This window comes from Momordica charantia, assembly GCF_013281855.1.
Source record: "Momordica charantia cultivar OHB3-1 chromosome 6 unlocalized genomic scaffold, Mcharantia_2.0 BLBB01000006.1, whole genome shotgun sequence".
Taxonomy (NCBI): domain Eukaryota; kingdom Viridiplantae; phylum Streptophyta; class Magnoliopsida; order Cucurbitales; family Cucurbitaceae; genus Momordica; species Momordica charantia.
Genome location: NW_028275164.1, coordinates 20172308 through 20244396, shown reverse-complemented (window position 1 = coordinate 20244396; position 72089 = coordinate 20172308). Strand labels below are relative to the sequence as shown.

Below are 72089 nucleotides of genomic sequence, written 5' to 3'. Positions count from 1 at the left end.
TCATGTTCTAATCATGTCTCTTATTTACATCAACGTTCAATTCTGTTTTTCCTCTGAAGTTATGAGCTAAATTTATTTTCTCAAGCCTAGTTATGGATAATTAGCTAAAGTTTTTAAAATCCAACAAGGCAAAATGTGTTTTTCTTTTCTTTTATCACTTAAGGTGGTTTTCTAAAGTTAAAACTTGAGTTGGCCAGTTAATGTTTTAACCAAGCATCAATACTGAAAGGGTTGATACATTTTCACAACTTTAAATGATTCAACTTTGGAGAGAAATACTTTAGACATAAAAATTTCGCTCGGGTAGCCTACGCATAGGACCTCGACTTGAGGTTACGATTGACTTTTATTAAATTAAGTTCAATTTTCTAATAGATATATTAGGGATGAACTTATACCTTCAAAATCACTTAGACATAAGAAGATGACGAAACAAATCTGATGAAAAATATTGAGAGGCGCATGGAAAAAATTGTCGTATATTTTTAGTTAATTTGAAATAACTGGGTTGGGTTTATTGCATTGAGTTTTAAAATATAAAAACCAACATTATCCTTGATATTTGTTACCCCAAATTCAATTGCAAAGTCATTGATCAACATCATTTTCATTAAAAAGACTTCATTTGTCCCCGAGGAACGATACTCGGAATACTCATTCTGTTTTACTACTTGTGACAGGTGTACAGTTGCGCTCTATCATTTATTTTCATTCCAAAATCCCAAACAGCCTTCAACACTTTTTTTTTAATAAAAATAGAAGATTTTGGGGAAGACTATTATAGGTTTAGTTACCTGATGTATGGACTAAACAAGCCTCTAACCACTTGAATCCAATCGTATAGATGGTTCAACTCGAAAGGGAAAAGTTAGAAGGATTACCTTTGCAGTCAAATACCATGAGTAGATAGAATACTTACTATACTCAAGGTTAAAACACTCCACGAGTTTGTGACCAAGGCTAAAACACTCCACGAGTTTGTGACCAAACAAGCTTTGTCTGTCAGGGTTAAAATGTAGGTTTTGTGCATTCTATGGAGTGATTCATGCTCATCCATAACATGCATATATTTGAAAATATTTTGTTAATAATTAAGTAGAGCACGTTGCTAATACATAAAGTATGAAACTGATAGTTTTGTGGAGCAAAACTAATAAAAACGTCAATTTTCAAAGTATATACAAGTAATTCCCTTCTTCCTCCGGTGAGTGAAAACACGTTTTGAGCTGAGGACAGCAGAGACATTTTCATAGGTACGGAGACTTTGTCAAGTCGAAGCAGTTGAGTCCGTTTGGGTGATTCTTCAATACCCAAACTCCATTATTCTAGCTTCAACTTCCTCTTTTTATGCGGTATAGTTGCAGCATCTCTCGTTCCTATAAATTCCCAGCATCTCTATAACAAAATCATCATCACTTAAGGTTTAAATTTCGTCATTTGTATTTTTTCCACCTTTCTTTAAACTTTAACTTTGTTCTTTTGTTATCTACAAGCATATCTTTATTCTTCTTTACTCGATTTCTATTTACTTCAGTGTGTACATTGTTGTGGCAAGATTTATCTCGTTCCAAGTTCGAAAGAGACGAGAGTCAAGCTAGGATAACTTAAGGTCCTTTATTTTATTGAATTTTCCTTATTAAACTTTATTTCCAATAAATGACAAGTATTTTTTTTATCATTACAAGTATTGTTTGCATTTCAATCATGAGCTAAGTTAGTTTTTCAACCTCGCTGTGGAATGCCATAGAAAAATCTTTAAAAAACAACAAGAGGAAAATTTCACAGGTTACTCTCGACACTACTTGGTTAACTCCTAAACATTCTTTCATAAGTGATTTCTTGAAGTTGGCCACTAAGAACTTTGATAAAGTGAAGTCTAATACTGAAAGAGTTAGGTTAAGTGGATAATAGGGAGTTAATATGGAAGGTAGCTTAGACATAAACACATAAAACATGACCCTATAAATAGGACCTCTTACCCACAAAATAATAGTTGACTAGTAATCTTTAGATTTTGACTAATAATCTTTAGGTTGTAACTACCCATAGACATATGAGCAAGTAGTTAACCGAGTCCTTGTGTTGTTACCTAAAAACTAAGGCATCGGACGTAGAAGGGTTATCTTTTATTCAATAGCCTACCCTTCTAAAATTCAAACCACCACAACATTCAATCTTTTGACCAAGAAAACCAATTGAAATTGAAAGCTTTTCACAACAATTTTTAAGAAGTCCATGTGGATACAAACTTAAAAAACTCATTTTTCCTGCATTACTTGTGGTTAGAGAAGAGATTAAGAAGACAAAGAGAAAATAAAAAAGAGAAAGAAGTTGAAGAAGACAACATTGAAATGAATCCCCATCCATGAGTAGATCCTCCCTTGTATGGAGAGGTCGGAATGTAACGCCCCAGAACTTCCCACACACTTCTAGGTCACGTTAACTACCCACTTGTCTAAACTTAACTCCAAACACGAGATGACAACTCCCTGTGAGATAATTATATAAAATAAAGCTACAACTCTCATCAATTTACCAATGAATCAACTCTATAGAATATCAATCAAACATCATCCGTGGACAACCCCATGAGGCAACTTCATTATTCCAACTAGGAAAACTCAATGAATGGAAGAAAACTAAAATAAACACCTATTACGAAAAAAAATAGACAACGAGTGGGAACCTCCCAATTATTCAAATAAGAACAAGTAGTTTATTGACCAAAACATAAGAACTTAACCATCTAAACCTAAGCTAAGCAAAAGTAACTACGCAGCCTATGGTCCTCGCTCGTCATGTCTCCTCCACTTCATCACCATGGTCGCCAACGAATCCTCCGCCTGAAACAATAATTGTAGGGGGGGTGAGTATATAAAATATACTCTGTAAGTAGCCCTCACCAACAACACACAAACATCATGCTCAAACAAAAATCATGAAACATTCATAGTCATGCTCATCATCACATTATGCAATCAAACATAGACACACTCTATAAGGTCCGGCGATAACCACAATCATGGACAAATTAGTTACCAACCTCGAGTCTCCCTAACATCTCAAGCACCTCTACGCTTATCACATCTATCCTAGCCTTCCACAGCTAACTCTTTCGAGTAGAGTCGGCCCCTGACCATTTTTACCCAGAGCCCCAACACTACTGCATCGGCCCTCGACCATTTTTACCCAAGGCCCCGATGACTTCACCATCTATCGGCCTTTGACCATTTTTACCCAAGGCCCCAATAGTTTTCCTTCCAAAAGACTCCTCGCATCGACCCTCGACCATTTTTACCCGAGGCCTCGATACTCAATTAGTGACGTATCAGCCCCCGACCATTTATACTCGAGGCCCTGACACTCACCCATTCCCTTTCCCGAAGAATCCAACGTTCCTCATCATAACCAACTCCACATCAACCCCTAGCCTGCGAACAGGGTCCGAAAATATGCTTCTATTACACCCACATCTCATAAGAAAATAATATGACTCAGACCAGCACACTCGCAACATTAAGAATCATTTATATAAACTATACAAGCACGCCCATATCATAAGAAAACATAATCACAATAATTCTATTTTAACGTGCATCCTTTGTAAACATACATCATCCCACAACAATTTTTAGCAGTTTAGCAAGGCAAAATTCCACCATTATCACCGACGAATATTCAACACTACACCAAGTATACAGATTAACACAAACGAGAGTTACCTAGCACCATAGCGTATCAAAATCAATATTAAACATCACAAAACAGCACATTAGAGACCAACTAGCACACATTAACACACACACACGCCCCTTGTCTACTTACTCGCAACCGAGCCCCTAAGTTTTTGCGTTGATCTCACACCTAGGCACTAAAACAGAAAAAAACAGCAAGTTACATATACGATTCAGCCTTCGAAATCAATTCTAAGAGGGTTCAAATGACTCATTACCACAAAATCGACTTTGTAAAGGTGTGGGTAACTTAGATCTAGCTCGCCAAGGTGTGGGTAGCCTAAATCAGGCTTCGAACGGATGTGGGTAAGCCCGAATGCGACTGAAACGCTGCTGTCCACGAGTTGCAGCAGAGGAAAAATACTCCAACTCCTCTTTCGACGCTGTTGAACGCTAAAACAACGTCTGGGTCATCCAAACCACGCTTCCACGGGTTGTGGGTTATCACCGAAACTCCGAGACGCCGCCAAAAACACCCAAACACAGCTGCACTCCAGTCCGCCGCTGCACCTGCTACGAACTTTGCAGCCGCTGGAACATCGTGGGTCGCCGGCCGCCGCTGCTATGGGATCGTCGGGGATAGACGAACGCCGCCGAGGAAGAAAGGTCGCGCCGCCATTCGTGGGCCTCCGCCGGAATCGTGCGCGCCACCGCACGACGAAGTCACGTCATTTGCTGCCGAAGTCGGCCCGTCGTCAATCCGAGGAGCCGCCGCTGTGCTGGTCGCCGGTGTGAAGATTAACGAAAAATGGGGGGGGCTTGAGCGGCTGGAGCAACACGAGAAAGAGGAAGAGGGAGAAAGTGAACTTAGGGTTTTTTTTTTTTTTGCCTTTGTTTTAAAACCAAACCAACCCACTAAAAGCCCAACATAAACAAGCCCAAAAGAAGAAAACCCGTCCCAACCTAAGATAAAACCCATCATGCGAAACACGATATACATAAATTTAATTAAAGTTTAAATTTAAAATTGAATGAAAATCTCCTAATTCGAGACTAACTAACCTGAGGGACTCGGGGCGTTACACAGAATATTTATAGCGTCTTTCTTCTATAAGCCCGCTTATTCACGGTGGTTGGGCCCACTTCGAGAATGGCTTGGGGTACCGACCAGACTTTTTGGACTTAGACTAACCAAGGATGTTACTACGTGCATGCTTTCAACATTTTAAATTTAACAAAATGGTAACGAACAAGAACGTCGTAGCAAAAATTTTATAACTTACTAAATAGTTAGAAACCTTTGTTTGGGATCCAAAAAAAAAATAATAATAATACCAATAGTAATTAAATTGTGAATAAAAGGAAAACATTATCGCTAAATTTTAAAATAAAACACTTGAACATAATTCAGTATGGAATGCGGAAATAGAATTCGATCCCCATGGCACACTTAGCAAACGGTCTGTCACTTGCCTCATATGTTCTTGCCATTGCCTAAAAAAATTAGAATAAGAGTGAGTATTAAAAATACCCAGTAAGTAACCACGCTATAAGGGTCAGACATGCATACACAAACGACATGAATATGTGGGACCTAAATCTTTATTCAGTAAAATTCTTTTCCTTTTCTTTTTGGCAAAAGTGAGCAATTCAACCCTAGACAATACCAACTTCATCATGGTACATAGGTGGGTTTCTTGGGAGACTCTTGATGGTAGTTGATACCCAATCAGTAGAGCCAAGTCTCACTCACCTAGGGCCTCAATTTCAGTCTAGTTTGTGCATTACAGTAGGGTAGTTGCCACAAATCCTTTATATAAAAACATTTTTCACATTCATATCATGCATGAGGTTCCATAATTAAACATTCTGTAATGCAGCACAACAATTTTCACATAGCATTCAGTTCATAAAAAAAAAAAAAATCATCCATCATATAGCCATTCAAAACGTCATATAAAAATTTCCAATCTAGCCCTAAGGCCATTCTAAAAGCAGAGTCACTTACCTTAACAGCAAACCAAAATAATTACCGGTTCAATCTACCAAAGTTCTTGACACAACCTAAAAGTTAATGCCCAAAGAGAAATCAAATAGAATAAATAATTTTTTTCTTGAACCTTGAAACTTGTCTTATGGAATACATGATTCTAAGAAAATATAAAATCATAAATTTACCTTTTTGCTTACTGCTTAAAATTGAGCAACAATTGGCATCCGATTACTTGCGAGATAGAGAAGAAACTAAAAAAAAATAATGTTGGCTGAGAGAGTGAGGGACTTGTTATAGCAAGAGAGACGAGGAATAATGCTGATCACAACCTAGAGTTTTTTTTTTTTAAAAAAAAAAGAAAAACAAAGGCTGAAATTTTCCCGTTGTGATTCAATTTTGACTAGGTCAAAATCGAGATCCTTTATTTTTTTTTATATATCTTTTATTATTAATTTTTTTTCCCAACCGTGTACTTCTCTCTTTTTTTCTCCTTTTTCTTTTCTAATTCCATTTTGTTTCGGTCAATCTTTTCTCTTTTTATTTTATTAACCAAATACTAATAATAATTGTCTAACCATACAAATTAAACTTCCAAGATATTTTATGAGAATATGGGGGCATTACAATCTCCCTACCTTAAGAACTTTTGTCCTCGAAAGTCGTTAGTCTTGAAAAAGCTATGGATACTTAGTCCTTATTTCATCATCTCTTTCCCAAGTTGCTTCCTCAAGTTATGATTCCGCCAAAGAACTTTAATGAGAGATATTTCCCGATTACGAAGAGTCTTCAATTCTCTCGCAAGAATTCGGCTTGGCTTCTCTTCATACCTAAGACTCTCACTTAGACACAATGGCTTGTAGTCGATGATGTGAGATGGATCTGCCATGTATTTCTGCAACATGGACACATAAAGGACATTATGGACTCTAGAGAGAGAAGGCGGTAAAGCGAGCCGATAAGCTACAGTGCCAATCCGCTCCAAGACTTCAAATGGTCCAATAAAGCGTGGACTAAGTTTCCTTTCCTTCCAAACCTCAAAACTCCTTTCATAAGAGCTACCTTAAGGAATATGTGATCACTTACTGAAAACTCTATGTCTCTTCATCTTGTATCAGCATAACTTTTTTGTCTACTCTACGCTGTTTGCATTCTTGCTCTAATCTTTTGAATGACTTCGTTTGTAACTTGGACCAACTTTGGTCCTAACAACTTACGCTCACCTACTAAGGGTATTCATGGGTTGGGTTGGGTTGGGTTAGGGGGTTTTTTGGGACCAACCTGAATTTTCGAGTTGACCATATGTACAACCCAACCCAACCCAAATTGATGGCTAACCCAACCCAACCTAACCCAAAAAATTCGGGTTGGGTCGAGTTGGGTTGTCGAGTTGTAGCTATTAATGGGTTTTTCTTGTATGCTTTTTTTTTTCTTGAGACCACGAAAAAGGAGAGAGGAACAGAGAAGAAAAAGTTGTCCATGGGATTGGCTTGGATGTCCATTCTTCCTCCCTAGAAGAAAAGGTTGTCAAGATGATGAGAACAATCAGATCTGACTAAGAGGAGACACATAAAAGAAGTAGACGCGAGAGAGAGGGCAAAAAAAGAAGAAAAAAAAGGCAAAGAGAACCCAAGCAGAGGCGTCGGTCTGAAACTTACCCACTTTAAAAACGGGTGGCGGCGGGGTAGCGAGGTGGCGGGATGATGACGAATGCAGCGGGAGGTGGGGTGAGAGGAGATGGTACGGTGGTGGCGGCGGGAGGAGGGAGCTTCAAGTTCAAGCTTGGATGATGGATAAAAATGGAGGAGAGGGTTTGGTTGGGTAAATGAAGGAGAGGAAGAGATTAGAAACTAGAGAGTAAGACATGAAACCCTAAATGGAAATAGATGGTTGAGATTAAATGAAAATGGATGGTTGAGATTGAACCTAAAAAATAAGGTTTTGATTAATAATTATTATATATGTAATATTATATATATATATATATATTATATATATATATATATATATATATATATATGTATTAAAAAAACAGGATGTCGGGTTGGGTCGGGTCAACCTGAAATTTTCAAAGGTCAATCCGAGACCCGACCCAACCCGGTTAGGTTGGGATTTTTCCAACCCAACCCAACCCAATGTTTAATCAAACCCAACCCGGGTTGGGTTGGGTTCGTCGGGTTGTCGGGTTTTTTGAACACCCCTATCACCTACCTCATCTCAATATACAAGAGACCTGCATTTCTTTCCATAAAGAGCTTCAAATGGTGTCATGCCTATAGTTGCTTGATAACTGTTGTTATAAGAAAACTCCATCATATGCAAATGAGTGTCCCAACTCTCGGCAAAATCCAACACACAAGCTCGCAACATATCTTCTAAGGTCGGGCTCAGCCTCTCATTTTGACCATCCGTTTGTGGATGAAAGGCTGTGTTGAGTTCCAACCGTGTACCTAAAGCTTTCTGTAAACTTTGCCAAAAACTGGATGTGAAATGAGGATCTCTATCTGAGATAATTGAAACTGGCACCCCATGAAGTCTCACTATTTATTCTAGATACAATTTTGCCTACCTCTCTACAGAGTAAGTAAACTTTCCAGGAAGGAAATGTGCTGACTTGGTGAGTCTGTCAACAATGACTCATATTACGGTATGGCTTTTAACTATCTTGGGCAACCCTGTAGTGAAATCCTACCATTTCCACTCAGGCACACTTAACGGTTGCAACAGATCTGCTAGTTTCTGCCTTGGTGCTTTCACCTGCTGACAAACCAGACATTTACTTACAAAGTCTGCTATATCTTTCTTCATGTTAAGCCACCAATAGTACTGCTTTAAGTCTTGATACATCTTTGTGCTGCCAGGATGTATCGAGAATGGGGAACTGTGGGTTTCAGTCAGTAACTCATTCTTGAGGTCGACATCTTTAGGCACATACAATCGCCCTTGATATAGACATGCAAAGTCGGAGGATATTGAAAACTCATTCATTTGTCCTGACCCTACTTGACGAAAATTATTAACAAGGTTTGGATCTCCCTAGTGAGCGTCAATAATTTTTTGTCTCAAAGTTGCCTTAACTCACAACTGCGCCAATTGTGCAGTAACCTTACCCACCACAACCGCTATCTTTGCATGTTCCAAATCACGGAGAATATGGGTCTAGGTGGTGATCAAGGCTGATGTGTGGGTTGTCTTCCTACTTAAGGCATTTGCAACTACATTTGCCTTACCTGGATGGTACAAAATCTTACAGTCATAATCCTTCACTAACTCAAGCCACCTTCGTTGTCTCATATTTAGCTCCTTCTGAGTAAAAAGTATTTTAAGCTCTTATGGTCAGTAAAGATTTGGGTTTTCTCTCCATACAGGTAGTGTCTCCAAATTTTCAAAGCAAAGACAACAGTTGCTAACTCTAAATCGTGGGTAGGATAGTTTCGTTCATGGATCTTCAACTGACGAGAGGCATAAGCCATAACTTTACCATGCTGCATCAAAACACAACCTAGCCCTTTTTTAGAAGCATCGCTGTAAATAACAAAATCTCCTGTTCTGTCTGGAACAGTAAGCACTGGAGCTGAAACCAATTTTTGTTTGAGTTCTTGGAAACTCGACTCGCAAGCTTCACTCCAATCAAACGAGTTACCCTTTCAAGTTAATTGAGTTAGGGGCGTGGCTATGCTGGAGAAATTCTGCACAAATCGACGATAATAACCTGCCAATCCCAAAAAACTACGTACTTCACTAACAGTAGATGGACGTCGTCAATTGGTCACTGCTTCCACCTTTGCTGGATCTACTGAGACTCCATCTTTTGACACCACGTGTCCTAAAAAGGATACCTGCTGAAGCCAAAACTCAAATTTAGAGAATTTGGCATATAACTTATTCACTCTTAGAGTGGTCAACACTCTCCTAAGGTGTTCCTCATGCTCCGTGTCCATTTTAGAATAAACTAAAATATCGTCAATGAAAACAATCACGAAGGTATCGAAGAACTCCTTAAAAACTATGTTCATTAAATCCATGAAAACTGCTGGTGCATTTGTCAGTCCAAAAGACATTACAATGAACTCATAATGCCCATACCTAGACCTAAAAGCTGTTTTGGGAATATCTTCCTCCTTTATTCTCAAGTGATGATATCCTGATCGCAAGTCGATGTTGGAAAATACAGCTGCTCCCTGAAGTTGATCGAAGAGATCATTAATTTGAGGTAGAGGGTACTTATTCTTTATCGTCACCCTATTCAATTCTCTATAGTCGATGCATAGTCGCATTGACCCATCTTTCTTCTTCACAAACAAAATTGGTGCACCCCATGGCGAAACACTGGGACGTATGAAGCCTTTTGTCCAGTAACTCCTGTATTTGTGACTTGAGCTCTTTCAACTCTGCTGGTGCCATTCTATATGGAGCCTTAGAAATGAGAGTTGTCCCCGGCTCGAGTTTGATGCAGAATTCCACCTCTCGAATTGGTGGTAATCCTGGAAGATCCTCGAGGAACACTCAGGGAACACATCTTCGAACTCCCTAACCACGGGTACTGAAGCCACTATAACCGTAATACATCTAGTGTCAACTACACTAGCCAACAAGCCCCATGCTCCTTGATTGATAAATTTCTTCGCTTTCAATGCCGAGACCATTTTAGGAATGACCTTCGCCTGGGATCCTTTAAATTTGAAGCTTCTCCTCGATGGTGTTTAAAAATGACTTCTTTCTCATAATAGTCAATGTTGGCATGATTTGCAGCCAACCACTCCATACCAAGGACAACATCAAGATCACTCATATCCAAGACTATTAGTGTCACATCCAACAATTGATCTGACACCAACACCTGACCGCCTTTTACTGTCTCACTAGCTAACATAATGATCTCTGCCAGGGTGGAAATTGATAACACATATCCTAACGGTTCCAACTCTAACTTAGCTTGATTCACAAATGAGGCAGATATAAAAGAGTGTGTAGAAGCTGAATCAAATAATACCAATGCATAGTGACCAAGAATAGGTAGCGTACCTGTCACTACAGCATTTGAGTTCTCAGCTTCCTGACGTGTAGTGGCGAACACCTTAACCTGCTGTTGAGTTCAATTTCCTATAGTTGCCTGGTTGAAATTCAAGGGTTGGCTTACACTGCCTGCAGTATTTCTCTGCGGGCAATTTAATGCCACGTGCCCTTCATGGCCACATTTAAAACATACGCTGGTTCTCGACAAACATCGCCCCCAATGACACTTCCCACAAGTACTGCATACTGGTTTTTCGTAACTAAGGCCTTTCTGTCGATTAGGTTATTGTCTTTGAACATGAGCTTGGTTTGTCTTGCCAGATGTACCTTGAAAGCGGTATGATTTTGAAGATGAATGATCAAATTTTCTCTTTCATCCTAAGGCGATCCTGGTCCTAGAGGCACTTGGGACCCACTTGCTGAACGATTGTCAATCAATGCAGCCGCACAAAGTGCTGTAGTATAGTCTGGTGGAGAGAGGGCTGCTACAAAGCCTTGAATCTCATCCTTCAAACCCATAATAAATCGTTCACACTTCTTAGTCTCTATGTCTACTAACTTAGGGGCAAAACGAGACAATTTTGTGAATTCTTTCTCATATTCCTCCACTGATCTATTGTCTTGCTTCAGGTTCAGAAATTCAACTTGTTTCCTAAACTGGGTGATCGCTGGGTAATACTGTTGGAAGAAGGCCTCCTTATACTATAACCAGGTAACTGGGCCTCCACTCACATTGATAGACCTTTCTGCAGACTCCTACCACAAAAGGGCATCATCTTTTAGCATAAAGATAGCACATTGCACTTTTTGTTCCTCCGGACACCTCATATAACGAAAGATGGTCTCCATCGACGACAACCAAGCCTCTGCCAATATTGGATCTATAGATAGTCCGTCAAAAGAGCGAGGATCATACTTCTTAAAATCTCGCAGATATTTAGCTTCTATTGACATGCTCCCTCGATCCTGAGTCAATTGTGCCATTTGATTAAAGACAACTGTTTCAACAAGTGTCTGCAAAGTCTCCATAATCAAAGACGCTATAGTAGGCTCTACTTGTCCAGAAGTTTGACCTATTGGTGGATTCTCCGTCTGACTGGGAGGTGGAACCACTGGTGGATTCTCCGTCTGACCTGAAGTTTGGTTATTCTCCGTTGGCTCTACTGTATCAGGGTCAGCATCTCTATTTAGCCCACCCCGTCTCACAGACCTTCTTCTACATGGAGGCATATTCTAATAACCACAACAGTGTTAAGCGTAGTTTAACATCACACCATTAAACATCAAACATACTGCATGTTCATAACAATACAACATACTATTGTACACTATTTATGGCTATACACTTTTTTTTTTATATATAAGACAAAATTTGCTAAAAACAGAGACATACCTGGCAGTGACAAGGTGTTTGCGCGCTTGGCCATGGTGACACACTAATGCTTACGATGTAAGCAAGTCTACAAGACTATAAACTTGGGCTCTGATACCAACTGTAACAACCCAACTTTTTGGACTTAGACTAACTAAGGATGTTACTACGTGCATGCTTTCAACGTTTTAAATTTAACAAAATGGTAATGAACAAGAACGTCGTACCAAAAATTTCATTACTTAATAAATAGTTAGAAACCTTTAGGGATCCAAAAAAAAATAATAATAATACCAATAGTAATTAAATTGTGAATAAAAGGAAAACATTGTCGCTAAATTTTAAAATAAAACACTTGAATATAATTTAGTATGGAATGCGGAAATAGAATTCAGTCCCCATGGCACACTCAACAAACGGTCTGTCACTCGCCTCATATGTTCTTGCCATTACCTAAAAAAAAAATAGAATAAGAGTGAGTATTAAAAATACCTAGTAAGTAACCACACTATCTGTAATGCCCCGCATTACCTATAAGGGTATTTTCATGACTTTATATTATTATTGTTTTTTTTAGGTAAGCTAGTCAAATCTAATTAGGTTTATGCCAATAAACTTTAATCAATCCTAGTTAATAATTGTAGGTTTCTAATACTCTAACTAATTAAGCTCAAGTTAATTTTATTTACTTATTAAAAGAAATTTACAACAAAATTTAGTGATTCATCTTATCAATGTTTAATTAATTATTTATGTTAATAAAAAATAAATATGCATAAGAGATTAATAAGATTAGCGAGATTATAATTGTATTTAAGTAACAAAATTAACAATACTACTTTAGTAATTAGATAAATGTTGTGAAATATGGTAATTGTAATGGTAGCATTATTTGAGTATTTATAAAGTTTCAAACATTTTATCCAAAGTTTTATTTTAAGGTAATTAACCAAGTAAAACCCCATATTAACTTTATTTTACTCTTTATTTTTCTACCTTAATCAAATTAACTTAATTGGGGGAATATAGAAAGATTTACTTAACTCATAACCATGATTAGGCAATATAACTCACCTTCCACTAACCATGATTAGGCAATATAACCCACCTTCCACCCAAGAGACACATGTAGTAATTAAGTTAGTTAGGAAGACCAAAAAACACTAACAATCCTATTAAGTAATTGGCGATGCATGAGGAGAGAGAAGAAGTTTGTTCCATCTTCCAAGATTCATGTTTGTTTCATCTTCCAAGCCATTCTCCTTAAGTTACCTATGTTTGTTTCATTCATTTTCCTCCAAGAACATTTCTAAACAAATCTGAAAATTTCCTCTTAATCATCTATCCTATGTTTTAAATCACACCTTATAGGAGTTGTGGTTGTTTTTCCAAGTCCCTTCAAGGATCGTTCATTGCAGTTTTGTCTTTTCGGTAAGAACGGTTTCTTTTAGTCTAGTTTTGTAAGTAGATTTTCCTAATAATTTTTATAGAACCTAAGCATGTTCATATCCATTTTCTAAGGTTTCCATCATCATTTCAAGCTCTCTTAGTTGCTGTAAATTTTCTCTTTTTATTCTTTACGGTAGAGAGGAAAATGCATTAACGGTAAGCATCATTCTTCCTTGTGTAAATTATTTTAAGGGTTCATTATTAAGATAAAATAGGTACTGTTTGGGCCTTATTTTTGTTGATTTGAGATCTGAAAATCTGAATTTAAAAGGTCCTAAAAATGTTCATAAAATTGGGTTTTTAACGGTTTATGTTATTTTCATAGTTTTAGCTTGTTTAGTATCAAATTTTGGATTGTTAATTCTGAATTTTTGAGACCATGACCAGCACCTTTAAACTAACCTAAAATGTATTTGAATGCATTAAAATTGATTTTTATGATTAGTTTTACCTACGATTTAAAATTGTGAAAACTAGTGCTATGTGTTTTCTCTAGTTTTTTTGTAAATTTGCAAAATCAGTAAATTTTTTTTTTCAATATTATAGTATATAAATCAGAGGCTAATATGAACATTTAAAATTACTTTTCATAAATTTATATATATATCTTATGATTATTATGGACTAGGTTAATTATTAAGGGAATTCTACTAGTAGAATAGTGAACATATCTAGTTATGAGAACTTATTGGAGAAAGCTTAGTTTAGGTAATTGAGTCCTAATTTTAGTTGTGTTAATTGTTATTAGGAAGCTTTAAGGAATTTTCTTTAGTTTACGAAGTTCAGGTAAGTGGATTCTATCATAAGTTACCGCCTTGTATGTTTTGTTGTATTATTGTTTGATTGTAAGTGGATTATGTTATGTGTTGCATTGTTTTTGTTATTGAATTATGTTATTCATGTTGCTTAAATATATTTTGTTATTGAATGGTGATGGTGGTTAAATTTTATGTATTACAAAGCATGTTATGATTCTATGGCTTTCTCATGTCATTTTAAGTATGTTTAATAGCAAATCATGTTTAGGTAAAACATGACATAATGTGTGATGCATTGCGTTCGTAGTGAAGTTAGTAGTTTTATGTGTCATGGATTTAGGTAAGATTAATGTTATGCATGAAATACCCAAATTAAACAGTTATGTTATGCAGCTAGATGTATGATATGACATGTATGGTTTCTGCTAAAGGCTGGGGCCCTAGGAAACAAATTAGTTCATGTTAATGGTATTTATGGGGGGTAATTACCCTATAAATATTACATGGGAAATTGACGGTTATGGTATGGGGTATTTCTGCATAGCATTGCGCCAAGTTAATGATTTGGATATGTAAGTCTATGCTAGCAAGCACAAGTATCTTTAAGTTATGTTGTTCGTTGGTTAATATGTTAGGTTGAGGTATGCATGCATATAAGCATGATGTGTGTGTTTGAGCATGAAAGGTTCCTTATGATGGGAACTACTTACTGGGTATTTTTTTATACTCATTCCATGTTGTTTCAATTTTTTTTTACAGATAGTTATATAGTTGACGAGAATAATGTCGAGGATGACCTGGGCATTGACGAGGAGGAGATATGAGACATAGTCGAATTTTATTTATAATCTATACTTTTAATTATGACTATACCACATTTTTACTTGTTTTATTTAAGGATAATAACTTTGTGATTTTCGCTGCTAAAGATTTATAAATTAAATATTATTAATGACATATAAAAATTGGGGTCATTACACTATCATGGTCAGACATGCATACACAAACGACATGAACATGTGGGACCTAAATCTTTATTCAGTCAAATTATTTTCCTTTTCCTTTTCCTTTTCCTTTTCTTTTTGGCAAAAGCGAGCAATTCAACCCTATACAGATAATACCAACTCCATTATGGTACATAGGTGGGTTTCTTGGGAGACTATACCCCAACTGATGGTAGTTCACACCTAGTCAGTAGAGCCAAGTCTCACCCACCTAGGGCCTCAATTTCAGTCTAGTTTGTGCATTACAGTAGACTAGTTGCCATAAACCCTTTTATATAAAAAACATTTTTCACATTCATATCATGCATGAGGTCCCATAACTAAATTGTAGCACAACAATTTTCACAAAGCATTCAGTTCCAAAAAAAAAAAAAAATCATCCATCATATAGCCATTCAAAATGTCATATAAAAATTTCCAACCTAGCCCTAAGGCCATTCTGAAAGCAGAGTCACTTACCTTAACAGCAAACCAAAATAATTACCGATTCAATCTACCAAAGTTCTTGACACAACCTAAAAGTTAATGCCCAAAGAGAAATCAAATAGAATAAATAATTTTTTTTCCTGAACCTTGAAATTTGTCTTATGGAATACATGATTCTAAGACAATATAAAATCATAAATTTACCTTTTTGCTTACTGCTTAAAATTGAGCAACAATTGGCGTCCGATTGCTTGCGAGATAGAGAAGAAACTAAAAATAATAATGTCGGCTGAGAGAGTGAGGGACGTGTGTTATAGCAAGAGAGACGAGGAATAATGCTGATCGATACCGAGTTTTTTTTAAAAAAAAAACAAAGGCTGAAATCTTCCCCTTGTGATTCAATTTTGACCTAGTTAAAATTGAGACCCTTTTTTTATATATCTTTTATTATTATTTTCTTTTCCAACCATGTACTTCTCTCTCTTTTTTTTTTTGTTTATTTCTTTTTTTTCCTTTTTCTTTTCTAATTCTATTTCTTTTGAGTCAATTTTTTTATTTTTTTTTAATTTCATTTTATTAACCCAATACTAATAATAATTGTCTAACCATACAAATTAAACTTCCAAGATATTTTATGAGAATATGAGGGCGTTATAAATCGAGTAGAGGAGAATTCTCAATTCAATTTTTCTTCGAACAACCAAGATATGGCCCTGCAGAATTATGCCACTCGTGCCTTCCATGACATGAATTCGGAGATAGCCAATCCATTGATTGTAGCCGCACAATTTGAGCTACAACCTGTCATATTCCAAATTTTAAAGACAATGGGACAATTCGGAGAATTATAAATGAAGATTCTTACTCCCACTTGAAATATTTTCTTGAGATAGCAAACTCTTTTAAAATGCCAGGAGTTTCCAATGATGCATTACGTCTAAAATTATTTCCTCTCTCAGGGATCAGACGAGAACATGGTTGAATGCAATCAAACCAGATTCAATCACCACTTTAGCAGAATTGATGGAGAAGTTCTTAAAAAAATATTACCTAGTGACAAGGAACACAAAGTGATAAGAAAACAATAGTCAATTGGATCTAAGAACCCTTATGGTTATGCAAACCCCTAGATCACAAATGCTAAAACTCCCAAATCGAGATGATGTCAACCCAAGGAAGAAGTTAGAACGGATTTACCTTGATGATCAATATCAAGAGTAGAGAAAGCTTGTTTCTAAACTCAAGATTCGAACCACTCCACAAAATAGCTTGATCAAGGCTATTTGAATGATTCTAGCATGCAAATCTAACAATCAAGAATTGCAAAGAAAAACAAGCTCTAGGCTTTTTGAAGCAAAATAGCAACTTTCATTCAATCATCAAAATCTCCAACATCTTCCTTTAAATCAGCACTAAGACACTTATGTTCATATCACAGAGGTAAGATAATATATTGTATATTGCATGCAGAAGGACAACGAGGAATTAAACAAGACTCAGGAGAGATTCAAGGAGTCATTGAGGAGATGTCCAAGTCACTAATTGCTCCCATGTGTATAAATTGAGCAATTATACTTAGGGTTAGACTGTAACGACCCAAGATTTCATATAAACATCCTAGGCAACGCTAAATAATTCTTCTGGCTAACCTTAACTCTAAACACGAGATAAGCAACCTCCTGGAAAATAATTTAGATGAAATAAAGCTTCGACTTCCATACGTTCTGACAGAAATATAAATGTCATAAACTGTCAGAACTCCGCCCTCCGTGGGCAATTTAAAAGAAAACAACAACATCTCAAATTCGCCTCAGTGGCAAAAATTATTAAATAAGTAAAAACAACCGTGCACCTAAACTCCAATGACAACAACGACGCGTTTACCAACAACATCCATAACAATTAAAGTAGTTCTAAAGAATACAAAATTTCCTCCGCGGTTCACACCTAGCAATAACATATGTCTCAAGGCTACTCGTACCCAACTACCCTTCCCCCTATCCTCACTAACGAAACTAGTGATCCTTCCTCGGTCAAGCCCTCTCCACATCATCACCGCGGTCGACCCCGTTCACACCTGAAACATATAAAGGTACAAAGGGGGGTGAGTACATAAGGTACTCCGTAAGTAGCACTTCTTAACTAGCACAAAATAAATTATGCTCACAGTCACAACATAAAGAACAAAACATTAGCGAGACAATCAAATAAGCAGTGAGAGATAGCGAACAATTAACTTGACATTTAGAACAAAACAAGAGTAAGGCAACCAAATAAGCAGAGAGAGATAGCGAACAAATAACTTGACATTTACATACAACAACTAAGCGTCGAAACTACCAATACCACAACCCATGAATCGCTAGCCCTTGTTTCATAGTACTAAACCTTCCACAACACCCCCCTTTATCACTCCCCGCGTAACTTCTCGAGGCATGACGGCTCTTGACATTTATTCCCAAGTCACCGTACCTCCTCCTTCTCCAGTACTTGATGTCCGACCTTGCCATTTATTCCAAGGCCAAACACCACTACTTCGCAAGTTCCACTCTTCTTTAATCCCTCAAGCCTAACTCCTCGAGTCGTATTGACCCTTGACATTTATCCCCAAGGCCTCAATACTCCTCTCCAGAAACTTGACGTTCGGCCTTGCCATTTATTCCCAAGGCCTGAACTGTGCACCGGTCCTTGCCGTTTATTCCCAAGGTACCGATGACTTCCCAGCGTATTGGTCCTTGACATTTATCCCCAAGACCTCAATACACGTTTACAGAAATTTGACGTCTGGCCTTGTCATTTATCCCCAAGGCCACTACTCAAGGCTTTGAACCTCCAAGCGATTTATATGCATTTTTCAGGTCAGAACACCCATGGTTAACGGACTACCAACCCGTCCCTTTACCCTTCACCCTTCACCACTTCACTAACCCTTCCATGACCACTTACAAATAAACCTCCCACATTCTAAATCACTGCACCGTTTACAAACATGCTTTTCCACGTAATAAACAAAGTTCATCCAACAGCTCACAACCAGACAATATGAATTAAATTATCAGTATAACCAAGCTAGCATTTCATCTACATCCCATTTGCAAAACGTCATGAGCCAATTACTTCTAACTACAACAGTTCAGAATCTACTAGTGACCTACAACAACAAGAATATGAAGCATGTTTCCTCAAAAGTGTTCAATAATAGAAATACGGCAACAAGATCGCTAGAATTCACAAATCAAACCAACAATCCTTACATGCTCATTTAAATTATTTTAACAAGAAAAAAAAAAAAACAGCATCAAGAACATTCCGTTAACGCTAAATAATGCACGCACTCGCCCCCTGGTGCTACTTACTCAACCACGTGTTTAAGTTTGCGTCGGCCTCACACTTAAGCATAAAAACAGAAAAATACAGCAATTTAAATGTACCATTCAGCCTTCAAAAAAACATCTTTAAGAGGGTTCAAAGGGGCTCGTTACCGCAAAACGACTTCGTATAGGTGTGGGTAAATTAGATCTAGCTTGCCAAGACGTGGGTAGCGTAAATCGGGTTTCAAACGGATGTAGATAATCGCCGAACACCACCAATACGCTGCTGTCCACGTTTTTGCAGCAGCGAAAAGCGTCCAATACGATCTCCAATGGCTTCGTTTCAATGTCCCTTGCTACAAAACAACCCCGCTTAGGTGTGGGTATTCTAAATCGATTTCGTTTGGGTGTGGGTACTCCAAATCTAACTCCGAGGTCGTTAGGCTTGTTGAATCGGAGAAAGGACGCCGCGAACACAGCCCCGCGTGTATCGATGCCGCCTGCAGCTGCCCGAACGTTACGCGCTGCCGCTGATCGTCGCACACCGCCGCTGCCCCCCGCACGCCGCCGCCGCCCGTCACGCGCTGCTGCTGTTCGACGCTGCACCTGCTGCCGCGACCGTTGCTGCCCGCTGTGTCCGCCGGAGATGGCTGCCGTCGGTGCTGCTGTGTCGGAGAGGGAGAGTCCGAGTGGAGGGGGGTGGCCGACGGCTTCAACAAGAGAGGAAGAGGGGAAAAGGAGAAGACGAATGAGAACAAGTGGCTAGGGTTCCCTTTTCTTGTTTCAAACTTTTAACTCCTTTGGGCTTGGGTTCTTTTCCTTATGTTTAAGGCCCACTTACCCAACTCTTCCTTGTTAAAACAAACCAATAATAGAGTTTCGTAATTGGCCCAATGATCCAAAACGAATGTCGCATAATGGAAATCCGTACTAAATGTAACTTGATAAATAACTACACGCTACTAACTCACCACTAAAACTGTAACAATACACACTAGTCGAGATGTCACACTTAAATTAAATAAGATCACTGATGAATCAATTAAAAATAACAATGAAATAAATCAATAAATCAATAAATAAAAATCCATTTTGTTATAAAATTTTCCGGAACTCGAGGCAAGCTAATCTGAGTAACGCGGGGCGTTACAGACTTCCCCTCTTCAAAAACTTTCGTCCTCGAAAGTTCGTTGCTCGATCAATTCAGGATACTGGGCCCTGAATTCGTCTTCTCGCTCCCAGGTGGCCTCTTCTATTTGGTGGTTCCTCCACAAGACCTTCACCAAATCAATCACCCGGTTCTGCAGCACTTTGGTCTCTCTTACTACGATCCCAACGGGTACTTCTTTATAGCACAATGTTTCATCCACCTGCAGTGGTTCGTAATCCAAGACGTGGGAAGGGTCATGAACTTATTTCCTCAACATGGACACGTGGAACACGTTATGCACTGCGCTCAACGACGATGGCAAGGCCAACCGATAAGCGACCGGTCCGATGCACTCCAAGATTTCAAAAGGACCAATAAATCTTGGACTGAGTTTTCCCTTCTTACCAAAACGTAAGACATCCTTCACCGGTGCCACACGAAGGAAAACGTGGTCACCAACATTAAACTCCAATGCCCTTCGCCTAGCATCAGCGTAACTCTTCTGTCTACTTTGGGTCGTCTGCATTCTTGCTCTAATCCTTTGGATGGCACCATTAGTTTCTTGTACCAATTCTGGTCCCAACAGGACTCTCTCACCGACTTCATCCCAATGCACCGGCGACCTACTCTTTTTCCCGTACAACGCTTCATATGGGGCCATGCCAATGGTCGCCTGATAACTGTTGTTGTATGCAAACTCTGCTAAGTACAGGTGTTTGTCCCAAGAACCACTGAAATCCAATGTGCAAGCCCTCAACATATCTTCCAGAACATGGTTCAAACGCTCGGTCTGACCATCGGTCTGGAGGTGGAACGCCGTACTAAAATCGAGTCGTGTCCCCAGAGTTTTATGTAAACTCCGCCAAAACGTTGACGTGAAACGGGAGTCCCGATCTGACACTATGGTCACTGGTATGCCATGGAGTCTGACTATTTCGTGCAGATAAAGTTCCGCCCACCTTTCTACTGCATACGTGGCTTTGCCTGGTATGAAATGCGCAGACTTTGTTAAGCGATCCACAATCACCCAAATCACTGTGAAACCTTTAGCCGTTCTCGGCAACCCTGTAATGAAGTCCATGGCTACGCCATCCCATTTCCACACCGGTATACTTAAAGGTTGCAACAACCCGGCGGGCCTCTGTCTGGAGGCTTTCACCTGTTGGCACGTCAAACAGCTACTAACAAACTGAGCAATCTCACGCTTCATATTGTGCCACCAATAGTGTCTCTTAAGGTCTCTATACATCTTGGTACTCCCAGGATGCACCGAGAATGGGGTATTATGAGCCTCGGTTAGTAAATCCCTCCTTAAAGGAAAATCCCTTGGTACGCACAGTCTCCCCTGATAGAGCAGGGCCTGATCTTCCGAAAGGGAAAAATCTCCTTGGCCCAGCCTCACGAAACCCTTGCTCAGACTGGAGTCTCCCTTTTGTGCAGCGATGATTCGTTGTCTTAGGGTGGGTTTGACCGAGAGTTGAGCTAGCACTGCTGACACATCTTCTACCGCTAGCTCCACCTCAGAACGGTCCAACTCATCTAACACTTGTCCAGGAGGTACTACCAAAGGAGCTACACTTGCTGCTCTTCTACTGAGTGCATTAGCCACCACGTTTGCCTTACCCGGATGGTAATTGATCTCGCAGTCGTAGTCTTTTACCAGTTCTAACCACCTCCGCTGCCTAAGGTTAAGTTCTTTCTGAGTGAAGAAATATTTCAGACTTTGGTGATCAGTGAAGATCTGAATCTTTTCCCCATACCGATAGTGTCTCCATATCTTCAAGGCGAAAACTACCGCGGCGAGCTCCAAGTCATGGGTGGGATAGTTAAGCTCGTGTACCTTTAACTGTCGGGATGCATAGGCAATGACCCTTCCCTGCTGCATCAGAACGCAACCTAAGCCCCTTCGTAAAGCGTCACTGTACACCACCAAACTTCCCGACCCATCCGGTACTGTTAACACTGGGGCCGTGACCAAACACTGCTTCAGTTCTTGGAAGCTTTTCTCACATTCGTCGCTCCAAATGAACGTAGCATTCTTGCGGGTTAACTGAGTCAACGGTGCCGCTACCCGAGAGAAATCCTGGACGAACCTTCTATAATAGCCGGCTAGACCGAGAAAACTGCGGATTTTTGTCACTGTGCGAGGCCTTGGCCAACCACTGACCGCCTCCACCTTGGCCGGGTCCACAGCAATACCTTCCCTGGTGACTATGTGGCCAAGGAAAGCCACCTTAACCAGCCAAAACTCACATTTCGAGAACTTCGCGTACAGGCTATTCTTCCTCAAAGCGGTAAGAACCTGCCGCAGATGTCCTTCGTGCTGCTCTTCCGTAACGGAGTAAATTAGAATATCGTCGATAAACACGATCACGAACAGATCCAAAATTTCCTTGAAAACTCGATTCATAAGATCCATAAATGCCGCAGGGGCATTGGTGAGTCCGAAAGACATAACGGTAAACTCATAATGCCCATACCTGGTTCTGAAGGCTGTCTTAGGTATGTCGGCGTCTTTAATTCTCAACTGGTGGTACCCCGATCGTAGGTCTATCTTTGAGAACACCCTTGCTCCTTTTAGTTGGTCAAAGAGGTCATCGATGCGAGGAAAGGGGTACCTATTTTTTATTGTCACCTTGTTCAGATCCCAATAGTCAACACAAAGTCGCATAGATCCATCCTTTTTTTTCACAAACAGCACGGGAGCAACCCAAGGAGACACGCTCGGGCGAATGAAGCCTTTATCTAAGAGCTCTTCCAACTGAGCCTTAAGCTCCTTAAGTTCCGCTGGAGCCATGCGGTACGGTGCCTTTGAAATGGGAGCTGTCCCGGGTGGTAAGTCGATACAAAAATCCAGTTCACGAACAGGGGGTAGCCCCGGGAGGTCATCGGGGAACACATCTGGGAACTCTCTGACCACGGGAACGGAGTCGATACTAGGTGGAGTCTTACTAATGTCGACAACGTTGGCCAAATATCCCCAAGCTCCATTCTGCAACAGGCGTCTTGCCTTCAACGCTGATACTGTCCTTGGGACTCTACTCGTAACCCCTTTAAACGTAAAGCTCCGACCCAAAGGTAGTTGAAAGGAGACTTCTCTTCTCGAGCAATTAATGTTGGCTTGGTTGGTAGCTAGCCAATCCATGCCCACAATAACGTCAAAATCTTGCATGTCCAGCTGGATCAGCCTTGCCCTTAGAGTCTGATTATCAAAAGACAACTCACCTGCCTTCACCTTTTGACTAGCGATCAAAATCGACCCTGATGGTGTAGAAACCGACAACAAAATCCCTAACGGCTCTAATTCGAGGGTTGCCTGACGAACGAACGTAGATGAGATGAAGGTGTGGCTCGACCCCGAATCAAACAATACATACGCAGGCACATCATGGACTAAAACAGTACCTGGATGACAATGTAAAGATAAGGACGTACGCTCACACACAAAGCCCAAAAAAAAAAGAGATACCTATGACTACTGTTTCGGCATCCGCCGCTTCCTTGCGAGTAAGTGCGAAGACACGAGCCTTTTGGTTATTTCCCTGCGTCGAAACTGGTGGTGGAATCCTCTGACCCAACCTCTGCGTATTTGCGGCCGACATGGGACATTCCCTTGCAAAATGCCCTTCTCTTCCGCACCTGAAACAACCCTTACTTCCCATCCAGCACTGCCCTGTATGTCTTCTCTGGCAGGTGGGGCATACTGGCGACATGCCCTGGTGTTAAGTCTGGCGCTGGGGTGCTCTCAATACCGGGTCGGCATAAGTCGAAGGAAACTTCCTTTTCACACCTGAAGATGATCCGACCTCTGGCAGGGGTGAGGCCTTGTTGGAAACATCCTTATCCATAATCAAGGCGCCCCTAACCGCTTCAGCATAGGTGGTGGGTCGCTGGAGGTCCACCGGGCCTCTGATTCCCTTGCGCAAGCCTTTAACAAACCTCTTGATCTTTAAAGCCTCAGTGGGAATTAACTCTAGAGCGAAACGGGAGAGTTCCGTGAACTTCCTTTCATAATGTGCCACCGATAAAGTTCCTTGGACTAGATGCAGGAATTCTGCCTCCTTCATGTCTTTCACAGTCTCCGGATAGTAGTAGTCGTACAACAAGTTCTTGAACCTTGCCCACGGAATTGGTACATTCGCATGATCCTCTACCGCTGCTACTGAGTCCCACCAGTTCAGGGCCTCGCCCCTCAACATAAAAACCGCACCCTTCACCTTGAATTGGTCTTCGCAACCAAGATACGCGTAAAGGGCTTCCAACTCTCTGATCCACTATTCCGCTGCAGTCGTTCTTTCACTCTCGCCGTCAAAGGTTGGGGGTCCGTAGCGCTTGAAATCCTTGATGAAGCGAGCCTCGCTCTGGAGTGTATGAAGGTGTTGGGGTGGCGGAGCTTGGACCCCGCCCACCCCTGCGGCGTTACTGATCACTGCTTGCAAGGCTTCCACAAGCAATGCCAATTGGGGGTTCACCTGAGGAACTGCTGGGGGAACTGGAGGATCTGCCCGCTCTCGAGCGGCTGTTAGAGGAAATGGAGGGACTACTCCTGCCTGATTCCCGGCAGGAGGGGGCAGTGGATCCGCTCCGTTCTCACCTCCGGGAGCGGGGTCGGTGTCAGCTCGCAATCTCATACTGCGACGGGGAGGCATTGTTTGGAAGAACGGCACAAAATTTCGATAAGACGTTAGCACGAAACTCCACGCATAGACTAAAAGGAAAAAGTGGTAGTCGAAATCCCCATACTAGAAAAAGTCCACCGCATTCTATTTGGTACGCTTAATAAACACACTCTATGTCTAGCGAAACAGAGCGGCAACAAAAACTGATGAGAAAAATTTCAGCGCACAAGTAAAGCATGGGAAATGTATAAGCTCTCAAGGGCAAGCATGAAGCGTACCTGGTGATGACGAGGAGGTCGACCGAGATCACTACTCCTACGTATGCTAGTTTCTAACTCAGTCTACAGGAACGTTTCGGCTCTGATACCAACTGTAACGACCCAAGATTTCATATAAACATCCTAGGCAACGTTAAATAATTCTTCTGGCTAACCTTAACTCTAAACACGAGATAAGCAACCTCCTGGAAAATAATTTAGATGAAATAAAGCTTCGACTTCCGTACGTTCTGACAGAAATATAAATGTCATAAATTTCAGAACTCCGCCCTCCGTGGGCAATTTAAAAGAAAACAACAACATCTCAAATTCGCCTCAGTGGCAAAAATTATTAAATAAGTAAAAACAACCGTGCACCTAAACTCCAATGACAACAACGACGCGTTTACCAACAACATCCATAACAATTAAAGTAGTTCTAAAGAATACAAAATTTCCTCCGCGGTTCACACCTAGCAATAACATATGTCTCAAGGCTACTCGTACCCAACTACCCTTCCCCCTATCCTCACTAACGAAACTAGTGATCCTTCCTCGGTCAAGCCCTCTCCACATCATCACCGCGGTCGACCCCGTTCACACCTGAAACATATAAAGGTATAAAGGGGGGTGAGTACATAAGGTACTCCGTAAGTAGCACTTCTTAACTAGCACAAAATAATTTATGCTCACAGTCACAACATAAAGAACAAAACATTAGCGAGGCAATCAAATAAGCAGTGAGAGATAGCGAACAATTAACTTGACATTTAGAACAAAACAAGAGCAAGACAACCAAATAAGCAGAGAGAGATAACGAACAAATAACTTGACATTTACATACAACAACTAAGCGTCGAAACTACCAATACCACAACCCATGAATCGCTAGCCCTTGTTTCATAGTACTAAACCTTCCACAACACCCCCCTTTATCACTCCCCACGTAACTTCTCGAGGCATGACGACTCTTGACATTTATTCCCAAGTCACCGTACCTCCTCCTTCTCCAGTACTTGATGTCCGACCTTGCCATTTATTCCCAAGGCCAAATACCACTACTTCGCAAGTTCCACTCTTCTTTAATCCCTCAAGCCTAACTCCTCGAGTCGTATTGATCCTTGACATTTATCCCCAAGGCCTCAATACTCCTCTCCAGAAACTTGACGTTCGGCCTTGCCATTTATTCCCAAGGCCTGAACTGTGCACCGGTCCTTGCCGTTTATTCCCAAGGTACCGATGACTTCCCAGCGTATTGGTCCTTGACATTTATCCCCAAGACCCCAATACACGTTTACAGAAATTTGACGTCTGGCCTTGTCATTTATCCCCAAGGCCACTACTCAAGGCTTTGAACCTCCAAGCGATTTATATGCATTTTTCAGGTCAGAACACCCATGGTTAACAGACTACCAACCCGTCCCTTTACCCTTCACCCTTCACCACTTCACTAACCCTTCCATAACCACCTACAAATAAACCTCCCACATTCTAAATCACTGCACCGTTTACAAACATGCTTTTCCACGTAATAAACAAAGTTCATCCAACAGCTCACAACCAGACAATATGAATTAAATTATCAGTATAACCAAGCTAGCATTTCATCTACATCCCATTTGCAAAACGTCATGAGCCAATTACTTCTAACTACAATAGTTCAGAATCTACTAGTCACCTACAACAACAAGAATAAGAAGCATGTTTCCTCAAAAGTGTTCAATAATAGAAATACGGCAACAAGATCGCTAGAATTCACAAATCAAACCAACAATCCTTACATGCTCATTTAAATTATTTTAACAAGAAAAACAAAAAAATAAAAATAAAAAACAGCATCAAGAACATTCCGTTAACGCTAAATAACGCACGCACTCGCCCCCTGGTGCTACTTACTCAACCACGTGTTTAAGTTTGCGTCGGCCTCACACCTAAGCATAAAAACAGAAAAATACAGCAATTTAAATGTACCATTCAGCCTTCCAAAAAAACATCTTTAAGAGGGTTCAAAGGGGCTCGTTACCGCAAAACGACTTCGTATAGGTGTGGGTAAATTAGATCTAGCTTGCCAAGACGTGGGTAGCGTAAATCGGGTTTCAAACGGATGTAGATAATCGCCGAACACCACCAATACGCTGCTGTCCACGTTTTTGCAGCAGCGAAAAGCGTCCAATACGATCTCCAACGGCTTCGTTTCAATGTCCCTTGCTACAAATCAACCCCGCTTAGGTGTGGGTATTCTAAATCGATTTCGTTTGGGTGTGGGTACTCCAAATCTAACTTCGAACAAAGGTGGGTCAAAGAAAAGTTACCGGGTTTCACGGATCTAAGTTGTTCGAGGTCGTTAGGCTTGTTGAATCGGAGAAAGGACGCCGCTAACACAGCCCTGCGTGTATCGATGCCGCCTGCAGCTGCCCGAACGTCACGCGCCGCCGCTGATCGTCGCACACCGCCGCTGACCGCCGCACGCCGCCGCCGCCCGTCACGCGCTGCTGCTGTTCGACGCTGCACCTGCTGCCGCCGCCGCTGCTGCCGTTGTGTCCGCCGGAGATGGCTGCCATCGGTGCTGCTGTGTCGGAGAGGGAGAGTCCGAGTGGAGGGGGGTGGCCGATGGCTTCAACAAGAGAGGAAGAGGGGAAAAGGAGAAGAGGAATGAGAACAAGTGGCTAGGGTTCCCTTTTCTTGTTTCAAACTTTTAACTCCTTTGGGCTTGGGTTCTTTTCCTTATGTTTAAGGCCCACTTACCTAACCCTTCCTTGTTAAAACAAACCAATAATAGAGTTTCGTAATTGGCCCAATGATCCAAAACAAATGTCGCATAATGGAAATCCGTACTAAATGTAACTTGATAAATAACTACACGCTACTAACTCACCACTAAAACTGTAACAATACACACTAGTCGAGATGTCACACTTAAATTAAATAAGATCACTGATGAATCAATTAAAAATAACAATGAAATAAATCAATAAATCAATAAATAAAAATCCATTTTGTTATAAAATTTTCCGGAACTCGGGGCAAGCTAACCTGAGTAACGCAGGGCGTTACATAGACAGGCCATCAAAGGATGATGTTAAACACAGTCGCCAACGGCTCATTCGTAAAAAGTCAGTTAATGAGATCGTGGACATACTGTACAAAATGATCAAACTTAACGATCAAGAAACCTCAAAAAGATTTATATCATAGAAAAAGGCAAGCACAAGTAGAATTTTGGAGCTAGACACTTCATCATCCTTTTAAGCACAGATGACAGCCATGAACCAAATGTTAATGACCTTAACAATGGACAAAAACAAAATAGCGCCCACCACAATTCCTGCTGTAGCCCCTAACCTTTCTCCTATTCATCAAATTTCTAAACTTTCTTGTGTTTATTGTAGCGGCAACCATATTCATAAGAGTTGCCCGTCTAATCCAACTTTAGTTTATCATGTACGTCAAGGAGCTCAGCAGAATTTTGATCCATATTCAAATAAACACATACAATTAGCAAAACTACACTCCACCTAGTTTTCCTAATCAACCAACATTATCGCCACATCAATACAATTATCAGAAGGCACCTGGCGCTAATCCGCAAGGCAGTAGCAGTTTGGAGGCCTTGATGAAGGCGTAGATAGTGAGGAACGATGCGATGATACAAAGTTAGAATGTTGCAATACAAAGCCAGACCGCTATAATTCAAAGCGATGTAGTTGCTATGAGGAATTTAAAGATGCAGATGAGACAGTTGGCTAATGAACTAGAGTCCATACCACAAGGTACTCTTCCAAGATATAAGAGAATCCAAAACGAGAAGGTAAAGAGGAAATGTAAGGCGGTGTCAAAGGAATGGTTTTAATTATGAGGAACCAAAGTTACCAAAGGAGAAGAATGATGCCTTTGCAGATACATCACAATAAGAAATTAAAAAAGTAGTAGAATTGACATTTCGAGACAAAATGGTGAGGGCAGTCCTAAAGGCAAGAAAGTAGCACAGTTGCTACTTCCGAGGTTGGTGAATTTAAGATTCCTCCTCTTTTCCCTCAAAGACTAGCTAAAAGAAATCAGGATAGTCATTTCTGAAAATTTTTCGATATGTTAAAAAAGTTGCACATCAACATACATCTCATTGATGCATTAGAACATATACCTAATTACACTAAGTTCTTAAAAATATTATTTCTAGGCAAAAAAGGCTTGGTGAGCATGAAATGGTAGCCTTAACTAAATGCAGTAGTAATGTTTTACGAAATCCTTTACCTGTCAAATATAAGGATCCAGGTAGTTTTAGTATCCCTTGCTCGACACAAGGAAAAAACCTAGGAAGAGGTTTATGTGATTTTATAGAGAGTATAAACCTGATGCTACTATCTGTTTTTAAAGAATTAAATTTAGGTAAAGCTCGACCCACTATTGTAACTATTTAATTAGTGGATCATGTTATTAAAAAAATCTGAGGGAAAAATAGAGGATATCTTAGTTAAAGTTGATAAATTTATTTTCCCCACGAATTTTATCATTCTGGACTATGAAGCAGATGTAGAGATACTCATCATACTTAGTCGACCATTTTTTGCAATTGGAAATTTAATTTTTAATGTAAGAAAAGCGGATATCACAATGTGCGTCAATGATCATGAGATGTCACTCAATATGTTGGATGCAATGAAATATCCCCATGATATAGAGGAATGTGCAGCACTTATCATTGATAAGGGTATAAGTTGTTACGAGTTAGATGACTTGTTTAATGTAGGGAGAGAGGTGAAATTAGAAAAAAAAAAGTAAAAAGTGAAGGCATAAAAAGGATAATCGCCTTAGGATCACCTGAGTGAAAAGCAAATCAACCTTGGAGATTAGAACTGTTGAATTTTATGCCCTAAACTCGTGGTTTGTAAATGTAAAACAAATATGTATTCAATAAAGTTGTTATTGATGTTTATTTTAGAATTGCATTTACCCAAATCCAATAAATTAACATCCGAGATTATGTCATGTAACTGGGTTAGTATATAACAGATATACAGTATATATTTAATCTACAACGTATATATTTGATATATATATATATATATACAGTATATATTCGATACACATGTGGATAATGTTCCAGTAGTAACCTAATGAAGGGATCGAATCTCGTAGCGAAGCGCGTGAATGCTTGTGCTTCGATTTTGTTTTAGAAACTCAACACATAAAAGACAAAAGCAATGTAAAGAATGAGAGAAGTTGAGTAACCTACCTTTGAAGAACGTTCTTCACCGTAGTTCAACGACACCACCAAAATGACTTCCCCGCTATTCTCTGGGCAATGATGAGTTTGTGGGAACCGTCTTTTTGAAAGGGAGGGAATTTGAATTTAAGAGAGAGCTAATTGAAATAATATGATTTTGTTCCAAAATCACTAAAAGCCACCAAACTCCTACAAAATGCAACTTATGCATTTTATAGAGATGAAGAAGAGTGGAAGAAAGTAACCTCCTTCACCCATCAACCTCCCACCTCCTTGCAAAATGCAACGAAGTTGGAAGGAAGTGAGTTGGTTAAATTAAATTAAAATTACATTAATTTTAATTTAATTAATTAACTAATCATTTAACATACTAATTAATTAATGATAATAATTAAGGCCACGTTTACTTATGTGAAATTGTAATGGAAATCAATCGTAATCAAATGGATCAGAATCATAATGTTATTCCATTGATGCTGTTTATTAGAAATTTCTGGAATTATAATCAGAATTCCTTTGATGTTGTTTACTAAAACTGTCTGGAATCATAACCAAACTCAGATATATAACAATTACTGATATACCTCTTTCTTCTTTTTAGCTAATTACAAATATATTATTGTGCTAATCTTTTTTAAATTACAATGATAATAAATTTTAATTTAATTTATTAATATACTATTGGTAGTAAATATTTTTTATTATAACAATTTATCTAATATTAATACATAATGAATAATTAAAATAAAATTACATATTAATAAAATATTTTTTATTAGAACAACCAAACTTTAATATAACATATTATTAAGTTTTATTATTCTAATATTTAAAAGTAATATGTCTATTTAAAAAATTTATTGATATTAATTAATATTAATTTATCATATTATATAATAAAATCACATCAACTAATAAAAATTGGAGTATAAATGGAGAATAAATTATAAAAGTATAAAAAACTAATTAAAACTTATATGGATCTAATCCGTAGATGAGAGAGAAAGGGGAAAAGTGGTACATTAATTAAAATATATATGTGGGTCCACGGAATAAGGAATGAGATTACACATTTATATGTAATGGGATTACAAAGTTTGAGGTAGATTCCACCATTTGATTACATTCCTATAATTTGGTAAGTACCATCAAAGGGAATCGAAGTTTTCATTACGATTCATTGATTACGATTGTGGTAAGTAAACGAGGCCTAAATATCGTATATTTAATTATAGGTTTATTTGAATCATATTCAGATGTATATCTCTCTCATACCCTATAGTTTTAATGTGAATCTTATTCACATTAATTTTAACCTATAGTTTTAATATGATCAAATTAATATTAATTATTATTTGAATCTTATCCAAATATAACTCTCATAATATATAGTTTAATTATGAATGTCATTCATAATTAACTTTATATTATAATGTATCTATATACATTATGTTAATTATATCTTATACAATTAACCTACAATCCCTCATTTAAATTGAACAACTCAAATTCTTTAAAAAAAATTTGATCCTTGTTTTACCCGTTGAGAGCTAGCGGGGGGATCTAATGGACCTATAGATCAGAAGCTCCAACATTACGAGATTAATCGGTTAAACTCATTAACCACCTTAATCAACATAAGTTAACTGCGGGTTACTCCACTAAAAACTCGCAGCTATACTCTTCTCAGAATAGAATATTTTGGTATCCATAGATATCGACCATTAACGACAAGTGAATCCTTCAGGAGTGCTCGTAACTCTAGTTGGGTCAAATTACCGTTTTACCCCTAAGTTACATCTTGCTCCTTAAATACTACTGTTCCTCTAATGAACAACCCGACTATGGTCCGACCAATAACCAGAAGTCCCTCTCGAGCCAGTGAGAGGGAGGGGCCCCTTGTTCAAGTTCCAGAGTCAGCACTTGAGGGAACACTCATCTACTCCCCTGAAGTCAGGGAGGAGTGAATTCCATCTTTTGAAGTTATGTTCCCAGCTCCCCACTCGGTCTCGTCCCCAAAATGGTAGGAATATTGAGTCGGCGACTCGGGCCACTATCATCTATACAGATCAAAGAACGAGCCCTCACGGGCAGGAGTCCATAACTCACTCAGGATTGAGATTGAGTTGCTTGGTCATCCTATGAAATAGCAATCTGTTAGTCAACAGTGCTACATCTAAAGATTGACTATTTTGCGGTTCGGTCTTATACAAACTCATTGTATAGGATACCCCCACTTGCATGTCTCTACACGAACGACCTGGATCGGGTCGTCTGTAACATTTACAAAGCGGGTCGTATCCACAGTGTTGCTAGGATAAGGTACCCAGCCTTATCCACATACTATAGACCTTTTAGGTTATTCCCGGGACAAAGAGGACTTTTCGATTATTAGTCGAACCATAACCGAATTGTTTATTAGAGGATCACCGTTACTTAAGGTCTAAGGTGTAACACAAGGGTAAAACAGAAATCTAACCCAGTTGTGTTACGAACACTCATGAAGGATTGACTTACTGTTAATGGTCAATATCCATGGATGCAAAATACTCTACAGTGAGAAGAGTACAACTATGAGTCTTCAGTGGAGTGACCAATAATTAACGAATGGTGATTAATATGATTAATGAGTTTAATCAATTAATCTCATATCGTTTGATCTTCTGAAATGTAGGTCCATTAGATCCCCTACTAGCTCGTAAAATATAATTAAGAACATTTGGTGTTGAAAAGAGTTTGAATGGTTCAAATCTGTTAAGGGGAATTAAAGTTAATTGTATGAGATGCAATTAATATAATGTATGTTGATACATTATGATATAAAGTTAATTTTGAATTGGATTCAAAATTATGAGAGAGATGAATATTTGAATTTGGTTCTAATATGGTTGATTTAAGTTTAATTTAATTAAATATGATTTAATTAAATTAATGAGTTATATTAATTTGGTTAAATGAAATTAGATTTAATTAAATTAAATAAATAATTCTTTTTGTAATTAATTAAAATTGATATAATTAATTGTTAATTTAATTAAATTGTTTTAATTAAATTTAATTGTTAAATTAAATAAAAGAGAAAAAGAGGGAGAAAATCTCTCCCACTCCCCACGGTAGGTAGGGAGAAAACCTCTCCCACTTCCTACCATTTATGTTGGGAAGTGGGGAGACGGTGAGTGGGGAAGTTGAAACTTCCCCCACCATTCCTTCCTTTGTAAGGAAGGTACTCCTCTTTTGGTATTGGTTGGGGTTTTGAGTTTTTAAACTCTAAAACAAAGCCTCTCTCTCAAATCTCTCAATCTCCCTCTCAGTTTTAAAAGGGTTCCTAAAAACCGAGTTCTTAACGCCCAGAGGATAGTGGTGAAGATTTATTCTTAACGTCCAGAGGATAGTGGGAAAGACTTTGTAGTGGCGTTGGTGTCTACATTGAAGAAATGTCTTCAAAGGTATGATTCACTACTTCCTTTTAATAATGACTTTGTCTTTTCTTTGTTGTATTTCTAAAACAAAATCGAAGCACAAGCATTCACGTGTTTGGCTGTAGGATTCGATCCCTTAAAGAACCACCTTGATGAGGATGAGATTTCAGTAAATCAGCAACCCTCACCTTGTTTTGAGAACTACTAGAGGGAGTTATTTTGGATTGTTTACTTTATTTCTCCAATTTTGCATTCGTTGTTTGAATGACCTTATTACTTTAATTTTCATTTTTCCTTATTTAGTTTTAACTTCTACCTTTGAATAAATTTCAAGACCAAGAACTGACCAAATTGCAAAATATGCTATGCAAAAGCAGCCAGCGGTTTGTCTGGGCATCATATTTTTTACTTATTAGATAAATTGAGGGAGTTTTCTAACCCTTCTTGTTTCTTTTGTGACAGCATGTTACTTTGTTTTGTTTTTTCTTTCCTGTTAGGTAGAAGTCTTTTATTAGTTTAGTAGTGTCATCTTTAAATTTGTTAGGATAGTTGTTTAGTTAGGAAATCATGCTAGATTTTATGCACTACTGTGAGTATATGTAAAAAAAGAAGTTGAATGTATGCGACCTATTTGATATCATTAAAATCAGATGTTAGACTTATTTGTTTGACTATCTTTTTGTAGATCAGCATATACACCTCTTCAATGAGTCATCTTCAAGAATTGCTTTGTGTTTGTGTCTCATGTCTATGATGAAACTCAGGAATATGTATTAGTTAGATTTCCTACTGTCGCGAACAAGCCATGAGCCGTTTCCTACTTTGTTTTGTTAATAAAATTAGTTTCTGCCACTCTAAACTCTAAACTAAAACTTTTTCAATGTTATATTGGAAGTCCTTGTCCTAATTGCTAAAAATATTTTGCATTCTTTAAAAAACTTTTTCCAGCAAGAACATTGTCTCCCTTAAGTTTGGGAGGTTAAGCAATTTATTTTGTTAGAAAGAAAACACTATTTTCATTTCCTAGAAAGTTCATGCTTTTTACTTTTTCCAAATAAAGGGTCAAAAAGAGTAAGCAGAAAAAGAGTTATGAAAAAATAAAAAAATTCATGTAAAAAAAAGAGCCAATTTTTGCTTGTGACAAAAATAGAGTGGGGAAAAAGATTAAAAATAAGTGAGAAGAGAAATTAGAGCAGTAACAAACTCGAGTGGAAAGAAGATGTATTTATTTTTTGCGAGTCCGACTATAGACACTCATGTAGCATAGGTCGAGTGGCGTTAGCAATCTTGAGGGTAGTATCCTTACAATCTAATATCACTTCGTACAACGCACCATGGATATGTTATGATTAGGTTGCTACCTAAGGGGTCTCTAGATGTAGTAGTGGAAAGTCGAAAAAGTATGTTGGAAATCTCAGGGGCTAGTAGGCAAGTCTGCTAGTCTTCGTGATTTAGAAGTTTTAGGCAAAAATGGAGTGTATAAATTCTGTCAAAGAGTTTTTGAGTTAGCAATAGAGGGGAGTTAGACATATTTAGAAACAAAAGTTGATACGGGACAACGCAAACACATGGATTACTCGAGCCTCTAGCCACTTGAATCCAATCGTATAGATGGTTCAACCCGAAAGGAAAAGGTTAGATGGATTACCTTTGCAATCGATTACCTTGAGCAGACTAATGACTTACTATGCTCAAAGGCTAGAAATACTCGACAACTTTGATGACCAATCAAACAAGTATGCTTCGAGAGTAAATAAAATATAGTATCCTAAGTTCAACCACATAAAGGAATAGAGGGGCGAGTTTTGCATAACAAAGGGGTAGAGAAACCTCAATCAACTTGAATATTCAAAACTTCTTTCAACTATGGACGCCTTTTTGTAAGCTAAGGTCAAAAACTTTTACAAGATATTTTGCTAAATAAAAATAAACCTAAAATCTAAAATAAAAAACAAAATATCTGTCCAAATTTCAAAAATATGACTGGCCTAAAATGCTAAAGAAATAATGAAAATATGCCAATTAATTCTAAAACAAATACAATTAAAAAAATATTTTCCAAATCAAATAAAGGAAAATCTATTCCTTATTTGATGAAGAGTGGGTGGCAAGACATGTTGGCGCCAAAAGCATGGACGCGTAAGAGGTGGGCAGAAAGCAGGGTGCTGGCGTGGGTGCATGCGGTGGGCGGCAGACAGGTGTTGGGCAAGGGTGTGCACGAGGGCATTAGGCGGAAGGCATACATGGGCAATGGTGCAAAAGGGCGCTGCCTTGTGAGGTTAGCGACAGGATTGGTGTGCGGCGTGGGGCATGCGGGGCAGGCTGTATGCGGTAGGGCGTGCGCTGTAGGAGTGCATGACATGGGGCTCGCTCAATAGGAGGCACGCGTAGGTGTTGTTGGGCATGTGTGGTACAGAGGTACGCGCAAGGTCTGGGCTGCACGCGGTGTGCGCGATGTAGGAGGCACAATACCAGTGGTGCCTTCTTTGAGATTAGGCCATTCACATGGCCTCTCCTTGGTCTCTCTCTTCCTTTTAGCCCTTGATGGTTATTCATGGACCTTCAAAATGGACAAAATATGTTGGTAGGTCCAATGAAGCTTCCTTCTTTTAAGGGATCTTTCCTCTAACACTTCATCCTTGTTGATGTATGTTGGTTCTTGGAGCTCTTGGTCCATTATGATCACATCAAAAGTAGTTTTATGGTAAAATGGATTAAGATTGATAGTAAAGGATTTAGCTTTGACATCCTTCTTTGAGCCATTTTATGAGTCCATTGCCTAGTTCTCCTTAAAGTTGTCTTATTCATCTTTTTTGAATGATGGTTGTTGGAATTGAGTTTGTTGTTTTTGCTTAGGAACAAGTAAAAGACTAAGTTTAAGGATGTGATAATCCTTGTTCGACACGGTTAAAAAAAGTAGCTTTTGTGCATTCTTTGGAGCTTAGTTAATTCATTCTAGTACAAAATCGAGATTTAATGACGGGCAATGTCCGTCATTGAACGGAAACGATATTGGATATGCGTCCGACATCGTTTCGAGTGCTATGTAACTTTTGATGTCTGACGGATAGCCCGTCATTGGAGGTGAACGCCATTATTTCCTACAATGACAATCACTTATGATGTCAGTTGTTGCCTGATATCAATTCTAATGTCATTGTAGCCTACAATGTCAGTCATTAAATATCCGTCATTGAATGTTTATTTTCAATGTCAAGCAATGCCCGTCATTGTTTAGCTAATAATTTAATAAAATAATTGTTGGTTGCTCAGTTGGCTAACCAACCATCTTTCCCTATTTCTCAACCTAAGCACAAATTTCAATAATATTTTTCACACATAGTTACTTGTAACCAACAACCCTCTCCTCTTTAGATAAACACAATAAACAATAAGGATTTAATACTCATTCATCGAACCTAACTCAAACAAAAATAAAAATGTCAGAATTTCAACATGACCTCTACTAAAATATTGTAAATCACACCTAAGATATGATAACATATAACATATATTTAAACATAATATGTATAGGACCTATAAATAACCAAAAAATTTTCCACCTTTCTTAACATATGCACAAATCACAATAGTTTAAAAAGAATGCAAGAATTTACTCAACACATGTGGACTTATAAACAACAACCTTCATTTACATAACTCAATAGGCCATAAAGATTAAATTCTCTTCAAACATAAGTGAAACAAAAAATGTCAAAATTTCAACATGACCTCTGCTAAAATATCCTAAAACCACGCCTCAAATACGAGATGACACATATTCAAACATAATATATATAGGACCACCAGTCTCTCGTCAAAATACATTCAGAAACATATCCAACACTTGTATACATGTAATATGATATTTATATTAAATAAAATAATCTTCGTACAATATGTTACAAAAGTTACAAAATAAACCTAACTAAAAGTTGCATGTCATTTGCTTTATGAAATATACTCACTTGGGAGAGTTTCTGATAAGAATCATGGTGTTCCGCATGTATCCACTGGACCTATTACACGAGCCAAGGCTAAGAAGCTTCAACAAGCATTCCTTATTCACGTAAAAAATTGAATAGGCTCAGTTCAACCTTTATTTCAGATGCTGCAAAATAATCCAAGAGAAGACGATGTTGTGAAGGTCAACGTTTGCAAGATTGACGTTGTGCCAACATTTTAAAGATTCATTTGTTGTTTCTAAGTCATCAAACTTTGCTTGTAATTTTTGAGTTTTTGGTCTTCCAAATTATGGTTTCAACTTTAGAGTTCAATTCTGGGAAGTTATTAAGTAGACCAATTGTGGTCATTACTACTTATGGGTTTTATTTTGGAAAGTGAAGGGTTGGGGGTTTCACTCATATAATGACTATAAAAAGCCTCATCCAAGCTATGTAAAAGGCAGATTTTAGCTAATTGAAATTTGATCTCTCAAGAGACATTTTCTTTAGAAATCCCTTTGCCATTTCTAAGGTTTCTTGCAATTCTTGTGATAGATTGCATTTTGAGCCATTCAATCCAGCCTTGATAAGGTTTGATTGTGGAATGAATCATTCTAGAACAAGATCTCCATTCTTGCTTCTAGATCTTTGATCATAGAGGTAATCAATTTCTAGCCTTTCTCTTGGTTGATTCTAACTAGTTTAAGGAGGTGTTAATTTCTTTGATTCAAGGGTTCTTGCTCAACAAAAGCTTGGATCATTGGGCTGAGAATTGGGATTGCCTTATCATTTGATGATAAGAATCATGGTGTTCCGCACGTCTCCACTGGACCTATTACACGAGCCAAGGCTAAGAAGCTTCAACAAGCATTCCTTATTCACGTACAAAATTGGATAGGCTCAGTTCAACCTTTATTTCAGATGCTACAAAATAATCCAAGAGAGGACGATGTTGTGAAGGTCAACGTTTGCAAGATTAACGTTGTGCCAACATTTTAAAGATTCATTTGTTGTTTCTAAGTCATCAAACTTTGCTTGTAATTTTTGAGTTTTTGGTCTTCCAAATTATGGTTTCAACTTTAGAGTTCAATTATGGGAAGTTATTAAGTAGACCAATTGTGGTCATTACTACTTATGAGTTTTATTTTGGAAAGTGAAGGGTTGGGGGTTTCACTCATATAATGGCTATAAAAAGCCCCATCCAAGTTATGTAAAAGGCAGATTTTAGAGGAATGAAATTTGATCTCTCAAGAGACATTTTCTTTAGAAATCTCATTGCCATTTCTAAGGTTTCTTGCAATTCTTGTGATAGATTGCATTTTGAGCCATTCAATCCAACCTTGATCAAGTTTGATTGTGGAATGACTCATTCTAGAACAAGATTTCCATTCTTGCTTCTAGATCTTTGATCATAGAGGTAATCAATTTCTAGCCTTTCTCTTGGTTGATTCTAACTTGTTTAAGGAGGTGTTAATTTCTTTGATTCAAGGGTTCTTGCTCAACAAAAGCTTGGATCATTGGGCTGAGAATTAGGATTGCCTTATCATTTTGTATCAGGGCATAGGTTTCATCTTTGTTGCCTACTCTAGAATTGATTCTATCTTTCATTTCAATAGTTTCGTGTTGATTTCTTGAAAAAAAAACAAAAAAAGTATTATCCAGAAGTTGTTCAAGTAGTGTTCTTGTGTTGTTCATTCATATTTCTCTCCAATCAATTTCAAATTGCACGAAACTTTGTTGTTCATTGATAGTTATAATCAAATCTTGTTGTGACTGTCCAAATTCGTAACGGTAGCATTTAATGATTGTAATGCCTACTGAAACTCCTTGATAACGTTCGAATTTAATTGTTTCTTCTGAAGTGAAACGTTAGATCTGAATGTTACCTTTCAAAGTTAAGAAGACCATTTAGTCAAAATCATAAAGTAATATATTGATTTTTGGAATTCCGTCTCTGTGTGCAATTTTAACGAAAAAAATCCTCCTTTGCTTCGATTCTTTATTCTTTTCCGAATTGAAGGAGTTTGTCATTCAAATTTATTCTCTTTGCTTCATAAAAACTAATTCCATCATATTTAGGGCTGTCTCTTTATTTGTGTGGCGCATATCTCTGAATTTCGTAGAAGGCATCCTATCGTTGTTTTCTTTGTTGTAGTTGAGATTTCATAATTATCTTGTCTTGGCTGTTTTGTAATGTTCACTATTAAAAGAATTGCTTGGACCACAAGTTAGCCTACCCAATATCAACATTTAGTCACTTTCCCAAATAGCCTACCGTTGTGTGTGATAGACACGAGTGTTCCGAGTGAAAATCAGTGAGGTGAGTGTGTGAGGTCCTAAACATATTTAACTACTGTTTGTAACGTCATGAATCCAGATGGGGGAAATGGAGCGGATATTAGTCAAGCTAGGTGGAGAGAAGCAGAAACAGGGGCCATTACTCGTTTAAACCAAGTAATTAGTACCTTGGCAGACCGGATGGAGCGAATTGAAAAACAGAATTCGAAAGTTGCTTCATGTATTAACAAAGGACAGAAAGAACTGATTTTTCAACCGAGTGATTCCGAACCTCACTGACATTTTTTTGTGTTGGCCAATCCCTAATTGCCTTAACTTTCTCTTCATCAACTTCAACTCCATTTTTACCAACTATGAAGCCAAGAAAGTTAACATTTTCCATGCAAAAGCTACACTTATTAAAATTAGCATAAAGCCTCTCTTTTCTAAGTGTAATCAAAACGGATCTAACATGCTCTACATGCTCAAGCAAATTCTTTGAATAAATCAAAATATCATCAAAATACTCAACAACATACTTCCCCAAGTATTCTCTCAAAACATGATTCATTAAGCGCATAAATGTACTAGGAGCATTAGTTAACCCAAAAGGCATAACAAGCCATTCGTACAATCCAAATTTAGTTTTGAAAGTTGTTTTCCATTCATCTTCTACATGCTTCCTAATTTAATGATATCCAGATTTCAAATCAATCTTTGTAAATAGACAAGAACCATGCAATTCATCAAGCATATCATCTAGCCTAGGAATAGGATGACGATACTTTACAGTGATTTTATTGATGGCTCTGCAGTCCACACACATGCGCCAAGTTCCATCCTTCTTTGGCACCAATATGACCGGTACAGAACATGGACTCAAACTTTCGCGAACATAGCCTTTCTCCATGAGCTCCTCCACTTGCCTTTGAATTTCCTTTGTCTCAGTTGGATTTGCTTTATAAACTGGCCTATTTGGAATGGTAGCCCCCGGTATGAAGTCTATTTGATGTTCAATACCTCTAATTGGAGGTAACCCTTTAGGTATATCTTCTTGGAACACGTCCTCAAATTCCTGCAAAAGAGGTTGAAACAAACTCGGCAAAGGCAAAAGGTTATCGTTAGAAGCCAAATACCCTTCTTTGTACATAAGTACGGATATGGGCTTTTGGGAAAACATTGCTCTTCTCACCTCTCCCACTCTAGCCAAACAACCGACTTTCTTTTCTTTTCTATCAATTTCACTCTTTTTTCACTCTTTTCTCCACTTTTTCTTTGTCTCTCATTTTCCTCTATTTTTTCACCCATCTCATTCTTTTATTTCAATTCTTTTCTTCAAACTCTTTTCTTTTCTTCTCCAACTTTAATTGATCAGCAAATACATCTTCCGAACGCAAAGGTACAAGAGTTGTCTATTTACCATCTTTTGTAAAAGAGTACCTATTCAAATAACCATCATAGATGACCTTCCTATCAAATTGCCAAGGTCGGCCAAGCAAGATGTCACTGGCATGCATAGGTAATACATCACATAAAATCTCATCTTTATACTTTCCTAAGGTAAAAGAAATTAAAGCTTGAGAAACAACCTTCATTGTTCCACTGAGCCACTGAAGCTTGTAAGGTTTAGGATGGTGTTGAGTTGGAATTTGCAGCCTTTTGATCAAGAATGTACTACTATATTGGTGCAACTTCCACTGTCGATAACAAGACTACAAGGAGTCCCATTAACTAAACACCGTGTGTGGAATAGGTTGTCTCTTTGGTCATTAACATCATCCCCCTTAACTTGAGTGTTAAGAAGTCTCCTTGTAACAAGTGCCAAATGACTGCCATCTTCCAATTCCTCCTCATCTTCCTGGAGCTTTTCTTCAATTAGCTCATCTTGGTCACTTTCCTAATCATCCGTAACAACTTTTCCATTCTTAATGATCATGACTCCCTTGTTTGGAGAATCACGGCTAATATGACCAATCCCTTGACATTTCCGACATTTGATGTCCCTGTTTCTCTCTCGAACCTCTTTAGATCCCTCCACTTTTTTTCTTGCCCTTGGAGCTCTCAGGCTTGTCCTTTTTATCAAGCTCATACTTTCCTCTAGGTTTGAAATCTGCATTCTTTTTCCAAGTATTAGTAGAAAAAGAAGTTGACTTAGAAGAAGTATACCTCTTGGAGTTCTCCTTCTCCCATGCTAATTGGCCTTCAATTTTGACAGCAGGGTGTAACAACTCTTTCATATCAAAATAAGTTTGTCTATCCACTTGATGAGCCAATGGTCGATTCAACCCGCCAAGGAACCTAGCCACTGTATCCTCCGCATCTTCATCAATTCCAGCTCTATTCATAAGGGCCTCCATTTCTTTGTAATAGTCTTCTACACTTTTGGATCCTTGTTGCAACGCATAGAGCTTTTGCTTGACTTCTCGAGAATAATGCTTAGGAATGTACCTCTTCCTCATTAAGGCCTTTAATTCCTCCCAAGTTTCAATTGGTTCTTCATAGTTTCTCCTCCATTATGAGTTCAAAGATGTCCACCAAATATTGGAATAATCACAAAATTCAGCCACTGCAAGTTTCAACTTTCTTTCCTCACTAAAATTGTTGCAATTAAATACATGCTCGATTTTGCTTTCATATTGCAAATACTCCTCCGGATCTGATCTCCCATGAAAGGATGGAATTTTAAGCTTCACTCCCCCGGCCCCTCTCTCTTCCCTTTCATATTGGTACTCCCTATCAACCCTTCTTAGTGGTAACATTTCTCTTCCCACTCTTCTTCCCCTTCCTCTCCCCCGGCCTGCACCTCTTACTCCCCTTGGATTGTGCCCGGCTAAAAGGGTTACATTGTCATCTTCTTCTTCATTTTCAACTCCTTCATTAACTTCCCTTCCCTGAGGATTTCCTAAATCTACTTCAATTCGCTCCATCCGGTCTGCCAAGGTACTAATTACTTGGTTTAAACGAGTAATGGCCCCTGTTTGTGCTTCTCTCCACCTAGCTTCACTAATATCCGCTCCATTTCCCCCATCTGGATTCATGACGTTACAAATAGTAGTTAAATATGTTTAGGACCTCACACACTCAACTCACTGATTTTCACTCGGAACACTCGTGTCTATCACACACAAAGGTAGGCTATTTGGGAAAGTGACTAAATGTTGATATTGGGTAAGCTAACTTGTGGTCCAAGTAATTCTTGTAATAGTGAACATTACAAAACAGCCAAGACAAGATAATTATGAAATCTCAACTGGAACAAAGAAAACAACGATAGGATGACTTCTACGAAATTCAGAGATATGCGCCACACAAATAAAGAGACAGCCCTAAATATGATGGAATTAGTCTTTATGAAGCAAAGAGAATAAATTTGAATGACAAATTCCTTCAATTCAGAAAAGAATAAAGTATTGAAGCAAAACATGATTTTTCCGTTAAAATTGCACACAGAGATGGAATTCCAAAAATCAATATATTACTTTATGATTTTGACTAAATGGTCTTCTTAACTTTGAAAGGTAACATTCAGATCTAACGTTTCACTTCAGAAGAAACAATTAAATTCGAACGTTATCAAGGAGTTTCAATAGGCATTAGAATCATTAAATGCTGCAGTTACGAATTTGGACAGTCACAACAAGATTTGATTATAATTATCAATGAACAACAAAGTTTCGTGCAATTTGAAATTAATTGGAGAGAAATATGAATGAACAACACAAGAACACTACTTGAACAACTTCTGGATAATTGCTTTTTTGTTTTTTTTTTCAAGAAATCAACACGAAACAATTGAAATGAAGTATAGAATCAATTCTAGAGTAGGCAACAAAGATGCAACCTATGCCCTGATACCAAATGATAAGGCAATCCTAATGCTCAGCCGAATGATCCAAGCTTTTGTTGAGCAAGAACCCTTGAATCAAAGAAATTAACACCTCCTTAAACAAGTTAGAATCAACCAAGAGAAAGGCTAGAAATTGATTACCTCTATGATCAAAGATCTAGAAGCAAGAATGGAAATCTTGTTCTAGAATGAGTCATTCCACAATCAAACTTGATCAAGGCTGGATTGAATGGCTCAAAATGCAATCTATTACAAGAATTGCAAGAAACCTTAGAAATGGCAATGGGATTTCTAAAGAAAATGTCTCTTGAGAGATCAAATTTCATTCCTCTAAAATCTGCCTTTTACATAGCTTGGATGAGGCTTTTTATAGCCATTATATGAGTGAAACCCCCAACCCTTCACTTTCCAAAATAAAACCCATAAGTAGTAATGACCACAATTGGTCTACTTAATAACTTCCCAGAATTGAACTCTAAAGTTGAAACCATAATTTGGAAGACCAAGAACTCAAAAATTACAAGCAAAGTTTGATGACTTAGAAACAACAAATGAATCTGTAAAATGTCAGCACAACGTCAATCTTGCAAACGTTGACCTTCACAACATTGTCCTCTCTTGGATTATTTTGCAGCATCTGAAATAAAGGTTGAACTGAGCCTATCCAATTTTGTACGTGAATAAGGAATGCTTGTTGAAGCTTCTTAGTCTTGGCTCGTGTAATAGATCCAGTGGAGATGTGCGGAACACCAAGATTCTTATCATCAAATGATAAGGCAATCCTAATCCTTAACCCAATGATTCAAGCTTTTGTTGAGCAAGAACCCTTGAATCAAAGAAATTAACACCTCCTTAAACAAGTTAGAATCAACCAAGAGAAAGGCTAGAAATTGATTACCTCTATGATCAAAGATCTAGAAGCAAGAATGGAAATCTTGTTCTAGAATGAGTCATTCCACAATAAAACTTGATCAAGGCTGGATTGAATGGCTCAAAATGCAATCTATCACAAGAATTGCAAGAAACCTTAGAAATGGCAAAGGGATTTCTAAAGAAAATGTCTCTTGAGAGATCAAGTTTCATTCAGCTAAAATCTGCCTTTTACATAACATGGATGAGGCTTTTTGTAGCCATTATATGAGTGAACCCCCAACCCTTCACTTTCCAAAATAAAACCCATAAGTAGTAATGACCACAATTGGTCTACTTAATAACTTCCCAGAATTGAACTCTAAAGTTGAAACCATAATTTGGAAGACCAAGAACTCAAAAATTACAAGCAAAATTTGATGACTTAGAAACAACAAATGAATCTTTAAAATGTTAGCACAACGTCAATCTTGCAAACGTTGACCTTCACAACATCGTCCTCTCTTGGATTATTTTGCAGCATCTGAAATAAAGGTTGAACTGAGCCTATCCAATTTTGTACGTGAATAAGGAATGCTTGTTGAAGCTTCTTAGCCTTGGCTCGTGTAATAGGTCCAGTGGAGACGTGTGGAACACCATGATTCTTATCATCTTCCCCCTCTTCAACAGGATTCGTCCTCGAATCAGATAAGTCATCACCTACATCAAAAGGACTCAAATCAACAACATTGAAAGTAGAACATACTGAAAAGTCACTTGGAAGATCAATCTTGTATGCATTATTGTTAATTTTTTCAAAAACTTGATAAGGACCAGCCCCTCGTGGATGTAACTTTGTCTTCTGTTTCGAGGGAAAGCGCTCCGTGGGAAAATGTATCCAAACCCAATCACCCGGTTGAAAAATCAGTTCTTTCCGTCCTTTGTTAATATGTGAAGCAACTTTCGAATTCTGTTTTTCAATCCTCTCCTTGACCTCTTTGTGTAAGGTTTTGATCAAATCAGCCTTACTTGTGGCTGCATCACTCACAAATTCATTAGATGGAATAGGAAGCAAATCAAGGGGTGTAAGTGGATTGAATCCATAAACAACCTCAAAAGGAGAACAATGTATGGTACGATGAATTGCCCTGTTATATGCAAACTCTACAAATGGCAAACTTTCTTCCCAAGAGTTAATATTCTTAGAAATAATAGTCCTAAGTAATGCTCCCAATGTTCTATTAACCACCTCGGTTTGGCCATCAGTTTGAGGATGACATGTAGTTGAGAACAACAATTTAGTACCCAACTTACCCCACAACACCTTCCAAAAGTGGCTTAAAAATTTAACATCCCTATCACTAACAATAGTTCTAGGAATGCCATGCAACCTTACCACCTCCCTAAAGAATAAGTCAGCCACATGCTTTGCATCATCTGTCTTGTTACATGCTATGAAGTGAGTCATTTTAGTAAATCTATCCACCACAACAAAAATACTATCTCTACCCTTTTTAGTTTGAGGCAAACCAAGAACGACATCCATAGATATATTAGTCCAAGGTTCATGAGGTACATTCAAGGGAGTATACAAACCATTTGGTTGTGATCTAGACTTAGCCGATTTACATTTAAAACATTAGCTACAAACCTTATGCCCATCATGTTTCATCTTAGGCCAAAAGAAGTGTTCATGCAATATATCATAAGTTTTATGAATCCCAAAATGTCCCATCAATCCACCCTCATGGGCTTCTTTCACAAGCAAATCACTTATAGAACATTTAGGAAAACAAAGCTTACTTTTTTAAAACAAAAAGTCATGAAACACATAATAATCATCCACAGCTTTCCCACCAAGACAAGATGCATAAATAGTGCCAAAGTCATGGTCATCTCTATATAACTCCTTAATATGCTCAAATCCAAGAATTTTTGCACTAAGAGAAGTAAAGAGATTGTACCTTCTTGATAATGCATCAGCAACCACATTGTCCTTACCTTGCTTATATTTGATAACATAAGGGAATGTTTCAATAAAATCTACCCACTTTGCATGCCTACGATTTAGCTTGCTTTGACCTTTAAGATGCTTCAAGCTTTCATGATCGGTGTGGATCACAAACTCTCTCGGCCACAAGTAGTGTTGCCATACTTGAAATGTACGAACTAAAGCAAAAAATTATTTATCATAGGTAGGATAGTTCAACGAAGCCCCATTTAGTTTTTCACTAAAATACATTAAGGGCTTTCCATCTTGCATCAAAACAGCACCTATGCCCAAACCACTTGCATCACACTCGATCTCAAAAGTTTTATCAAAGTTAGGCAAGACAAGTAATGGTGCATTGGTTAATTTTCCCTTAAGATCATTGAAAGCTCTCTCTTGCATTTCCCCCCATTCAAAAACAACATTATTTTTCACTAAGTCATTCAATGCTGCAGCTATGGTACTAAAGTCCTTTATAAACCTTCTATAGAAGCTAGCTAGACCATGAAAACTCCGAACCACACTGACATTTTTTGGTGTTGGCCAATCCCTAATTGCCTTAAGTTTCTCTTTATCAACTTCAACTCCATTTTTACCAACTATGAAGCCAAGAAAGTTAACCTTTTCCATGCAAAAGCTACACTTATTAAAATTAGCATAAAGCCCCTCTTTTCTAAGTGTAATCAAAACGAATCTAACATGCTCTACATGCTCAAGCAAATTCTTTGAATAAATCAAAATATCATCAAAATACACAACAACATATTTCCCCAAGTATTCTCTCAAAACATGATTCATTAAGCGCATAAATGTACTAGGAGCATTAGTTAACCCAAAAGGCATAACAAGCCATTCGTACAATCCAAATTTAGTTTTGAAAGCTGTTTTTCATTTATCTCCTACATGCATCCTAATTTGATGATATCCAGATTTCAAATCAATCTTTGTAAATATACAAGAACCATGTAATTCATCAAGCATATCATCTAGCCTAGGAATAGGATGATGATACATTACGGTGATTTTATTGATGGCTCTGCAGTCCACACACATGCGCCAAGTTCCATCCTTCTTTGGCACCAATATGACCGGTACAGAACATGGACTCAAACTTTCGCGAACATAGCCTTTCTCCATGAGCTCCTCCACTTGCCTTTGAATTTCCTTTGTCTAAGTTGGATTTGCTCTATAAGCTGGCCTATTTGGAATGGTAGCCTCCGGTATGAAGTCTATTTGATGTTCAATACCTCTAATTGGAGGTAACCCTTTAGGTATATCTTCTTGGAACACGTCCTCAAATTCTTGCAAAAGAGGTTGAAACAAACTCGGCAAAGGCAAAAGGTTATCGTTAGAAGCCAAATACCCTTCTTTGTACATAAGTACGGATATGGGCTTTTGGGAAAACATTGCTCTTCTCACCTCTCCCACTCTAGCCAAACAACTGACTTTCTTTTCTTTTCTATCAATTTCATCTTCTTTTTCACTCTCTTCTCCACTTTTTCTTTGTCTCTCATTTTCCTCTATTTTTTCACCCATCTCATTCTTTTATTTCAATTCTTTTTCTTCAAACTCTTTTCTTTTCTTCTCCAACTTTAATTGATCAGCAAATACATCTTCCGAACGCAAAGGTACAAGAGTTGTCTTTTTACCATCTTTTGTAAAAGAGTACTTATTCAAATAACCATCATAGATGACCTTCCTATCAAATTGCCAAGGTCGGCCAAGCAAGATGTCACCGGCATGCATAGGTAATACATCACATAAAATCTCATCTTTATACTTGCCTAAGGTAAAAGAAATTATAGCTTGAGAAACAACCTTCATTGTTCCACTATCGTTGAGCCACTGAAGCTTGTAAGGTTTAGGATGGTGTTGAGTTGGAATTTGCAGCCTTTTGATCAAGAATGTACTTACTACATTGGTGCAACTTCCACTGTCGATAATAAGACTACAAGGAGTCCCATTAACAAAACACCGTGTGTGGAATAGGTTGTCTCTTTGGTCAATAACATCATCCCCCTTATCCAGATTTCAAATCAATCTTTGTAAATAGATAAGAACAATGCAATTCATCAAGTGGATAGACAAACTTATTTTGATAGACTATAACCATCATAGGAAATCCTCAAGTTAAGGGGGATGATGTTAATGACCAAAGAGACAACCTATTCCACACACGGTGTTTAGTTAATGGGACTCCTTGTAGTCTTGTTATCGACAGTGGAAGTTGCACCAATGTAGTAAGTATATTCTTGATCAAAAGGCTGCAAATTCCAACTCAACACCATCCTAAACCTTACAAGCTTCAGTGGTTCAACGACAGTGGAACAATGAAAATTGTTTCTCAAGCTTTAATTTCTTTTACCTTAGGAAAGTATAAAGATGAGATTTTATGTGATGTATTACCTATGCATGCCGGTGACATCTTGCTTGGCCGACCTTGGCAATTTGATAGGAAGGTCATCTATGATGGTTATTTGAATAGGTACTCTTTTGCAAAAGATGGTAAAAAAACAACTCTTGTATCTTTGCGTTCAGAAGATGTATTTGCTGATCAATTAATGTTGGAGAAGAAAAGAAAAGAGTTTGAAGAAAAAGAATTGAAAGAAAAGAATGAGATGGGTGAAAAAATAGAGGAAAATGAGAGAGAAAGAAAAAGTGGAGAAAAGAGTGAAAAAAGAGATGAAATTGATAGAAAAGAAAAGAAAGTCAGTTGTTTGGCTAGAGTGGGAGAGGTGAGAAGAGCAATGTTTTCCCAAAAGCCCATATCCGTACTTATGTACAAAGAAGGGTATTTGGCTTCTAACGATAACCTTTTGCCTTTGCCGAGTTTGTTTCAACCTCTTTTGCAGGAATTTGAGGACGTGTTCCAAGAAGATATACCTAAAGGGTTACCTCCAAGTAGAGGTATTGAACATTAAATAGACTTCATACCGGGGGCTACCATTCCAAATAGGCCAGCTTATAGAGCAAATCCAACTGTGACAAAGGAAATTCAAAGGCAAGTGGAGAAGCTCATGGAGAAAGGCTATGTTCGCGAAAGTTTGAGTCCATGATCTGTACCGGTAATATTGGTGCCAAAGAAGGATGGAACTTGGTGCATGTGTGTGGACTGCAGAGCCATCAATAAAATCACCGTAATGTATCGTCATCCTATTCCTAGGCTAGATGATATGCTTGATGAATTGCATGGTTCTTGTCTATTTACAAAGATTGATTTGAAATCTGGATATCATCAAATTAGGATGCATGTAGGAGATGAATGGAAAACAGCTTTCAAAACTAAATTTGGATTGTATGAATGACTTGTTATGCCTTTTGGGTTAACTAATGCTCCTAGTACATTTATGCGCTTAATGAATCATGTTTTGAGAGAATACTTGGGGAAGTATGTTGTTGTGTATTTTGATGATATTTTGATTTATTCAAAGTATTTGCTTGAGCCTGTAGAGCATGTTAGATCCGTTTTGATTACACTTAGAAAACAGAGGCTTTATGCTAATTTTAATAAGTGTAGCTTTTGCATGGAAAATGTTAACTTTCTTGGCTTCATAGTTGGTAAAAATGGAATTGAAGTTGATGAAGAGAAAGTTAAGGCAATTAGGGATTGGCCAACACCAAAAAATGTCAGTGAGGTTCGGAGTTTTCATGGTCTAGCTAGCTTCTATAGAAGGTTTATAAAGGACTTTAGTACCATAGCTGCACCATTGAATGACTTAGTGAAAAAGAATGTTGTTTTTGAATGGGGGGAAATGCAAGAGAGAGCTTTCAATGAACTTAAGGGAAAATTAACCAATGCACCATTACTTGTCTTGCCTAACTTTGATAAAAGTTTTGAAATCGAGTGTGATGCAAGTGGTTTGGGCATAGGTGCTGTTTTGATGCAAGATGGAAAGCCCTTAATGTATTTTAGTGAAAAATTAAATGGGGCTTCGTTGAACTATCCTACCTATGATAAAGAATTGTTTGCTTTAGTTCGTACATTGCAGGTATGGCAACACTACTTGTGGCCGAGAGAGTTTGTGATCCACACCGATCATGAAAGCTTGAAGCATCTTAAAGGTCAAAGCTTGTCAAATCTCATCCAAACGTAAAGCGCCTCCTACATGTGATTTCCAAGACAATTTAAAGCAATTCTACGTTTTTGGATTCACATTTAGTTGTCTAGTTTGATGTGCAATCATGTTTTAATTTGCATGTCTTATTTTCTAGAATTTGCATTAAATAGGATTTGAATGACTTTTGGTGTTCCTCATGTTGAACGACCCTTTGGCCTATTTAAAGGCTTGTAATCACCTTGTTTTGGCAGATTAAACATATTGGAATTCAAGAACTTTTGTTCCTTAACACATTTGGTGTTGCTTCTTTCAAATCTTGCTTTAGGTTTCATGTTAAACCGATTCATTGGATTAGTCTCGATCAAGCTAATTCTGGAGTGAGTCGTCCTAAGATCTAGTAGTGACCATCGTAGATTCTAAGTCCGATCTAAGAGTGATTCATCTTCTAACCTTACTCTTGGTTGGAATCATTGGGTAAGTTAGTCGTTTTTGTGAATGTTTGCAAGGATCCTAGAAGGACCTCTAGCTTTGTAAACCCGAGCAACCTTGGCGCTTATCATTGTTTTTCTTTGCAATTCTTGGGTGTTAGATTTGCATGCTAGAATCATTCAAGTAGCCTTGATCAAGCTATCTTGTGGAGTGGTTCGAATCTTGAGTTTAGAAACAAGTTTTCTCAACTCTCTATATTGATCATCAAGGTAAATCCGTTCTAACTTCTTCCTTGGGTTGAAATCATCTTGATTTGGGGTTTTAGCATTTGTGATCTAGGGGTTTGCATAACCATAAGGGTTCTTAGATCCAATTGGCTATTGTTTTCTTATCATTGTTAATTTCCATCTCTTTTTGATAAATTTACCTGCATAAATGTTATTTTGTATAAATAAGGTATCAGGAAGAATCAAGACATCAAATTGATCAAATTTAATGAAAAATCATAGCCCGATAAAGTTGAAAAGGCCCAAAAACATAATTTGCAGCTAAAAGACCCAAGGGGGTAACGTTTAGACGCTACATTAGAGCGGCTCAATGCTACGATGAGAAGCGAAACAATTTACACTTCACGTCGTAGCCTCTCAATGCTTTTTATAGCGTCTCGACGCTACGATACTAGATTTGGTTTCTACCAGTATTTAGGGTACAACATTGAGACGCTGTCCGAAAAATTTCTATAAATAAGACCTCAGTGATTAATTGAAATGGGGGATCAAGCAAGGGAAAATTGGAGTATATTTCGAGGTAATAGTTGGGTCTTGAAGATAGATCATGGAGATTCAGTCGGGGAGGATCAATCAACACGACGGATTCACACTCTATCTATTTTCTTTATATTGCCAGTTTAATTATGAACATGAGTAGCTAAATTTCCTTGTCAGAGGGATTGATGTAGTCATTGACGTTTATGGATTCATTGTTCGATTTTCTTGATTGAATACATGTGACACCCGAGTAGAGAGGAATGGTACATGAATTAACCGATACCACATCCGAATGAGAGGGATCCTAAGGTCATGGAAGAATGGTCAAGAAAGGCTTAAAAGAATTGAAAAAAAGGGAAAAGGTTGCAGATATCAACGATTAATTTGATTCATGAGATTTTCAACCTTCACCTAAACCAATTTTGCAACAACCTCAATGGCACATGATCAGAAAGCTTTTAGAGAATATTGTCAGCCAAACTTCCTTGGCAATATTGGGATAACCAATTTGCTCATTAATGCAAATAATTTTGAACTCAAACCTGGTTTGATGATTACGCTTGTTTACATGCGTAAAAAGAAGGTTTTAGATGCTGTTTTTACTATGTTTTAACTTTGTTTCGGACTTTTTCTCGGTCGTTTGAGTTTCAATTCATGCAAAATTCATATATTCTGGTTTGTGGTTGGCTTATATTGTATTTATGACATTTTAGGACCATTTAGGAGTGCAAATTAATCAAAAGAAGCAAAAAGACGGAAAAACCTACATGGGAGGCGCCAGACGCCTGTGTGCCTGCAGAAAAACTGGTTTTCTTCCAATTTTGCTCTTAATGAAACGCGTCTTCCAATGCGTTTTGGTGGTTCCAAACGATGCATACGTGTAGAAGAAGTGTTCCACTATCAGTTTGAGCACGATTTGGTCAGTCAAAAGAGTTGGAAATGGGTGATTCACCATCGTTTTAGGACCTACCTAACCAAGTCTGCACAGCTATAACTTCCAGCAAGTTCTCCACCAAATTCATCAAGCCTTGCTTCCTTCTCTTGATCATTTTTAGTGTTTCTTTATTTCTTTCTAAGTACTTTTGAGTTTCTTTCATTAGTTGCTTCTGGTTTTAAATCCCAAGCACTTTATATTCCGTTATTGAGCTTTGTTTTGTTTCCATTTGTACTTAGTTATTTTCTACTTATTCAAATTTATAAAAATCCAGCACTTTGCTTATCTTCCCTTTGCCTTTACTTTATTTTTAGTTAAGAGAGTTGTGTTTTTGGAGGAAAGAGCACGTGACACCCCCCTTGCTTGAAAGAGAAGGGCGAAGCTCTCAATCCCGATAAAAACTCTCCGTTAGTTAACTTTTGTTTTTCACACATGCATTTCAATTTCAACCACTCTACTTGCTGTATTTTCTTCAATATGTATTTCTAAATTCCCGTCTCTAGCCCGGTTATGAATAGTTAGCCTTTTATTTCTAAAAAGAGTTATTGCTAAGAAGTAGTGTTTTTGCTTTCCATTCATTGCTCAACATGTTCTCTCAAAAGTTAGGATTTAGAGAAGGCCACTGTAAGTCTTAACAAGTCAATACTGAAAAGGTTGCTTATTTGCATTGTTGAGTGGTTAAACCAAGGAGAGGAGCGCCTTAGACATAAGGGTTCCGCTTAAGTAGCCTAGACATAGGACCTTAACCCGAGGTTGCGACTATTTCCATCCTAAAACTAAGATATCTCTCATAATAGACATATTAGGGAATATCTTAGGACTTTGAACTTGCTTAGACATAAGTCAAGTGAAAAGCGTAGTCGTTGGTTCCTAAAGTAAAATGCATAACGTCCTTAGCATATTCTTGATTCTTTGTTGGCTAACTTGAAGTAATTCGGGCTAGGTTTTATCATTATAAGTCCAAATCCCAAATCCAAAACCATTATTTGTGACCACTTCCCATTTTACAAGAATCACTCATTTCAACATTCACTGTTCTTTAAAACTTTAGAGTTTGGAAATTATTTAGAAGTCCTTGAGGATCGATACTTGGATACTCCATCCATTTTATATTACTCTGATAGGTGTGCGCTTGCATCTATATAATTGTTACCACGCTTAGTGCGTGCGTTCAGCAAAAACGCCCAGTCAAGTTTTTGGCGCCGTTGCCGGGGACTTTAGTTTTAAAATTATTTTAAAATTCTTTTAGTTTTTATTTTTGTGAATTGTTGTTGGGTGTAATTTCCATCCATCGTTTTTATTCTATATTTTTTTGGTCGTTTATCTCACAAGGGTAAGTTAAAGTACATGAGCACAAGATCTTTTCTTCTACCCCTTGACCCTGAGATTGAGCGGACCCTTCGAAAAACTCGAAAGGAGCAAAGACTTCGAAAACAACTAGAAAAGCAAAAAGAGAGAGAAGGTGAAATCAGTCCTGAAAGTGAGGTAGAGAGTACGAGCACATCAATGGCAGATATTCCACCTCGTGATCCGGTTGATCCACCTGCTGTTAACGGTAATATGAGGGATCATGCAAGAAATGATGAATTCAACCATATTCAGATGGTGGACAACAGAGACGTGGCAATGCGAGAATATGCCGCCACGACTTTTCAGAACTTTGATTCAGGGATAGTCAACCCTATTCCAGCCCACGCAAACTTTGAGCTTAAACCAATGATGTTCCAAATGTTGCAGACAATTGGACATTTTGGAGGGCAGGAACATGAGGATCCACATGATCATCTGAAATCATTCATTCAAATTGCAAATGCATTTCAATTACTTGGTATAACAGACGATGCTCTGAGACTAACACTGTTTCCATTTTCTTTGAAGGACCAAGCTAGAGCATGGCTCAATGCATTTCCACCGGGATCCATCACCACGTGGGGGTCGTTAGTGGAGAAGTTCTTAACAAAATTCTTCCCACCTACTCGCCACGCTGATATCAGAGAGGAGATCATCTCCTTTAGACAGTATGATCGTGAACCTGTTCACGAGGCATGGGAAAGATTTAAAGAACTAATCAGGAAATGTCCGAACCATGGCTTGCCGGCATGCATCCAGATAGAACATTTCTTTAGAGGTTTAGATCATCCTACTAAGATGATGCTAAACAATGCTGCCAATGGAGCCTTTACAAAGAAGACATTCAACGAGATAGTTGACATCCTAAATGACTTAGCTTCACACAACGAACTATGGTGTTCGCAAAGATCTAGGGCAGCACCAAAGAAGCAAGATCCAGCTGGAGTTTTGGCTCTGGACATTGCGACCTCGATGCAAAAAGAGATGGTTACAATGAACAAGAGGCTGAAAGAGATGGCATTGGGAATAAAAAATCCATTAGCCACACCGATACAACCTGTGCAGTCGGATTTTTGCACTCCTGCCCCTGTTTGCCAAGTCAACGATCTCATTTGTTCATTTTGCAGTGAAAACCATATTTATGATAATTGTCCACATAACCCTGCTTCTGTTTTTTATGTAGGACATGGGAGCAATAGGAACTTTAACCCATATTCGAACACCTACAACCCAGGTTGGAGGCACCACCCTAATTTCTCATGGGGAGGTCAAGGAGGTTCGAGCGGTTATAATCAAGGGCAGAGCCAGCAGAACAAACAGCCCTATGTTCCACGTACACAACAATACATCTCGCCGCCACAACAGCAGTACAATCAGAGAACACAGACTTCACCAGTTCAAAATAACAGCTCAAATCTTGAGAATATGATGAAGAAGTACATGGCCCGAACCGACGCAGTGATACAATCCCAAGCGGCATCAATGAGGAATTTCGAGACCCAATTGGGACAGCTCGCCAATGAATTGAAGAATAGACCACAAGGTTCTTTTCCAGGCCATACTGAATTACCAAAGCGAGAAGGGAAAGAACAGTGCAAAGCTGTCACCCTTAGGAGTGGACTGGCATATGATGGACCAACAATGCCAACAACAGATGTACAGATTCCATCCACTGAACCAACTGTAAAGATACCAGAAAATTCAACAACACCAGAAAAAGAAAATACTAGAAAAGGTAATGAGGACACCCCGAGTGTTCCTCCACAGGTACAACCTTCTTTTACCCCTACTCCCCCGTTTCCACAAAGATTAGTTCAGAAAAATAATGATTCCCAGTTTAGAAAATTTTTAGATATTTTAAAATAATTGCATATAAATATACCATTAGTGGATGCTCTAGAACAGATGCCAAATTATGCTAAGTTTTTGAAAGATATAGTTTCTAGGAAGAAAAAAATAGGAGAGCATGAACTGGTAGCCATGACAAAATGTAGTAGTGAAGCTGTAGGCAGCCCGCTACCCATGAAGTGTAACGAACCTGGCAGTTTTACCATTCCATGTTCCATAGGAGGAAAAAACTTAGGCAGGGCATTATGTGATCTAGGCGCTAGCATTAATCTTATGCCATTATCAGTTTTCAAATCTTTAGGCATAGGAGAAGCTAGACCTACTACGGTTACCCTCCAACTAGCAGATAGATCTATCATAAGACCTGAGGGAAAGATAGAAGATGTTTTAGTCCAGGTGGACAAATTCATTTTCCCTGCAGACTTTATCATTCTACATTGCGAGGCAGACTTAGACGTTCCCATTATTTTGGGAAGACCATTTCTAGCCACTGGGGATACAGTTTTTAATGTGAGGAAGGGAGAAATTACAATGAGGGTAAATAATGAAGAAGTTAAATTTAACGTTCTAGACGCCATGAAATTACCAGGAGACTTTGAAGAGTGCTCTGCTATAACTAGCTTGAATCCTGTTATGTTTGATGAGTTTTATGACTTGTTAGTTACAGAGATTGAAGAAGAGCTTGATAAGATAGCAGAAGGACCAGAATATGTGACCAATCCTGTTGAAAAAATACAAAAAGAAGAATGCAAGTCGTTACTTCCGTCCATAGTGGAACCACCCACGTTGGAGCATAAGCCATTGCCGTCGCATTTGAAATATGCGTATCTAGGGGATAACGACACTGTACCAGTTATTATAGCTTCCAATTTATCACCTACTAATGAATACTCTTTATTGCAGATTTTGGAGAAGCACAAAAAGGCCATTGGATGGACGATAGCAGATATCCGAGGGATAAGCCCGGCCTTTTGCATGCACAAAATTATATTGGAAGAAGATGCTAAGAACTCTATTGAGAGTCAAAGGCGGTTGAACCCGAAGATGAAAGAGGTTGTAAGGAAAGAAATTCTTAAATGGCTTGACGCCGGTGTTATATACCCAATATCCGACAGCAGCTGGGTAAGTCCCGTACAGTGTGTACCAAAGAAAGGGGGTATAACTGTGGTGGCGAACGAGGAGAATGAGCTCATCTCAACCCGAACTGTGAGCGGGTGGAGAGTTTGCATTGACTATCGCAAACTCAACAAGGTAACAAAGAAAGACCATTTTCCTCTCCCGTTTATTGACCAGATGCTCGACCGTCTGGCAGGTAAGGATTTCTATTGTTTTTTAGATGGATATTCGGGTTATAATCAAATTACTATTGCTCCAGAAGACCAGGAGAAGATAACATTTACGTGTCCGTATGGTAAGTTCGCTTTCAGGCGAATGCCCTTTGGACTATGCAATGCACCCGCGACTTTTCAGAGGTGTATGATGGCCATCTTCTCTGACATGGTAGAAAATATTCTAGAAGTTTTTATGGATGACTTTTCTGTTTTTGGAAATTCTTTTGACGCATGTTTAGTTAATTTGGAGAGAATATTGGAGAGATGTGAACAAACAAACCTAGTCCTAAATTGGGAGAAGTGTCATTTCATGGTACAAGAGGGTATTGTTTTGGGTCACAAAATTTCCAAGCAAGGAATAGAGGTAGACCACGCTAAGATAGACATCATTTCAAAGCTACCTCCTCCTACAAATGTCAAAGGGATTAGAAGTTTTTTAGGGCATGAGAGATTTTACCGCCGCTTTATAAAAGACTTTGCTAAAATTTCTAAACCCTTGTGTCAATTGTTAGAACATGATAGACCATTTGTTTTTGATGATGACTGTTTAAAATCATTTGAAATGTTGAAAGTTGCTCTAAGTTCAGCCCCTATAATTATCGAACCTAATTGGGATTTACCTTTTGAGCTCATGTGTGATGCCAGTGATTATGCAATAGGAGCTATGTTAGGACAACGTAAAAACAAGATCTTGCATCCTGTGTATTATGCTAGTAAGACTCTGACCGGTGCACAACTCAATTACACTACTACTGAAAAGGAACTGTTAGCAGTTGTGTTCGCCTTTGATAAGTTTAGGTCTTACTTGATAGGCACAAAAGTCATTGTTTTTACTGACCATTATGCTTTAAAATATTTATTTGCTAAAAAAGATGCGAAACCACGTTTGATACGGTGGATTTTGTTACTTCAAGAGTTTGATATTGAAGTTAGGGACAGGAAGGGTACTGAGAACCAAGTTGCTGATCACCTGTCTAGATTGGAATCCCCGCTCTGTGATGATGGAACTGTTATACGTGAACAGTTTATTGACGAGCAACTCTTGCGAGTTGATTCAGTTCCGTGGTATGCCGATATAGCAAATTATTTGGTAAGTCGAATAGTTCCTTATGAGTTCAACAAGCAACAGGTAAAGAAATTTCTAAATGAAGTTCGATTTTATCGTTGGGATGAGCCTTTTTTATATAAGCTAGGACCTGACAATATCTTACGAAGGTGTGTAGCAGAAGAAGAGCACGAGGCGATATTAGACGCTTGTCATATGTCTCCATATGGAGGACATTTTGCAGGACACAAAACCGCAGCCAAAGTTTTGCAAAGTGGGTTCTTTTGGCCCACTCTGTTCAAAGATGCACATAAGTTTGCCCAGGTTTGTGACAAATGCCAACGGACAGGTAAGATATCTAAACGCCACGAAATGCCTCAAACCCCGATCCTTGAGATTGAAATATTTGATGTGTGGGGTATAGATTTTATGGGTCCATTTCCATCTTCTAATGGTAAGCTTTATATATTGTTAGCAGTAGATTATGTTTCGAAATGGATAGAAGCCATTGCAACTGCTACTAATGATTCTAAAGTTGTCATTCGTTTTCTGCAAAAGCACATTTTTACGCGTTATGGAACCCCGCGTTGTCTGATAAGCGATGGGGGGGCTCATTTTGTGAATAGGTCTATGCAAAAGTTGTTGGCTAAATACAATGTGCGTCATAGGGTTGCAACAGCATATCATCCTCAGTCGAATGGGTTAGCCGAAATATCTAATAGGGAGATAAAAAACATTTTAGAAAAAACTGTAAATCTTAACCGTAGGGATTGGTCTTTTAAGCTTGATGATTCACTTTGGGCATATAGGACAACATTTAAGACTCCCCTCGGCATGTCCCCCTATAGGCTAGTCTTTGGAAAAGCGTGTCATTTGCCTCTTGAGCTAGAATATAAAGCATTTTGGGCTACTAAGAAATTAAATTTTGATTTGTCGGCTGCAGGTGAAGCGAGGAAGTTACAATTGTTGGAATTAGAAGAACACATGCACTTTTCTTATGAGAATGCTAAGTTGTTTAAGGAAAAAACTAAACAGTGGCATGATAGGCGTCTTCGGCCGAACAATCTTCAAGAAGGTGATCTGGTTCTGTTATTCAATTCTAGGTTGAAACTTTTTTCTGGGAAACTTAAGTCTAGATGGTCTGGTCCCTTTCAAGTTTTTAAAGTCTACCCATATGGGGCAGTGGATCTAGTTGACTCTAAGGGAAATGTTTTTAAAGTAAATGGGCAGAGACTTAAGCCGTATTTTGGAGAACCGGTGGATAGAGGAAAAACCTCTATTCAACTTTCAGGTCAATAAATTTTTGCGAAAAAGGTTTTTTTCCATCTTATCCGTTTTTGAAAGAACAAAAGTAAAGGAAGGAAGTCTTTGTATCTTGTATTTTCTTTTTGTTTAATTATAAAGTTTTTTTTATTAAGAGAATGTTTTTGAAAACGTTGAAAAAACAAAAAGAAAGAAAAAAAACGTTAAAAAAAAAAAAAGAATTACGCAGGCGCCTGGCGCCTGCCCTTTGCGAAAAATAAAAATCACGCAGGCGCCTGGCGCCTGCCCTGTTTTTCCAGCAGTTCGAATTTCTTTTTCCTTCGTGATTTGGGTTTCATTTTTCGATTTTTATGGGTTTTATTTTGGGTCAAACATTAATCCTTTGTGATTTAAGTTTCAAATTTCTCCTTAAACTCAAAAATACTTCAATTCTTGTTTCCCTAATCTTATTTGGAATTCAAACTTATTTTTCCCTTTTAGGTTTAGGAAACCTAGTTGAACTTAAATCCGAATCCCTTTCCATTTAGGATTTAGTTTGGGGAAAGCTTTAAATAGACCCATTGCCTAAGCTTTACAATTCCACCAAAACCCACACAACTCTCTTCTTCCCCTTGTTTTTTTCGGCAAAACCCACTCCCTTCATCACCATTGTTTTCGATTTTCAGCCACCACGAAAAAGAAGAAGAAATTTCCAGCATTTGCTTACATCTATGGCTTCTTCTTCTCAACATACTTCACTTCCTACCTCTTCTACTCAAGCTCCAAATGCCACAAACATTCCTTTTCCACCATTGGAGAACTTCCAACACCACATGGTTTCCGATTCTAGGCTAGCTGCTGTTAGGGGAGGAAACCCGCTTCAAACATTTGAATGTCCTCCATCCCAAGCTCCTACACAACATCCTATAATGAGCCCACATGGTTATGTTAATTTTCAGCAACTACCCACCCTTAATATACCTCAAAACAGTGAGTTTAGGGCTGAAAATCCTCAACAACTTCCTCCAATGATCAATCCGGGTATGTACCAACCGTTTATGTTTAACCCGGTTCCATCCTATCATTTTCCCTTATCCCAAATGCAAATTCCAGCTAGTGTTCATCCTTATGGAATGCCAAACCCATCTACTCTATTTCCTAGCCTTCCACCTTATTATGGAATGGGTCATTGGGTACCTCCAACCAATTATGGGATGATTTCACCTAGGGTTCCCCCACCAGCTCAACTTCCATTCCTAGAAAGAGGACCTCAAGCACCACAATTGAACCCTAACATATTGAGTACCTTCAACATAGGACAACTAAAACCCTTAGAGCCTCCTAGGATGCCAACCCCAACCAATATGCCAATGCATGCAGGAGATGAGCATGGAGGAGAGCAAGAGAAGAGCCATAGCCATAGGCTAGAGCCCGGGGTTTTGATAGGGCAAAAGAGGAAGGGCAAGGAGGTGATGACAGACCCAGAAATTGAGGAAGATGGGAGTAGTAGGCGTCTGACGCCTAAGGATTCATCTATGGAGAACAGGGACGAGGAGCAGTTTTATTCATCTCCATTGATTATTACACCGGAAGATGGTAATGATGATTTTCTACTGGTTTCACGAGGCCATTGTTCAAATATGCCGGAAACAGAGGATATTGACAACGAAGTGGTGAGAACAGATACTCAGGAACCTTCCCCATTGGATACACCTACAGAAGGAGCATTTTGTAGTCACCAAGAGTTGCCTACTGGGCAACTGGATCTACTCCGTTGGCAACAGATGAGTATGTCACACCGATGGCCACTCTACCAGGGGTAAGGGATGCTCACACTATTCCTTCTAATGCAGTTAACCTGCTTGGGTGTGATACAGGTAGATCCAAGGTTGGGAAGAATAGTACTAAAGAACCTACCAGCGAAGAAGATCTTGAGGACACGCAGACGATAAGGGAAATGTTCCAATACAAGAGGCGGGAGAAAAATAGTTCAAAACGTCGTGCAGTTCAGGCTAAGCCGACAGTGCCCATGAATGAACCTAAAACGAGAGCTGCAAAAGCTAAAGCAGCTGAAGCTAAGAAGAAGGTAGTGGCACCTGGGCCAGTTGATACAATTGAACTGGACTTGTCTGAGGGAGAGGACGTCGAAACGAAATGGAACGCGGCAAATTTAGCCACTCGAACTTCATTAATGAAATCCCGTAAGATTATGACAGAATTGAGATTCGATCTCACTCTAGGAGATGTGCCTGATGATTGGAGGGAGACCGCTAGAGACAAAGAATGGAGACCACTCATTCAGCCCATACAATGTGAGGCTTTGGAGTTAGTCAGAGAGTTCTATGCTGCTGTCCATCCCCAGTCACATATAGCCATAGTGCGCGAGAAGGAAATACGGTTTGATGCCACTCAGATCAACTACACCTTCAACATTAAGAATATCAGAGATGCTGTGGGCAATAAGATTTTAGTGACTCCGACTCTGGAACAGCTTGATGAGGCTCTAGAATGTGTTGGGAAGCCCTCTGCCACTTGGGATTTGACTACTCATGGCAAGGTACGACTACAACCCGAGGATGTTTCCCTAGCTGCTGCAGGATGGTTATACATAGTCAAAAACAGAATTCTGCCAACGGAGCATGATGAGCATGTCACTCAGGATAGGGCACTGCTGGTTTATGCCATGCTAAAGGGCATAGATGTGAATTATGGAGAATTGATCAATACCAGTATCCATGAGTGTGCTCACCGAACACGTGGTGAGCTTTATCACCCACGATTGGTCACTTCTTTATGCTTGCGACAAGGTGTACAGCTCCCTGAGGATCAAGTTAAGAGAGATGCCCCAATTGTGGAAGAGAAGAATATTCGGCATATTATCGCCCATACGTTACAAAGAAGGTACTGGGATGTCTCCTACATCGGAGATCCATCGTCTTCGAGAGGAGAACCAACAGCTGCGAGATCAGGTTCGAGAAGTCGTGCAACATATCTACAACTTGAGGGCTTCATTGGATTTTGCGGTTTTACCTTCATGGCCTCCAGCGCTAGCTGCTATCCTTGGTCATCCATCTTCCAGTACTGACACTGATCCTAGTCCACAACCTCCGACTTCATGAAGGGGAGGTTCCTTCTTTGCTATTTTTTGTGTTTTATTTTTTGGTTAATAACGTAGTTTGCATATTCTAGCATTACTACGCATGTTTTTGTATTGATTATGTTTCGAGCTCCGTTGAAGCATGTATAAATTAGTATCGTTTATCTTCTGATCACTTAAAGTATGCCTTCACTTAGCCTTAGTTTAGCTTTTCACATGCCTATTTTGAAGCATCTGTGCTGTGCATGTGATTTCATGTCGATGATGATTATAAGAGATTGTTGAGTTTTCTGTTCTATGCCTGACTAAGCTTTGAGCTATTTCCTTTGTTTATGTGATAAACTCGTTTTCTTTTATGTCTTTTTGATCTTTACAAACTTTAAGCTTTTTCTTTGCTCCTATATAGGAAGTCCTTGTCCTTTTTACTGTTAAGCCTTTTTCATCCGATGCAAAAGTCTTTTCCCAGTGAGGACACTGTCTCTCTTAAGTTTGGGGGGGACAGTCGTTGTGTGAGTCGTTGTTTCAGAAAGATAAAGTGTTATTTATATTTGAAAAATCATGCTATTTTCTTTTGAAAAAGAGTCAGTTGGAAAGAAAGAAAGTGTTGAAAAGCACTTTGCTTAAAAAAAAAAAAAAAAGAAGAGAAGAGAAGACAAAAGTTGCAAAAGAGTAAAAAAGAGTCTTTGTCAGAGAAAATAAGAGTGGGGAAAAGACTTGTGTTAGAAAGAAAAGAGTGGTAAAAACAATGAGAGTTAAAGAAAATGTATTTATGATTTCCGAGTCCTACTGTAGACACCCATTTAGTTTTAGGTTGGGTGTTGACTTTGAAAATAGCAGTAAAGATGGTGATAAGTGACTTCATGTTTCTCATTGTCGTCGTCTTATGACCTAGCTGTTAGTTTCAAAGTCTTTTTACGAGTAGCTGTGGTTGAAACCGATGTTAGTGTGTGGAAACCTCAGGGGCTAGTAGCCGGTCTTTCAGATGTAAAAGTCTTAGTGTAAGGAGGGAGTGTGCAGATTCCTTAGGGGTATTTGAAAACGTTTTCTGTTTTTGAAAGGAAAAAGGATTTTGAAAGAGAAAGTTTTTATCATTTCAAACTCGGTTTATAGTGACTAAGCTTACAAAGGCAATAGAATGGTAGGCTTTGACATCTTTTCCTTGAGACAATTTATGATTGAACATCTCGGTTGCTTTTGCTTTTCCTTGTCCATGTGTTAGAAAGCTGATTAAAGTTGCTAAGTTTTGCTTGAGGACAAGCAAGAAGTTAAGTTTGGGGGTGTGATTACGCTTGTTTACATGCGTAAAAAGAAGGTTTTAGATGCTGTTTTTACTATGTTTTAACTTTGTTTCGGACTTTTTCTCGGTCGTTTGAGTTCCAATTCATGCAAAATTCAGATATTCTGGTTTGTGGTTGGCTTATATTGTATTTATGACATTTTAGGACCATTTGGGAGTGCAAATTAATCAAAAGAAGCAAAAAGACGGAAAAACCTACATGGGAGGCGCCAGGCGCCTGCGTGCCTGCAGAAAAACTGGTTTTCTTCCAACTTTGCCCTTAATGAAATGCGTCTTCCAATGCGTTTTGGTGGTTCCAACCGATGCATACGTGTAGAAGAAGTGTTCCACTATCAGTTTGAGCACGATTTGGTCAGTCAAAAGAGTTGGAAATGGGTGATTCACCATCGTTTTAGGACCTACCTAACCAAGTCTGCACAGCTATAAATTCCAGCAACTTCTCTACCAAATTCATCAAGCCTTGCTTCCTTCTCTTGATCATTTTTAGTGTTTCTTTATTGCTTTCTAAGTACTTTTGAGTTGCTTTCATTAGTTGCTTTTGGTTTTTAAATCCCAAGCACTTTATATTCCGTTATTGAGCTTTGTTTTGTTTCCATTTGTACTTAGTTATTTTCTACTTATTCAAATTTATAAAAATCCAGCACTTTGCTTATCTTCCCTTTGCCTTTACTTTATTTTTAGTTAAGAGAGTTGTGTTTTTGGAGGAAAGAGCACGTGACACTCCCCCTTGCTTGAAAGAGAAGGGCGAAGCTCTCAATTCCGATAAAAACTCTCCGTTAGTTAACTTTTGTTTTTCACACATGCATTTCAATTTCAACCACTCTACTTGCTGTATTTTCTTCAATATGTATTTCTAAATTCCCGTCTCTAGCCCGGTTATGAATAGTTAGCCTTTTATTTCTAAAAAGAGTTATTGCTAAGAAGTAGTGTTTTTGCTTTCCATTCATTGCTCAACATGTTCTCTCAAAAGTTAGGATTTAGAGAAGGCCACTGTAAGTCTTAACAAGTCAATACTGAAAAGGTTGCTTATTTGCATTGTTGAGTGGTTAAACCGAGGAGAGGAGCGCCTTAGACATAAGGGTTCCGCTTAAGTAGCCTAGACATAGGACCTTAACCCGAGGTTGCGACTATTTCCATCCTAAAACTAAGATATCTCTCATAATAGACATATTAGGGAATATCTTAGGACTTTGAACTTGCTTAGACATAAGTCAAGTGAAAAGCGTAGTCGTTGGTTCCTAAAGTAAAATGCATAACATCCTTAGCATATCCTTGATTCTTTGTTGGCTAACTTGAAGTAATTCGGGCTAGGTTTTATCATTATAAGTCCAAATCTCAAATCCAAAACCATTATTTGTGACCACTTCCCATTTTACAAGAATCACTCATTTCAACATTCACTGTTCTTTAAAACTTTAGAGTTTGGAAATTATTTAGAAGTCCTTGAGGATCGATACTTGGATACTCCATCCATTTTATATTACTCTGACAGGTGTGCGCTTGCATCTATATAATTGTTACCACGCTTAGTGCGTGCGTTCAGCAAAAATGCCCAGTCATTTGATACAAATGGTTCTAGAGTGTTCTTTCAGGGGCAAATCCACTGATGATCCATACGCTCCTCTAACAACATTTTTGGATACTTGTGAGTCAAAATGAATGGAGTTACTGATGATGTTCTTCGCTTACGCCTTTCTCCTTTTTCTTTGTCGGATAAATCTAGATATTGGCTCTAATCTTTACCATGGGGGAGTATCACCACTTGGCAGGAGATGGCCCAAACATTCCTTGCGAAATTTTTTCCACCAATCAAAGCAACTCAACCTTGCACAGAAATTGAGTCATTCAAACAATATGACTTCAAACAATTGTTTGAAACTTGGGAGCATTATAAGGAACTCTTTAGAAAATGCCCACAGTATGATTATCCAGCATGGTTGCAAATACAAATGTTTTATAATGGATTGAATGGGCAAACAAGGTCATTATTGGATGTCGCAGCTGGAAGAACTTTGATTTCCAAAACACCTTAGAATACTCACATATTGTTAGAGAACATGACAACTAACAATTATATGTGGCCCAGTGAGAGATCCACAGCAAAGCAAGTTGCTAGAGTTTATGACGTCTGTTAGGGTTGACTTTTTACTACAAAAACATGTGTCGGTAGGCTTATTTGACCAGGATGTTGACCCCTTTCCAGTCATTATTTTCCAAAAGAGGATTACATATTCTTAAAGCATAACATGCATAGAATATTTATGCATAAAAGTTAAACAATAGTACTTTTGGACAAATATGGGAAAAATGCGGTAAAAGTTGGAAGAAAATAACAGTTTTTTGTTTTGTAGGAATTGCGACTGGCGCTTTTTTTGAAGGACAATTTGGCAAAACGTGCGTTTTGATTAATGAGGGGCAAGAAGGACATTTTTTATGTGTTTGAGTCAAAGTTATAATCGTGAGTCTAAATCAAATGGGAGTGGTTAGGTGCATCTCAACTCAAGTCAAATGGGAGTGGTTAGGTGCATCTCAACTCATTTCAACCTAAAAAGGTGGGAAGTTCAACAACTCGAAGGGCCTATATAAAGAAGCCATTCCTCCAGCAGCAAAACATCACTTCCAACCTCGTTTTCAGCTTCATTTACTTTCTCCTTCGTTGTAGAACTCATTCTTAGGCTTTAGATTCAAGTTTTAGTTGTTATTTTCATGTATTTTTATAGTTTTGCTTACCATATTGTTTTTAATTCAAGTTCTATGTTTTCTTCTACATTTATTTTGTTCTTCTTAATTTCTTTAGCAAGTTTACACTCCCCTCACGCTCGACTTTGAAGAGGGTCAACCTAGAAGTCTTTGTACGACTCGTTTATTCATTTTAATTCAATGCAAAATACTTCCTTAATGTTTTCGTGCATTTTTTCATTTAATAATGTCCTAAATAAGTTATCAACCTCTTTGTGGAATGTCTTAGTCAAAATGATTTGATTTTCAACACGCTCGGGATTTGCCTAGAATTGCACCTGACACTTTTTTGGGTTGGTTTCTAAAAGCTTCTCTTTACGTACTTTTTCCATTTGGTAAGTGGGAACTTGATTTGTACACTAAAGCCCAACCTTGAGAAGGATGAGTTAGGTAAAATAATAGGAAACCAATATGGGACGTGACTCAGACATAAGCGCATAAAACATGGTCCTAGAAATAAGCCCTTTGACCCATAATGCAAATGAGTTGATAAATATTCTCTAGGATTGTAATCACACATAGACATATGATTGTATGTTACCCTAGCCTCTACAGCAACCAAAAGCGATAGTGAAAGAGTATAACTCAGTTTCCCAAGAAAAGCCACAATTGCGCCTGGCGCATTTTCCCAACAAAGTGTGTTTTCCATGTTTTGCATCAAAACTAAGGTAGGAAACAAAGAGGTTGAGTATTATTAAATTGCTTGATAGTTAAAACTCCAAACAACAACATTTCATCAATATTTTATTCATAAACCACAATTTCATATTTGAACCGTTCACTTCTTTAAAATCGGTTTTGAAAACAACAAGTCCCTGAGGATTCGACCTTGGATTACTCCCAAGTATTACTTGTGACCATGTGCGCGTGCACGAGTCTGTTGGAAGTCTGTTGCACTGGATTTCAAGAGGTTGATGAGATGTTTGAGTTCTTTTACAAATTATATCTTATAATCGCTTATTATTTGATTGCCATTTTAATTAATCTCGTGGATACATGATTAACTTATGTTTTTGGGTATTAGGAAGATGAATATTGAATAGAAAAGGGAGTTGGTATAATGAAAAAGATATAAAATATTCACCTAGATTAATCTTTGATTGTTTGATATTAGATTGCTATATTTGTTTGAGGACAAGCAAAAACCTAAGTTTGGGGTTGTTGATAGCCTTTGATTCGGGCTATATTTTATAATAGTTATAATGGAATTAATTGATAGTTTATGTTTCTTTACAATAAATTTACACGCATAAATGTTATTTTGTAGAAATAATGTATCAAGAAGAATCGGGACATCAAATTGATCAAGTAGAGTGAAAAGTCATAGCCCAAGCAAGTTGAAAATGCCCAACAACATAATTTGGAGCTTGAAGACCCGAAGGGTAGCATTAAGACACTACCAGAGTGTCTCAACGCTCAAATGATGAAGCCTAGCTAGGTGACCAGCAAGGGTAACGTTTAGACGCTACATCAGAGTGTCTCAACGCTACGATGAAAAGCAAAACAATTGATGCTTCACGTTGTAGCGTTTCAATGCTCTTTATAGCATCTTGACGCTACGACGCCATATTTGGTTTCCGTCAACATTTAGGATACACTGTGAGACGCTGTCCCTAGCGTCTCAAAGCTGTCAGAAAATTTCTATAAATAAGTCATCAATGATCAATTGAAAGGGATGATCTAACCAGGGAAAATTGGAGCATATTTCGAGGAAGAAGCTGGATCTTGAAGATCGATCGTGGAGATTGAATCGGGCATGATCAATCAACATGATGGATTCACTTTCTATCTTTTTTCTTTTATTTTGCTAGTTTAATCATGAACATGAGTTGCTAAATTCCATTGTCATAGGGATTGATGTAACCATTGACGTTTATGGATTGATTGTTCGATTTTCTTGATTGGATGCATTTGATTATTCTATTTATGTTTCTCTTTGCTTCATACCTTTCATCTACTGGCGAATGATTAATTGATGTTAGACTCTGCAATATTACGCTTGGGAGAGGTGGTTGAGAGTTTAGAACTAAGATTTATAATTGAAGGGGTTTTAAGATCGGAAGATTCAGAATTCATTTAGATGTCGTTAAGAGATTTGTTCATTAAAGTCTTTACTTGTTACAAAACTAGATAGGGATATTGGTTTAGCAATGGAGTTAGGAGACTTGGCTTGCACTTGAGATAGGCAGTTGAGATTTTAGAGTTCTTGGCCTATAGAAATGATAATTTTTTTCAACCTAGATTAATTAAATAATCAGCCCATAGATTAAATCGATGGAATCTATTCCCTACGATTGTTCTTGCCATTAATTCTACATCGTTCAATTGTAACGCCCCGCGTTTTCTGGCTCGTTTATTTTAAGAGATAAATAGTGCCTTGGTTTTTCTCTAAGATGATAATTTTAATTCTTGGATTTTCTAATTTTCGAGTTGTAATTGTGGGTAAATTAGAATTAATTTCATCAGATTAAGATAAACTGAGTTTTTAAATTTTGGAAAGAGATTTTATTTCGTTCTTAATATAAGGTATGATAAGAAAACAATAGCCAATTGAATCTAAGAACCCTTATGGTTATGCAAATCCCTATCTCACAAATGCTAAAACCCCCAAATCGAGATGATGTCAACCCAAGGAAGAAGTTAGAACGGATTTACATTGATGATCAATATCAAGAGTAGAGAAAACTTGTTTCTAAGCTAAAGATTTGAACCACTCCACAAGATAGCTTGATCAAGGCTACTTGAATGATTCTAGCATGCAAATCTAACACTCAAGAATTGCAAAGAAAAACAAGCTCTAGGCTTTTTGAAGCAAAATAGCAACTTTCATTCAATCATCAAAATCTGTATTTCAAAGGAAACAAGCTAGGCTATTTTATAGCCTCCAAAACAACCCTAAAAGTAACCTAAAGGCATTTGATAGGTTGTAACTCCCAATTACATGATGGCCATAACATCCACTAGCTAAAATATAACTTAAAACACATAAATGAAATGTTTAAAACTGAAAATATAATAAAAAGAGATTAAAATCCGAGAATTGAAGTCTTGGTCACTCTTCAAAGTCTTTGTAACCTCCCAAATGTAAATGAAGCTTCACTTGAAGTAGTTTGAAGTAGTTTGAAGTGTACTTCCATTAATTGATGTATGACTTGCAATAAATGAAGCTTGAGATGCACTTAAGTTCATTGAATGCAACTCGAGTTCAACTTTGACTTCTATGAATGCATCTTGAGTTCAACTTTAACTTCCATGAATGCAACTTGAGTTGGCCATAAATGAAACTAAAGTGCATTTAATGCAAGTCCGATTTGTTGTCAACTTGGACATAGGATTCTCCAACATCTTCCTTTAAATCCTTGAGCACTAAGATACTTTGGTTCATATCATCCTCCCCTTCTTCAAAAGAATTCGTCCTCGAATCAAAAGGATCTCCTACATCAAATGGACGGAAATCAGCAGCATTGAATATGTAATCTTCATCAAACTCGCCGTGTAGAGCACTCTTAAAATCATCAAAAGTCAAATGTATATCTCTACATGGGTTCCTCTTCCACTTCTTTCCATTAGAAAATTGATCCTTCCAATAAGATCTCCAAACCCAATCAGTCGGTTTGAACATTGTATGCTTCTTGCCATGAATGAATTTAGAAACAAATTTGGACTTTTACTTCTCACGAGATGCTTCAGCCTTGTAAACCACATGTTGACTGCCATGGTGTACTATGGAAGCAATCTTTGGTTCAATCTTCTCAATGAGTGTTCTAGCCTCCTGTAAAAACTCAAGGGAAACTTTAGACCAACATGGTTTATGGTCTCCCGTTAGATAACAAGTGCCTTTGTACAAAAGATCAAGAATGTTTTGTTTTGAAAATAAAACATAGTTGACATCACAAACTTTTTCAAACAAGCTTACATTCTTGGCTTTTCTCTCATTTTCCTCTTTAGGCCATAGACTAATCTCATGCTTTTGTCTCACACAAGATTCTTTTTCAAACAATTCACATGCTTTTGTCTTGACCTCATGCGCCTTTTTCCCTAACTCACACACAACATCATATGCTTCTTGAGGTGTAGGTGTTACAATCGTAGAAGTGTTACAATCAAACAATTCATTGCAATCTAGTTGCCTACTAAATAAAACACTATCAGCATGCATTGGCAGTATGTCACAAACTATGTCCTTCTAAATTTTATCACATTCTACCTCAACAATAGGCTTAGATTCAGTAGGTAAACTAACAATCTCTAAAGATAAATGAATCTTTGAAATTGGTTTAGATTTAGTATACCTTGTAGACTTCCTTTGGAGATGTTTCTCAATTTGTATGGCTATATGCACCATCCCTTCTAAATCCTCATAAAATTGAAGATCTAGTCGTTCGACAATCTCCTTCTTAAGTCCTCTTAAGAAACGAGCCATTGTAACTTCCTCATCCTCATAAAGATCAAGCTCATCAAGCAACATTTTCATCTCCATGTAGTAAGTCTCCACGCTATTGCTACCTTGTCGCAAAGATCTCAACTTATAGAAACACTTGGGAACAAAATGCTCTCTCATTAAATGCTTGAGAACATACCATGAGTCTATTGGACACTCAAAGTTCTTCCTCCTACTCAAAAACATTTTATCCCACCAAGTAATTGCATAATCTCAAAGTTGAGCAACAATTAGTTTTAGCTTTCTTTCATCACTTAAAGGATAATAATCAAAGACACGTTCAACTTGCCTTTCCCATTGAAGGTATTCCTCCGAGTTTGTCCTACCATAGAACATAGGAAGTTTAGGCTTGATGCTTCCCAAGGTATGATCAACATTATGAACTCCTCTTAGATTTCTCCTTTCGACAGCATTGAAACATCCACCATATTCCCTTCCTTCGACCTCCCAATACTCCTTGTGGTGTAGTGAATTATTACTCCTCTTTTGCTTTGGATAGGTTGGTTGTCTTTCAATAGATTTGAGTCTCGAATCCAACCTTTGGAGCTTCTCCGTCAAATGCTCCATGTTGTGGAAAAACTTTGTAAAATTCTCTTGTTGAGACATGGCTGCAAAAGAAAACAAAGCAACAAAGAAAAATGGATCTCAAAAGCACTCCCTCACGTGTTTCCACTCGTTAATGAATTTTGCTCGTGTTTAATTCTCAAACAATGAATCACTCCCTCACAAACGCTCAATCTCACCCTCTCAGCAAAGTACACTCCAATATTGAAAAGTAAGCCGATGAGCAAGACTGCAACTCAAGTGATTAGATAAGACACACAAAGAAATCACTCAAATAACTTGATATAGGAGTAAATTCAAAACTCAAATCAGAAACAAGCTTAAGAAAGAAAATGACTAGAATAATTAAGATGGAACAAGATGAAAATGTA

The 72089-nt window shown here is 38.2% G+C and overlaps 1 protein-coding gene, 4 long non-coding RNA genes and 1 other non-coding gene across 6 annotated transcripts; 1 reads left to right on the top strand and 5 right to left on the bottom strand.

The window, feature by feature from the left end:
• Positions 1 to 2655: 2655 nt before the first annotated feature.
• On the bottom strand, positions 2656 to 5741 carry LOC148210896 (uncharacterized). The gene is made up of 3 exons (XR_015791782.1): positions 3953 to 5741; positions 3826 to 3871; positions 2656 to 2843 (listed from the first exon to the last, which is right to left on the bottom strand). It is a non-coding gene; the product is annotated as an uncharacterized LOC148210896 (long non-coding RNA).
• An 11745-nt stretch (positions 5742 to 17486) lies between these two features.
• LOC148210895 (uncharacterized) lies at positions 17487 to 19326 on the bottom strand. The gene is made up of 2 exons (XR_015791913.1): positions 19172 to 19326; positions 17487 to 17766 (listed from the first exon to the last, which is right to left on the bottom strand). It is a non-coding gene; the product is annotated as an uncharacterized LOC148210895 (long non-coding RNA).
• A 4546-nt stretch (positions 19327 to 23872) lies between these two features.
• LOC148210894 (uncharacterized) lies at positions 23873 to 24349 on the bottom strand. The gene has a single exon (XM_088125235.1). It carries the CDS (start codon positions 24347 to 24349, stop codon positions 23873 to 23875), a length of 477 nt encoding a protein of 158 aa, XP_087981361.1.
• A 1000-nt stretch (positions 24350 to 25349) lies between these two features.
• On the bottom strand, positions 25350 to 27614 carry LOC148210893 (uncharacterized). The gene is made up of 3 exons (XR_015791859.1): positions 27339 to 27614; positions 27050 to 27234; positions 25350 to 25629 (listed from the first exon to the last, which is right to left on the bottom strand). It is a non-coding gene; the product is annotated as an uncharacterized LOC148210893 (long non-coding RNA).
• Positions 27615 to 33399: 5785 nt separating this feature from the next.
• Positions 33400 to 53049, top strand: LOC148210892 (uncharacterized). Its single transcript, XR_015791317.1, has 2 exons — positions 33400 to 33696; positions 52544 to 53049. It is a non-coding gene; the product is annotated as an uncharacterized LOC148210892 (long non-coding RNA).
• Positions 53050 to 54750: 1701 nt separating this feature from the next.
• Positions 54751 to 54857, bottom strand: LOC148210891 (small nucleolar RNA R71). The gene has a single exon (XR_015792105.1). It is a non-coding gene; the product is annotated as a small nucleolar RNA R71 (small nucleolar RNA).
• Between the last annotated feature and the right edge of the window lie 17232 nt (positions 54858 to 72089).

Excerpts from the sequence above, each read along its gene's own strand:
- LOC148210894 (XM_088125235.1), bottom strand. The coding sequence starts at position 24,349 with ATGTTGAGGGGCGAGGCCCTGAACTGGTGGGACTCAGTAGCAGCGGTA.